The sequence below is a fragment of the Triticum aestivum genome, chromosome 7A (assembly GCF_018294505.1).
Source record: "Triticum aestivum cultivar Chinese Spring chromosome 7A, IWGSC CS RefSeq v2.1, whole genome shotgun sequence".
Taxonomy (NCBI): Eukaryota; Viridiplantae; Streptophyta; class Magnoliopsida; order Poales; family Poaceae; genus Triticum; species Triticum aestivum.
In genome coordinates, this window is record NC_057812.1 from 675,920,481 (window position 1) to 675,981,428 (window position 60,948).

Consider the following 60,948-nt stretch of genomic DNA (forward strand, 5'->3'; position numbering starts at 1 on the left):
GGAGAAGATCGAAGAAAAAAAAGAAGAAAAAAAAGAGGAGAAGAAGAAAGGAATAGTGGAGAGCCTCTCCACTATTCCTTTCTTCTTCTCCTCTTCTTTTTCTCCTTTTTTCTTCTTCTGATTTATTTCTCCTTTTCTTTTCCTCTCCTCTTCTTCTTTCTTTTCTCTTCTTATTTTCTTCTTTCCTATCCTTCTTTTTCTTATAAATTTTAGCATATTCTAAATTTTCTTCTAACTTTCTATATATGAACAAAAAACTTTCTATATATATATGAAAAAAAAAATCTATGAACAAGAAAATTAAACTAACATACACATATACATTAATTATACATTATATATGAACATTATACATACACATATACATTATATATACACATATACATTATACAAAATTTTCTATGAACATATACATACACATAGCCACATACGTACATACACATATACATTATATATATATATGAACAAAAAAATTAAACTTAAAAAATGAAGGGCAGGGGCGGCGGCACGGCAGGGCAGGGCCGGCGCGCGGCGGGGCGGCGTGCGGCGGCAGCGAAGGGCAGGGTCGGCGCGCGGCGGCAGCGAAGGGCAGGGGCGGCGGCGCGATGGCAGCGCGCGTCGGCGACGGCAGCCAGTACAGGGGGGGAGCAGGGGAACGGGGCGGCTCTCACCGCGAGGTGACGTCGACGAGGAAGAAGCTAGGCTCGGGGACGGCGGAGGCCCGCTCGGGGCGAGGGCAGGGGCGCACGGGCTTGGCGACGGTGACGGAGACGCGACGGCGAGGCACGGGCGACGGCAGGGGCGGCGGACGGCGTCGGGGCAGCCTGGCGACGACGATGAGCTCGGCGTCGTCGGGGCAACTGGCGAGGGAAATGGTGAAAATTTCCCAAGTGTTGCTTATATAGCTAAGGCATTGGTCATGGTTCGAGGCACCAACCGTGACCAATGCCCCCCTTTAGTCCTGGTTGGTGCCACCAACCGAGACCAAAGGCCGCTGCTTTTAATTTTAGAAAAATTATAAACTTTTTGTTAGTGTCATTAGTTTTCAAATTTGAAAACACTTTTTTTAGTTTCTTTGTTTTCTTTGTTGCTTTATTTATTTTATTTTGTGATTAACTTTACTATAAAAATAGTTTTTTTTCCTATTTTTTGATTTGTTTTTTTCATTATTTATTTTCTTTTGTTTTTTGCTTTAATTTTTAATTCTGTTTGCTTTTAGGTTAGCAAAATTATAAACTTTCTATTAGTGCCATTAGTTTTAGAAAAATTATAAATTTTATGTTAGTGCCATTAGTTTTCAAATTTGAATAGTTAAAATTTGAATTCTTTAAAAATTGTTTAAATCACAAGTTTGTGATTAACTTACTAAAAAATGAGAATAGATGCGCTTATAGAGAAAATTCAACCTAAATTCCTAGTAAATTTTTATGAATTTCAGAGAAATTCACTATGAATTTAGGTTAAACTTTTCTCTATTAGGGCATCTATTTTCACTTTGAGAGGAGCTCAACAAGGCAGAGAGGGAAGGGCTTATAAACCAGTGTGAGCCCCCTTCGGTTGGCGAGGTGGGACTAAACTCTGCCCGCAACGAGGACCAACCCTTTAGTCCCGGTTTGTGGCACAAACCGGGACTAATGGTCATGGGCCAGGGGCGAGGAGCAAAATTATAAACTTTCTATTAGTGCCATTAGTTTTAGAAAGTTGAAAGTTGGCATGGGCCACGGACTAATGGTCATGGTATTACGAGGGCTGAACCATAAGACATGAAAGCATTTCAAATAAACTCTGAAAAAGTTGAAAGTTGGCATGGTATCATAATTTCACCCACATAGCATGTGCATGTATAGAACGGATAATGGTAGCATGTTCGTGTGTTACAAAGTTGTCATGGTATCATCATAATAGTTGCGGGAGAACGTCTTCACTTTTTCTTCGCTTGTGTCATTTGCTTATTGGGCCGTAACCATGGATAATCTTCATTGTTTATCAGGATGCTTGGGTCAGCCTTGAAATTGAAGGGAGGAATTTCATGAAACTTTTCGTAATCTTCAGACATGTCTGTCTTGCCGTCCACTCCCAGGATGTCCCTTTTTCCTGAAAGAACTATGTGGCGCTTTGGCTCACCATATGATGTATTCGCTTCCTTATGTTTTCTTTTTCTCGGTTTGGTAGACATGTCCTTCACATAGATAACCTGTGCCACATCATTGGCTAGGACGAACGGTTCGTCAGTGTACCCAAGATTTTTCAGATCCACTGTTGTCATTCCGTACTGTGGGTCTACATGTACCCCGCCGCCTAACAGATTGACCCATTTGCACTTAAACAAAGGGACCTTAAAATCAGGTCCGTAGTCAAGTTCCCATATGTCCACTATGTAACCATAATATGTGTCCTTTCCGCTCTCGGTTGCTGCATCAAAGCGGACACCGCTGTTTTGGTTGGTGCTCTTTTGATCTTGGGCGATCGTGTAAAATGTATTCCCATTTATCTCGTATCCTTTGTAAGTCAATACAGTCAAAGATGGTCCCCTGGACAACAAGTACAACTCATCACAAACAGTGTTGTCACCTCTGAGACGTGTTTCCAACCAACTGCTGAAAGTCCTGATGTGTTCACATGTAATCCAGTCGTCGCACTGCTCCGGGTGTTTGGAGCGCAGACTGTTCTTGTGTTCATCGACATATGGGGTCACCAAGGTAGAGTTCTGTAGAACTGTGTAGTTTGCTTGAGATCAAGAATATCTGTCCCTGCATATTATTGAGTCTCTTCCAAGAGTGCCTTTTCCAGTCAGTCTCCCCTCATACCGTGATTTAGGGAGACCTATCTTCTTAAGGCCAGGAATGAAGTCAACACAAAACCCAATAACATCCTCTGTTTGATGGCCCATGGAGATGCTTCCTTCTGGCCTAGCGCGGTTACGGACATATTTCTTTAGGACTCCCATGAACCTCTCAAAGGGGAACATATTGTGTAGAAATACGGGCCCCAGGATGACAATCTCGTCGACTAGATGAACTAGGACGTGCGTCATGATATTGAAGAAGGATGGTGGGAACACCAGCTCGAAACTGACAAGGCATTGCGCCACATCACTCCTTAGCCTTGGTACGATTTCTGGATCGATCACCTTCTGAGAGATTGCATTGAGGAATGCACATAGCTTCACAATGGCTAGTCGGACGTTTTCCGGTAGAAGCCCCCTCAATGCAACCGGAAGCAGTTGCGTCATAATCACGTGGCAGTCATGAGACTTTAGGTTCTGAAACTTTTCTCTGGCATATTTATTATTCCCTTTATATTCGACGAGAAGCCAGTCGTGACCTTCATACTGAGCAGGCATTCAAAGAAGATTTCTTTCTCTTCTTTCGTAAGAGCGTAGCTGGCAAGACCTTTATACTGCTTCGGAGGCATGTCGTCTTTTTCGTGCAAACATTGCAGGTCCTCCCGTGCCTCAGGTGTATCTTTTGTCTTCCCATACACGCCCAAGAAGCCTAGCAGGTTCACGCAAAGGTTCTTCGTCATGTGCATCACGTTGATTGAGGAGCGGACCTCTAGGTCTTTCCAGTAGGGTAGGTCCCAAAATATAGATTTCTTCTTCCACATGGGTGCGTGTCCCTCAGCGTCATTCGGAACAGCTAGTCCACCAGGACCCATTTCAAAGATTACGTAGCGTAAATCATTGACCATAGCAAGCACGTGATCACCGGTGCGCATGGCGGGCTTCTTCCGATGAGCTGCCTCGCCTTTGAAATGCTTGCCTTTCTTTCGACATTGATGGTTGGTCGGAAGAAATCGACGATGGCCTAGGTACACATTCTTCCTGCATTTGTCCAGGTATATACTTTCAGTGTCATCTAAACAGTGCGTGCATGCGTGGTATCCTTTGTTTGTCTGTCCTGAAAGGTTACTGAGAGCGGGCCAATCGTTGATGGTCACGAACATCAACGCCTTAAGGTTAAATTCCTCCTGTCTGTGCTCATCCCATGTACATACACCGTTTCCATTCCACAGCTGTAAAAGTTCTTCAACTAATGGCCTTAGGTACACATCAATTTCATTGCCGGGTTGCTTAGGGCCTTGGATGAGAACTGGCATCATAATGAACTTCCGCTTCATGCACATCCAAGGAGGAAGGTTGTACATACATAGAGTCACGGGCCAGGTGCTGTGATTGCTGCTCTGCTCCCCGAAAGGATTAATGCCATCCGCGCTTAAAGCAAACCATACATTCCTTGGGTCCTTTGCAAACTCATCCCAGTACTTTCTCTCGATTTTTCTACACTACGACCCGTTAGTGGGTGCTCTCAACTTCCCATCTTTCTTTCGGTTCTCACTGTGCCATCGCATCAACTTGGCATGCTCTTCGTTTCTGAACAGACGTTTCAACCGTGGTATTATAGGAGCATACCACATCACCTTCGCATGAACCCTCTTCCTGGGGGGCTCGCCATCAACATCACCAGGGTCATCTCGTCTGATCTTATACCGCAATGCACCGCATACCGGGCATGCGTTCAGATCCTTGTATGCACCGCGGTAGAGGATGCAGTCATTAGGGCATGCATGTATCTTCTCCACCTCCAATCCTAGAGGGCATACGACCTTCTTTGTTGCGTATGTACTGTCGGGCAATTCATTATCCTTTGGAAGCTTCTTCTTCAATATTTTCAGTAGCTTCTCAAATCCTTTGTCAGCCACAGCATTCTCTGCCTTCCACTGCAGCAATTCCAGTACGGTACCGAGCTTTGTGTTGCCATCTTCGCAATTGGGGTATAACCCTTTTTTGTGATCCTCTAACATGCGATCGAACTTCAGCTTCTCCTTTTGACTTTCGCGTTGCGTCCTTGCATCGACAATGATCCGGCGGAGATCATCATCATCGGGCACATCGTCTGGTTCCTCTTGATCTTCAGCAGCTTCACCCATTGCAGCATCATTGGGCACATCGTCTGGTTCCTCTTGATCTTCACCAGCTCCCCCCGTTGCAGCATCACCGTATTCAGGGGGCACATAGTTTTCATCGTACTCTTCTTCTTCGCCGTCTTCCATCATAACCCCTATTTCTCCGTGCCTCGTCCAAACATTATAGTGTGGCATGAAACCCTTGTAAAGCAGGTGGGAGTGAAGGATTTTCCGGTTAGAGTAAGACCTCGTATTCCCACATTCAGTGATGGACAACACATAAAACCATTCTGCTTGTTTGCCTCAGCCGCATCGAGAAACTCATGCACGCCCTTAATGTACTCGCGGGTGTGTCTGTCACCGTACATCCATTGCCGGTTCATCTGCGTGCATTATGTATAATTAAGTGTCCAAATTAATAGAAGTTCATCATCACATTAAAACCAAAGTGCATACATAGTTCTCATCTAACAACATATAGCTCTCCAGAGCATCTAATTAACTAAACCATACATTGAAACTATGTAAAACATTTCAATGCGAAAACAAATGCGATCATAATCGCAACCAAGGTAACAATTGATCCAACGGCATAATGATACCAAGCCTCGGTATGAATGTCATATTTTCTAATCTTTCTAATCTTCAAGCGCATTGCATCCATCTTGATCTTGTGATCATCGACGACATCCGCAAAATGCAACTCCAATATCATCTTCTCCTCCTCAATTTTTTTTATTTTTTCCTTCAACAAATTGTTTTCTTCTTCAACTAAATTTAACCTCTCGACAATAGGGTCGGTTGGCATTTCCGATTCACATACATCCTACATAAATAAAATCTATGTCACGTTGGTCGGCATAATTTTCATAAACAATAAATGAACCAATAGTTATAAAGATAATGTATATACCACATCCGAATCATAGACAGGACGAGGGCCGACGGGGGCGGATACCAAAATCATCGCACTATATAGGATGCAATAATAAAAGTAAGAAAATAATACAAGTATCTATGTAAACATACAAGTAAGAATATTTTTCCTTTCAGAAAGAAGATAAGAACAAGAGGCTCACCACGGTGGTGCCGGCGATGAGCTCGGCGCGGGTGATCGACGGCGGTGAAGACGGGGACGGGGCGTGACGGACCGCTAAACCTAGACAAATATTATGGAAAATGAAGCTTGGAGGTCGAGCTTGGAGAGGAGAAAGCTTAAGTAGTGTGGCTCGGGCATTCCATCGAACACCTTGTGTGCATAGGAGGTGAGTTAGAGCACCACCAAGCCCTCTCCCCCTCGGCCAGAGAAAAACAGAGCACTGGGGTGCTCTGCTCGCGAGCGAGGGGTATATATAGGCACCTCATTGGTCCCGGTTGGTGACATGAGCCGGGACTAAAGGGGAGCCTTTGGTCCCGGTTCAAGCCACCAACCGGGACCAATGGTGGTGGGCCAGGAGCGAGGCCCATTGGTCCCGGTTCGTCCCACCAACCGGGACCAAAAGGTCCAGATGAACCGGGACCAATGGCCCACGTGGCCCTGCCGGCCCCCTGGGCTCACGAACCGGGACCAATGCCCATATTGGTCCCGGTTCTGGACTGAACCGGGACCAATGGGCTGACCCGGCCTGGACCAAAGCCCTATTTTCTACTAGTGGATCATCAAGAGCGTGTATAGCCCACCACACGCACGGAATGTATACATGCCAGTTCCTGCTGCAGTGCTTACTCGGTGATCAAGGGTGACTCCTAGACTTGTGAAGGAGAAGTGCGAGTTGAAATATCGTATATGCTCTCTGAAATATTTAGCATCCTCATCGTCTTGACTTGTAAACAACCATTTTAATTCTTCTGGAACCTCTGCAGTAAATATACCGACTTTTCCTTTTCTGCAGCAAAACGTTGGCCCCTCGAATGGAAAACGCAAAGCCTCGCAATGGCGGCAGTCCGCAACCTTTCTGAGGACATGGTGCTTTGTAGGTAGGTTACGGTATATGATGTCATCAGTATTTGAAATGGGTGGTGCTCGTGTAGTATTGCATTCAAGTTGGTACGATTCGAAAGCAACACCTAGCACAGAAGAGGACATGTATTAGATTACCAATCATATTAATAAGACGTGCACCTAAGTGTGCTAAATTGGTAATCACATAATGGGCATACCTTGTTCCATAAATATTCTAGCTTCTTCATCAGGCTCATGGTATGCAGGTTCTTCGTTAGGCAGTGGTTCCAAGCAGTCTAGTAGGCAATTCATTGACTGATCATAAGTGCCATAAATTTATTGATGAAGAATTTGATATGTGAACAACAATTATATATAACGCACTTGCTAAAATGGTTTGTTCAACAACGGGCTAAAAAATTCCATAAGGGTCATCCGCATGGTTGTTGCCTAATGTGGAAATCCATAAGATCAGTAGAGCATAAGAATATTGGTATTCATACTGGGTGTAGGATAGTCAGTACCATGCGGAGACGCTTCAGCAGGGCCTCTATTATCATTATCCGGTGTAATCTCATGTTGCCTGGAGCTGGTAAAAGGCTCTATAACTGCACAAAGGAAAGAGAACCCAGATTATTTTGGTTAAAATAAACACTGTCGACACATGTGCAACATAATTAAATCGACAAAGTAACCTGCATCTTCAATTGTGCAATCTGGGCCACGTATTGTGCTGAGTTGGTGCACCCTGACCCCTGAAAGTGGGGTGTGAGGCCCTGCATTCACAATTAATTTCATCCAAAAGCTTATTACAGTCAGAATGCGTGGAACACTATGTACCAAAGCCAGTTTAAAATACCTTGTGCATCTATGAGGATGGATCCAATTGGTTGAATTTTACTGGCAAGTGGAATAGCAACAGCTCTAAGTCGTCCTGATACTTGTTGCATCTGATACGCATCATTCCTGTGCAACCAATTGGATTCATCTTCGTGTGCTAAATTGTTCTCCTTGTAGTGGGGAACACGTTCATGTCATTGAGATGAGTTTGGTATATTTGATAAGCCTGCAAGAGATTTGCAGTATCGCATGAGTACCCTGCATTTATGGGCATATTTGATGAGGTAAGAACAGTAGCACTCGCACATCTAATTTTCTGGAGCTGGGTGACGCCGGATTATCCTGTAGCTGGTGTGGGTGCGTGATACAGTGGTATCGTCGTTCAGGATGGTAGCGCTAGCCTTTCTCTTCTCACGAGACAGGCGCTGTCGTTTTAATATTTCATCTCTGTTTTGTGCATACCGCTCCCTGTCCCTTTGCCTCCTTAACTCCTTTGGATGTGCGTACATAAAAAAAACTAGTTAGTATAAACACAAAGGGTTGGATATACTTTGTTGATCGTCATTACCAATGGACATGGACACTGGTGTAAGTGTTACATTTTCCTGGGCATTGATATCGTCAGAAACAACGGCAATCGTCGACTCACTATAGGCTTGATCTTGACTCTTCAGTTCATTAGGGTCTAAGATATGATACATTATAGTTATAGTCCAGCATATAATGTAGCATATGGATAATACATAAGCATGCAGTACAAGGTCATTTTAACCTTGGGTCATGGCCAGGGGTGTATGCTCTACATTTAGCTCATCACTAAGCAGTGCCGTAGAAGCCTGTTTCTTTTCACGGGCTTCACGACGTCTTTTAAGAATATCATCTCTATCGCGTGCATAATACTCTTTGTTCCTCTGCCTCTTCAATTCTCTAGGGTCTGTTTAAATAAAAGTAGCACAAGTTAGCATAGAAGCAACAGCAAAAACAGTAGCAGAAAGTAGGATCTGAATGATGATACTGTTGGGGAACGTAGTAATTTCAAAATTTTCCTACGCACACGCAAGATCATGGTGATGCATAGCAACGAGAGGGGAGAGTGTTGTCTACGTACCCTCGTAGACCGGAAGTGGAAGCGTTAGCACAACGCGGTTGATGTAGTCGTACGTCTTCATGGCCCGACCGGTCAAGCACCGAAACTACGGCACCTCCGAGTTCTAGCACACGTTCAGCTCGATGACGATCCCCGGACTCCGATCCAGCAAATTGTCGGGGAAGAGTTCCATCAGCTCGACGGCGTGGTGACGATCTTGATGTTCTACCGTCACAGGGCTTCGCCTAAGCACCGCTACAATATTATCGAGGATTATGGTGGAGGGGGGCACCGCACACGGCTAAGAGAACGATCACGAAGATCAACTTGTGTGTCTAGAGGTGCCCCCTGCCCCTGTATATAAATGAGCAAGGGGGAGGGCGGCCGGCCCTTGAGGCGCGCCAAGGAGGGGGAGTCCTCCTCCTAGTAGGAGTAGGACTCCCCTTTCCTAGTCCAACTAGGAAGAGGGAAGGGGGAAGGAAAGAGAGGGAGAGGGAGAGGGAAAGAGGGGCCGCGCCCCCCTCCCCTAGTCCAATTCGGACTCCCCATGGGAGGGGGCGCGCCACCTCTTGGGCTGCTGCCCTCTCTCTCCCCTCAGGCCCACTAAGGCCCAATACTTCCCCGGGGGGTTCCGGTAACCCTTCCGGCACTCCGGTTTTCTCTGAAATCACCCGAAACACTTCCGGTGTCTGAATATAGCCGTCCAATATATCGATCTTTATGTCTCAACCATTTCGAGACTCCTCGTCATGTCCGTGATCATATCCGGGACTCCAAACAACCTTCGGTACATCAAAATATATAAACTCATAATGAAACTGTCATCGTAACGTTAAGCGTGCGGACCCTACGGGTTCGAGAACAATGTAGACATGACCGAGACACGTTTCCAGTCAATAACCAATAGCGGAACCTGGATGCTCATATTGGCTCCCACATATTCTACGAAGATCTTTTATCGGTCAGACCGCATAACAACATACGTTGTTCCCTTTGTCATCGGTATGTTACTTGCCCGAGATTTGATCGTCGGTATCTAAATACCTAGTTCAATCTTGTTACCGGCAAGTCTTTTTACTCGTTCCGTAATACATCATCCCGCAACTAACTTATTAGTTGCACTGCTTGCAAGCCCTATGTGATGTGTATTACCAAGAGGGCCCAGAGATACCTCTCCGACAATCGGAGTGACAAATCCTAATCTCGAAATACGCCAACCCAACAAGTACCTTCGGAGACACCTGTAGAGCACCTTTATAATCACCCAGTTACGTTGTGATGTTTGGTAGCACACAAAGTGTTCCTCCGGTAAACAGGAGTTGCATAATCTCATAGTCATAGGAACATGTATAAGTCATGAAGAAAGCAATAGCAACAAACTAAACGATCAAGTGCTATGCTAACGGAATGGGTCAAGTCAATCACATCATTCTCCTAATGATGTGATCCCGTTAATCAAATGACAACTCATGTCTATGGTTAGGAAACATAACCATCTTTGATTAACGAGCTAGTCAAGTAGAGGCATACTAGTGAAACTATGTTTGTCTATGTATTCACACATGTATTATGTTTCCGGTTAATACAACTCTAGCATGAATAATAAACATTTATCATGATATAAGGAAATAAATAATAACTTTATTATTGCCTCTAGGGCATATTTCCTTCAGTCTCCCACTTGCACAAGAGTCAATAATCTAGATTACATAGTAACGATTCTAACACCCATGGAGCCTTGGTGCTGATCATGTTTTGCTCGTGGAAGAGGCTTAGTCAGCGGGTCTGCAACATTCAGATCTGTATGTATCTTGCAAATTTCTAGGTCTCCCACTTGGACTAAATCCCGAATGGAATTGCGGCGTCTCTTGATGTGCTTGGTTCTCTTGTGAAATCTGGATTCCTTTGCCAAGGCAATTGCACCAGTATTGTCACAAAAGATTTTCATTGGACCCGATGCACTAGGTATGACACCTAGATCGGATATGAACTCCTTCATCCAAACTCCTTCATTTGCTGCTTCTGAAGCAGCTATGTACTCTACTTCACATGTAGATCCCGCCACGACGCTTTGTTTGGAACTGCACCAACTGACAGCTCCACCGTTCAGTAAAAACATGTATCCGGTTTGCGATTTAGAATCGTCCGGATCAGTGTCAAAGCTTTCATCAACGTAACCATTTACGATGAGCTCTTTGTCACCTCCATATATGAGAAACATATCCTTAGTCCTTTTCAGGTATTTCAGGATGTTCTTGACCGCTGTCCAGTGATCCACTCCTGGATTACTTTGGTACCTCCCTGCTAGACTTATAGCAAGGCACACATCAGGTCTGGTACACAGCATTGCATACATGATAGAGCCTATGGCTGAAGCATAGAGAACATCTTTCATTTTCTCTCTATCTTCTGCGGTGGTCGGACATTGAGTCTTACTCAATTTCACACCTTGTAACACAGGCAAGAACCCTTTCTTTGCTTGATCCATTTTGAATTTCTTCAAAACCTTGTCAAGGTATGTGCTTTGTGAAAGTCTAATTAAGCGTCTTGATCTATCTCTATAGATCTTAATGCCCAATATGTAAGCAGCTTCACCGAGGTCTTTCATTGAAAAACTCTTATTCAAGTATCCCTTTATGCTATTCAGAAATTCTATATCATTTCCAATCAATAAAATGTCATCTACATATAATATCAGAAATGCTACAGAGCTCCCACTCACTTTCTTGTAAATACAGGCTTCTCCAAAAGTCTGTACAAAACCAAATGCTTTGATCACACTATCAAAGCATTTATTCCAACTCCGAGAGGCTTGCACCAGTCCATAAATGGATCGCTGGAGCTTGCACACTTTGTTAGCTCCCTTTGGATCAACAAAACCTTCTGGCTGTATCATATACAACTCTTCTTCCAGAAACCCATTCAGGAATGCAGTTTTGACATCCATCTGCCAAATTTCATAATCATAAAATGCGGCAATTGCTAACATGATTCGGACAGACTTAAGCATCGCTACGGGTGAGAAGGTCTCATCGTAGTCAATCCCTTGAACTTGTCGAAAACCTTTTGCGACAAGTCGAGCTTTGTATATAGTAACATTACCATCAGAATCATAGACAGGACGAGGGCCGACGGGGGCGGATACCAAAATCATCGCACTATATAAGATGCAATAATAAAAGTAAGAAAATAATACAAGTATCTATGTAAACATACAAGTAAGAATATTTTTCCTTTCAGAAAGAAGATAAGAACAAGAGGCTCACCACGGTAGTGCCGGCGATGAGCTCGGCGCGGGTGATCGACGGCGGTGAAGACGGGGACGGGGCGTGACGGACTGCTAAACCTAGACAAATATTATGGAAAATGAAGCTTGGAGGTCGAGCTTGGAGAGGAGAAAGCTTAAGTAGTGTGGCTCGGGCATTCCATCGAACACCTTGTGTGCATAGGAGGTGAGTTAGAGCACCACCAAGCCCTCTCCCCCTCGGCCAGAGAAAAACAGAGCACTGGGGTGCTCTGCTCGCGAGCGAGGGGTATATATAGGCACCTCATTGGTCCCGGTTGGTGACATGAGCCGGGACTAAAGGGGAGCCTTTGGTCCCGGTTCAAGCCACCAACCGGGACCAATGGTGGTGGGCCAGGAGCGAGGCCCATTGGTCCCGGTTCATCTGGACCTTTTGGTCCCGGTTGGTGGGACGAACCGGGACCAATGGCCCATGTGGCCCGGCCGGCCCCCTGGGCTCACGAACCGGGACCAATGCCCACATTGGTCCCGGTTCTGGACTGAACCGGGACTAATGGGCTGACCCGGCCTGGACCAAAGCCCTGTTTTCTACTAGTGGATCATCAAGAGCGTGGTATAGCCCACCACACGCACGGAATGTATACATGCCAGTTCCTACCGCAGTGCTTACTCGGTGATCAAGGGTGACTCCTAGACTTGTGAAGGAGAAGTGCGAGTTGAAATATCGTATATGCTCTCTGAAATATTTAGCATCCTCATCGTCTTGACTTGTAAACAACCGTTTTAATTCTTCTGGAACCTCTGGAGTAAATATACCGACTTTTCCTTTTCTGCAGCAAAACGTTGGCCCCTCGAATGGAAAACGCAAAGCCTCGCAATGGCGGCAGTCCGCAACCTTTCTGAGGACATGGTGCTTTGTAGGTAGGTTACGGTATATGATGTCATCAGTATTTGAAATGGGTGGTGCTCGTGTAGTATTGCGTTCAAGTTGGTACGATTCAAAAGCAACACCTAGCACAGAAGAGGACATGTATTAGATTACCAATCATATTAATAAGACATGCACCTAAGTGTGCTAAATTGGTAATCACATAATGGGCATACCTTGTTCCATAAATATTCTAGCTTCTTCATCAGGCTCATGGTATGCAGGTTCTTCATTAGGCAGTGGTTCCAAGCAGTCTAGTAGGCAATTCATTGACTGATCATAAGTGCCAGAAATTTATTGATGAAGAATTTGATATGTGAACAACAATTATATATAACGCACTTGCTAAAATGGTTTGTTCAACAACGGGCTAAAAAATTCCATAAGGGTCATCCGCATGGTCGTTGCCTAATGTGGAAATCAGTAAGATCAGTAGAGCATAAGAATATTGGTATTCGTAGTGGGTGTAGGATAGTCAATACCATGCGGAGACGCTTCAGCAGGGCCTCTATTATCATTATCCGATGTAATCTCATGTTGCCTGGAGCTGGTAAAAGGCTCTATAACTGCACAAAGGAAAGAGAACCCAGATTATTTTGGTTAAAATAAACACTGTCGACACATGTGCAACATAATTAAATCGACAAAGTAACCTGCATCTTCAATTGTGCAATCTGGGCCACGTATTGTGCTGAGTTGGTGCACCCTGACCCCTGAAAGTGGGGTGTGAGGCCCTGCATTCACAATTAATTTCATCCAAAAGCTTATTACAGTCAGAATGCGTGGAACACTATGTACCAAAGCCAGTTTAAAATACCTTGTGCATCTATGAGGATGGATCCAATTGGTTGAATTTTACTGGCAAGTGGAATAGCAACAGCTCTAAGTCGTCCTGATACTTGTTGCATCTGATACGCATCATTCCTGTGCAACCAATTGGATTCATCTTCGTGTGCTAAATTGTTCTCCTTGTAGTGGGGAACACGTTCATGTCATTGAGATGAGTTTGGTATATTTGATAAGCCTGCAAGAGATTTGCAGTATCGCATGAGTACCCTGCATTTATGGGCATATTTGATGAGGTAAGAACAGTAGCACTCGCACATCTAATTTTCTGGAGCTGGGTGACGCCGGATTATCCTGTAGCTGGTGTGGGTGCGTGATACAGTGGTATCGTCGTTCAGGATGGTAGCGCTAGCCTTTCTCTTCTCACGAGACAGGCGCTGTCGTTTTAATATTTCATCTCTGTTTTGTGCATACCGCTCCCTGTCCCTTTGCCTCATTAACTCCTTTGGATGTGCGTACATAAAAAAAACTAGTTAGTATAAACACAAAGGGTTGGATATACTTTGTTGATCGTCATTACCAATGGACATGGACACTGGTGTAAGTGTTACATTTTCCTGGGCATTGATATCGGCAGAAACAACGGCAATCGTCGACTCACTATAGGCTTGATCTTGACTCTTCAGTTCATTAGGGTCTAACATATGATACATTATAGTTATAGTCCAGCATATAATGTGGCATATGGATAATACATAAGCATGCAGTACAAGGTCATTTTAACCTTGGGTCATGGCCAGGGGTGTATGCTCTACATTTAGCTCATCACTAAGCAGTGCCGTAGAAGCCTGTTTCTTTTCACGGGCTTCACGACGTCTTTTAAGAATATCATCTCTATCGTGTGCATAATACTCTTTGTTCCTCTGCCTCTTCAATTCTCTAGGGTCTGTTTAAATAAAAGTAGCACAAGTTAGCATAGAAGCAACAACAAAAATGGTAGCAGAAAGTAGGATCTGCATGATGATACTGTTGGGGAACGTAGTAATTTCAAAATTTTCCTACGCACACGCAAGATCATGGTGATGCATAGCAACGAGAGGGGAGAGTGTTGTCTACGTACCCTCGCAGACCGGAAGCGGAAGCGTTAGCACAACGCGGTTGATGTAGTCGTACGTCTTCACGGCCCGACCGATCAAGCACCGAAACTACGGCACCTCCGAGTTCTAGCACACGTTCAGCTCGATGACGATCCCCGGACTCCGATCCAGCAAATTGTCGGGGAAGAGTTCCGTCAGCACGACGGCATGGTGACGATCTTGATGTTCTACCGTCACAGGGCTTCGCCCAAGCACCGCTACAATATTATCGAGGATTATGGTGGAGGGGGGCACCGCACACGGCTAAGAGAGCGATCACGAAGATCAACTTGTGTGTCTAGAGGTGCCCCCCTACCCCTGTATATAAATGACCAAGGGGGGGCAGCCGGCCCTTGAGGCACGCCAAGGAGGGGGAGTCCTCCTCCTAGTAGGAGTAGGACTCCCCTTTCCTAGTCCAACTAGGAAGAGGGAAGGGGGAAGGAAAGAGAGGGAGAGGGAGAGGGAAAGAGGGGCCGCCCCCCCCCCCCTCCCCTAGTCCAATTCGGACTCCCCATGGGAGGGGGCGCGCCACCTCCTGGGCTGCTGCCCTCTCTCTCCCCTCAGGCCCACTAAGGCCCAATACTTCCCCGGGGGGTTCCGGTAACCCTTCCGGCACTCCGGTTTTCTCCGAAATCACCCGAAACACTTCCGGTGTCTGAATATAGCCGTCCAATATATCGATCATTATGTCTCAACCATTTCGAGACTCCTCGTCATGTCCGTGATCATATCCGGGACTCCAAACAACCTTTGGTACATCAAAATATATAAACTCATAATGAAACTGTCATCGTAACGTTAAGCGCGCGGGCCCTACGGGTTCGAGAACAATGTAGACATGACCGAGACACGTCTCCAGTCAATAACCAATAGCGGAACCTGGATGCTCATATTGGCTCCCACATATTCTACGAAGATCTTTTATCGGTCAGACCGCATAACAACATACGTTGTTCCCTTTGTCATCGGTATGTTACTTGCCCGAGATTTGATCGTCGGTATCTCAATACCTAGTTCAATCTTGTTACCGGCAAGTCTCTTTACTCGTTCCGTAATACATCATCCCGCAACTAACTTATTAGTTGCAATGCTTGCAAGGCTTATGTGATGTGTATTACCGAGAGGGCCCAGAGATACCTCTCCGACAATCGGAGTGACAAATCCTAATCTTGAAATACGCCAACCCAACAAGTACCTTCGGAGACACCTGTAGAGCACCTTTATAATCACCCAGTTATGTTGTGACGTTTGGTAGCACACAAAGTGTTCCTCCGGTAAACGGGAGTTGCATAATCTCATAGTCATAGGAACATGTATAAGTCATGAAGAAAGCAATAGCAACAAACTAAACGATCAAGTGTTATGCTAACGGAATGGGTCAAGTCAATCACATCATTCTCCTAATGATGTGATCCCGTTAATCAAATGACAACTCATGTCTATGGTTAGGAAACATAACCATCTTTGATTAACGAGCTAGTCAAGTAGAGGCATACTAGTGACACTATGTTTGTCTATGTATTCACACATGCATTATGTTTCCTGTTAATACAATTCTAGCATGAATAATAAACATTTATCATGATATAAGGAAATAAATAATAACTTTATTATTGCCTCTAGGGAATATTTCCTTCAGTCTCCCACTTGCACTAGAGTCAATAATCTAGATTACACAGTAATGATTCTAACACCCATGGAGCCTTGGTGCTGATCATGTTTTGCTCGTGGAAGAGGCTTAGTCAGCGGGTCTGCAACATTCAGATCTGTATGTATCTTGCAAATTTCTAGGTCTCCCACTTGGACTAAATCCCGAATGGAATTGCGGCGTCTCTTGATGTGCTTGGTTCTCTTGTGAAATCTGGATTCCTTTGCCAAGGCAATTGCACCAGTATTGTCACAAAAGATTTTCATTTGACCCGATGCACTAGGTATGACACCTAGATCGGATATGAACTCCTTCATCCAGACTCCTTCATTTGCTGCTTCCGAAGCAGCTATGTACTCTACTTCACATGTAGATCCCGCCACGACGCTTTATTTAGAACTGCACCAACTGACAGCTCCACCGTTCAGTAAAAACACGTATCCGGTTTGCGATTTAGAATCGTCCGGATCAGTGTCAAAGCTTGCATCAACGTAACCATTTACGATGAACTCTTTGTCACCTCCATATATGAGAAACATATCCTTAGTCCTTTTCAGGTATTTCAGGATGTTCTTGACCGCTGTCCAGTGATCCACTCCTGGATTACTTTGGTACCTCCCTGCTAGACTTATAGCAAGGCACACATCAGGTCTGGTACACAGCATTGCATACATGATAGAGCCTATGGCTGAAGCATAGGGAACATCTTTCATTTTCTCTCTATCTTCTGCGGTGGTCGGACATTGAGTCTTACTCAATTTCACACCTTGTAACACAGGCAAGAACCCTTTCTTTACTTGATCCATTTTGAACTTCTTCAAAACCTTTTCAAGGTATGTGCTTTGTGAAAGTCTAATTAAGCGTCTTGATCTATCTCTATAGATCTTAATGCCCAATAGGTAAGTAGCTTCACCGAGATCTTTCATTGAAAAACTCTTATTCAAGTATCCCTTTATGCTATTCAGAAATTCTATATCATTTCCAATCAATAAAATGTCATCTACATATAATATCAGAAATGCTACAGAGCTCCCACTCACTTTCTTGTAAATACAGGCTTCTCCAAAAGTCTGTACAAAACCAAATGCTTTGATCACACTATCAAAGCGTTTATTCCAACTCCGAGAGGCTTGCACCAGTCCATAAATGGATCGCTGGAGCTTGCACACATTGTTAGCTCCCTTTGGATCGACAAAACCTTCCGGCTGCATCATATACAACTCTTCTTCTAGAAACCCATTCAGGAATGCAGTTTTGACATCCATCTGCCAAATTTCATAATCATAAAATGCGGCAATTGCTAACATGATTCGGACAAACTTAAGCATCGCTACGGGTGAGAAGGTCTCATCGTAGTCAATCCCTTGAACTTGTCGAAAACTTTTTGCGACAAGTCGAGCTTTGTATACAGTAACATTACCATCAGAATCATAGACAGGACGAGGGCCGACGGGGGCGGATACCAAAATCATCGCACTATATAAGATGCAATAATAAAAGTAAGAAAATAATACAAGTATCTATGTAAACATACAAGTAAGAATATTTTTCCTTTCAGAAAGAAGATAAGAACAAGAGGCTCACCACGGTGGTGCCGGCGATGAGCTCGGCGCGGGTGATCGACGGCGGTGAAGACGGGGACGGGGCGTGACGGACCGCTAAACCTAGACAAATATTATGGAAAATGGAGCTTGGAGGTCGAGCTTGGAGAGGAGAAAGCTTAAGTAGTGTGGCTCGGGCATTCCATCGAACACCTTGTGTGCATAGGAGGTGAGTTAGAGCACCACCAAGCCCTCTCCCCCTCGGCCAGAGAAAAACAGAGCACTGGGGTGCTCTGCTCGTGAGCGAGGGGTATATATAGGCACCTCATTGGTCCCGATTGGTGACATGAGCCGGGACTAAAGGGGAGCCTTTGGTCCCGGTTCAAGCCACCAACCGGGACCAATGGTGGTGGGCCAGGAGCGAGGCCCATTGGTCCCGGTTCGTCCCACCAACCGGGACCAAAAGGTCCAGATGAACCGGGACCAATGGCCCACGTGGCCCGGCCGGCCCCCTGGGCTCACGAACCGGGACCAATGCCCACATTGGTCCCGGTTCTGGACTGAACCGGGACTAATGGGCTGACCCGGCCTGGACCAAAGCCCTGTTTTCTACTAGTGGATCATCAAGAGCGTGGTATAGCCCACCACACACACGGAATGTATACATGCCAGTTCCTACCGCAGTGCTTACTCGGTGATCAAGGGTGACTCCTAGACTTGTGAAGGAGAAGTGCGAGTTGAAATATCGTATATGCTCTCTGAAATATTTAGCATCCTCATCGTCTTGACTTGTAAACAACCGTTTTAATTCTTCTGGAACCTCTGGAGTAAATATACCGACTTTTCCTTTTCTGCAGCAAAACGTTGGCCCCTCGAATGGAAAACGCAAAGCCTCGCAATGGCGGCAGTCCGCAACCTTTCTGAGGACATGGTGCTTTGTAGGTAGGTTACGGTATATGATGTCATCGGTATTTGAAATGGGTGGTGCTCGTGTAGTATTGCGTTCAAGTTGGTACGATTCGAAAGCAACACCTAGCACAGAAGAGGACATGTATTAGATTACCAATCATATTAATAAGACCTGCACCTAAGTGTGCTAAATTGGTAATCACATAATGGGCATACCTTGTTCCATAAATATTCTAGCTTCTTCATCAGGCTCATGGTATGCAGGCTCTTCGTTAGGCAGTGGTTCCAAGCAGTCTAGTAGGCAATTCATTGACTGATCATAAGTGCCAGAAATTTATTGATGAAGAATTTGATATGTGAACAACAATTATATATAACGCACTTGCTAAAATGGTTTGTTCAACAACGGGCTAAAAAATTCCATAAGGGTCATCCGCATGGTCGTTGCCTAATGTGGAAATCCATAAGATCAGTAGAGCATAAGAATATTGGTATTCGTAGTGGGTGTAGGATAGTCAGTACCATGCGGAGACGCTTCAGCAGGGCCTCTATTATCATTATCCGGTGTAATCTCATGTTGCCTGGAGCTGGTAAAAGGCTCTATAACCGCACAAAGGAAAGAGAACCCAGATTATTTTGGTTAAAATAAACACTGTCGACACATGTGCAACATAATTAAATCGACAAAGTAACCTGCATCTTCAATTGTGCAATTTGGGCCACGTATTGTGCTGAGTTGGTGCACCCTGACCCCTGAAAGTGGGGTGTGAGGCCCTGCATTCACAATTAATTTCATCCAAAAGCTTATTACAGTCAGAATGCGTGGAACACTATGTACCAAAGCCAGTTTAAAATACCTTGTGCATCTATGAGGATGGATCCAATTGGTTGAATTTTACTGGCAAGTGGAATAGCAACAGCTCTAAGTCGTCCTAATACTTGTTGCATCTGATACGCATCATTCCTGTGCAACCAATTGGATTCATCTTCGTGTGCTAAATTGTTCTCCTTGTAGTGGGGAACACGTTCATGTCATTGAGATGAGTTTGGTATATTTGATAAGCCTGCAAGAGATTTGCAGTATCGCATGAGTACCCTGCATTTATGGGCATATTTGATGAGGTAAGAACAGTAGCACTCGCACATCTAATTTTCTGGAGCTGGGTGACGCCGGATTATCCTGTAGCTGGTGTGGGTGCGTGATACAGTGGTATCATCGTTCAGGATGGTAGCGCTAGCCTTTCTCTTCTCACGAGACAGGCGCTGTCGTTTTAATAGTTCATCTCTGTTTTGTGCATACCGCTCCCTGTCCCTTTGCCTCCTTAACTCCTTTGGATGTGCGTACATAAAAAAAACTAGTTAGTATAAACACAAAGGGTTGGATATACTTTGTTGATCGTCATTACCAATGGACATGGACACTGGTGTAAGTGTTACATTTTCCTGGGCATTGATATCGGCAGAAACAACGGCAATCGTCGACTCACTATAGGCTTGATCTTGACTCTTCAGTTCATTAGGGTCTAACATATGATACATTATAGTTATAGTCCAGCATATAATGTAGCATATGGATAATACATAAGCATGCAGTACAAGGTCATTTTAACCTTGGGTCATGGCCAGGGGTGTATGCGCTACATTTAGCTCATCACTAAGCAGTGCCGTAGAAGCCTGTTTCTTTTCACGGGCTTCACGACGTCTTTTAAGAATATCATCTCTATCGCGTGCATAATACTCTTTGTTCCTCTGCCTCTTCAGTTCTCTAGGGTCTATTTAAATAAAAGTAGCACAAGGTAGCATAGAAGCAACAGCAAAAACGGTAGCAGAAAGTAGGATCTGAATGATGATACTGTTGGGGAACGTAGTAATTTCAAAATTTTCCTACGCACACGCAAGATCATGGTGATGCATAGCAACGAGAGGGGAGAGTGTTGTCTACGTACCCTCGTAGACCGGAAGCGGAAGCGTTAGCATAACGTGGTTGATATAGTCGTACATCTTCACGGCCCGACCGATCAAGCACCGAAACTACGGCACCTCCGAGTTCTAGCACACGTTCAGCTCGATGACGATCCCCGGACTCCGATCCAGCAAATTGTCGGGGAAGAGTTCCGTCAGCACGACGGTGTGGTGACGATCTTGATGTTCTACCGTCACAGGGCTTCGCCTAAGCACTGCTACAATATTATCGAGGATTATGGTGGAGGGGGGCACCGCACACGGCTAAGAGAACGATCACGAAGATCAACTTGTGTGTCTAGAGGTGCCCCCCTGCCCCTGTATATAAATGAGCAAGGGGGAGGGTGGCCGGCCCTTGAGGCGCGCCAAGGAGGGGGAGTCCTCCTCCTAGTAGGAGTAGGACTCCCCTTTCCTAGTCCAACTAGGAAGAGGGAAGGGGGAAGGAAAGAGAGGGAGAGGGAGAGGGAAAGAGGGGCCGCCCCCCCCCCTCCCCTAGTCCAATTCGGACTCCCCATGGGAGGGGGCGCGCCACCTCCTGGGCTGCTGCCCTCTCTCTCCCCTCAGGCCCACTAAGGCCCAATACTTCCCCGGGGGGTTCCGGTAACCCTTCCGGCACTCCGGTTTTCTCCGAAATCACCCGAAACACTTTCGGTGTCTGAATATAGCCGTCCAATATATCGATCTTTATGTCTCAACCATTTCGAGACTCCTCGTCATGTCCGTGATCATATCCGGGACTCCAAACAACCTTCGGTACATCAAAATATATAAACTCATAATGAAACTGTCATCGTAACGTTAAGCGTGCGGACCCTACGAGTTCGAGAACAATGTAGACGTGACGGAGACACATCTCCATTCAATAACCAATAGCGGAACCTGGATGCTCATATTGGCTCCCACATATTCTACGAAGATCTTTTATCGGTCAGACCGCATAACAACATACGTTGTTCCCTTTGTCATCGGTATGTTACTTGCCCGAGATTTGATCGTCGGTATCTCAATACCTAGTTCAATCTTGTTACCGGCAAGTCTCTTTACTCGTTCCGTAATACATCATCCCGCAACTAACTTATTAGTTGCAATGCTTGCAAGGCTTATGTGATGTGTATTACCGAGAGGGCCCAGAGATACCTCTCCGACAATCGGAGTGACAAATCCTAATCTCGAAATACGCCAACCCAACAAGTACCTTCGGAGACACCTGTAGAGCACCTTTATAATCACCCAGTTACGTTGTGACGTTTGGTAGCACACAAAGTGTTCCTCCGGTAAACGGGAGTTGCATAATCTCATAGTCACAGGAACATGTATAAGTCATGAAGAAAGCAATAGCAACAAACTAAACGATCAAGTGTTATGCTAACGGAATGGGTCAAGTCAATCACATCATTCTCCTAATGATGTGATCCCGTTAATCAAATGACAACTCATGTCTATGGTTAGGAAACATAACCATCTTTGATTAACGAGCTAGTCAAGTAGAGGCATACTAGTGACACTATGTTTGTCTATGTATTCACACATGTATTATGTTTCCAGTTAATACAATTCTAGCATGAATAATAAACATTTATCATGATATAAGGAAATAAATAATAACTTTATTATTGCCTCTAGGGCATATTTCCTTCAGTCTCCCACTTGCACTAGAGTCAATAATCTAAATTACACAGTAATGATTCTAACACCCATGGAGCCTTGGTGCTGATCATGTTTTGCTCGTGGAAGAGGCTTAGTCAGCGGGTCTGCAACATTTAGATCTGTATGTATCTTGCAAATTTCTAGGTCTCCCACTTGGACTAAATCCTGAATGGAATTGCGGCGTCTCTTGATGTGCTTGGTTCTCTTGTGAAATCTGGATTCCTTTGCCAAGGCAATTGCACCAGTATTGTCACAAAAGATTTTCATTGGACCCGATGCACTAGGTATGACACCTAGATCGGATATGAACTCCTTCATCCAGACTCCTTCATTTGCTGCTTCCGAAGCAGCTATGTACTCTACTTCACATGTAGATCCCGCCATGACGCTTTGTTTAGAACTGCACCAACTGACAGCTCCACCGTTCAGTAAAAACACGTATCCGGTTTGCGATTTAGAATCGTCCGGATCAGTGTCAAAGCTTGCATCAACGTAACCATTTACGATGAGCTCTTTGTCACCTCCATATATGAGAAACATATCCTTAGTCCTTTTCAGGTATTTCAGGATGTTCTTGACCGCTGTCCAGTGATCCACTCCTGGATTACTTTGGTACCTCCCTGGTAGACTTATAGCAAGGCACACATCAGGTCTGGTACACAGCATTGCATACATGATAGAGCCTATGGCTGAAGCATAGGGAACATCTTTCATTTTCTCTCTATCTTCTGCGGTGGTCGGACATTGAGTCTTACTCAATTTCACACCTTGTAACACAGGCAAGAACCCTTTCTTTGCTTGATCCATTTTGAACTTCTTCAAAACCTTGTCAAGGTATGTGCTTTGTGAAAGTCTAATTAAGCGTCTTGATCTACCTCTATAGATCTTAATGCCCAATAGGTAAGCAGCTTCACCGAGGTCTTTCATTGAAAAACTCTTATTCAAGTATCCCTTTATGCTATTCAGAAATTCTATATCATTTCCAATCAATAAAATGTCATCTACATATAATATCAGAAATGCTACAGAGCTCCCACTCACTTTCTGTAAATACAGTCTTCTCCAAAAGTCTGTACAAAACCAAATGCTTTGATCACACTATCAAAGCGTTTATTCCAACTCCGAGAGGCTTGCACCAGTCCATAAATGGATCGCTGGAGCTTGCACACTTTGTTAGCTCCCTTTGGATCGACAAAACCTTCCAGCTGCATCATATACAACTCTTCTTCCAGAAACCCATTCAGGAATGCAGTTTTGACATCCATCTGCCAAATTTCATAATCATAAAATGCGGCAATTGCTAACATGATTCGGACAGACTTAAGCATCGCTACGGGTGAGAAGGTCTCATCGTAGTCAATCCCTTGAACTTGTCGAAAACCTTTTGCGACAAGTCGAGCTTTGTATACAGTAACATTACCATCAGCGTCAGCCTTTTTCTTGAAGATCCATTTATTCTCAATTGCTTGCCGATCATTGGGCAAGTCAACCAAAGTCCACACTTTGTTCTCATACATGGATCCCATCTCAAATTTCATGGCTTCAAGCCATTTTGCGGAATCTGGGCTCACCATCGCTTCTTCATAGTTCGTAGGTTCATCATGATCTAGTAGCATGACTTCCAGAACAGGATTACCGTACCACTCTGGTGCTGATCTTACTTTGGTTGATCTACGAGGTTCAGTAGTAACTTGTTCTGAAGTTTCATGATCATCATCATTAGCTTCCTCACTAATTGGTGTAGTTGTCACAGAAACCGGTTTCTGTGATGTACTACTTTCCAATAAGGGAGCAGGTACAGTTACCTCATCAAGTTCTACTTACCTCCCACTCACTTCTTTTGAGAGAAACTCCTTCTCTAGAAAAACTCCAAATTTAGCAACAAAAGTCTTGCCTTCGGATCTGTGATAGAAGGTGTACCCAACAGTATCCTTTGGGTATCCTATGAAGACACGTTTCTCCGATTTGGGTTCGAGCTTATCAGGTTGAAGCTTTTTCACATAAGCATCGCAGCCCCCAAACCACAGTTCATAAGGCGTCATCTCAACGGATTTCGATGGTGTCCTATTTAACGTGAATGCAGCCGTCTCTAAAGCATAACCCCAAAATGACAACGGTAAATCAGTAAGAGACATCATAGATCGCACCATATCTAATAAAGTATGATTACGATGTTCGGACACACCATTACGCTGTGGTGTTCCGGGTGGCGTGAGTTGCGAAACTATTCCGCATTGTTTCAAATGTAGACCAAACTCGTAACTCAAATATTCTCCTCCACGATCAGATCGTAGAAACTTTATTTTCTTGTTACGATGATTTTCAACTTCACTCTGAAATTCTTTGAACTTTTCAAATGTTTTAGACTTATGTTTCATTAAGTAGATATACCCATATCTGCTTAAATCATCTATGAAGGTGAGAAATAACGATATCCGCCACGAGCCTCAACATTCATTGGACCACATACATCTGTATGTATGATTTCCAACAAATCCGTTGCTCTCTCCATAGTACCGGAGAACGGCGTTTTAGTCATCTTACCTATGAGGCACGGTTCGCAAGTACCAAGTGATTCATAGTCAAGTGGTTCCAAAAGTCCATCAGTATGGAGTTTCTTCATGCGCTTTATACCGATATGACCTAAACGGCAATGCCACAAATAAGTTGCACTATCATTATCAACTCTGTATCTTTTGATTTCAACATTATGAATATGTGTATCACTACTATCGAGATTCATAAAAAATAGACCACTCTTCAAGGGTGCATGACCACAAAAGATATTACTCATATAAATAGAACAACCATTATTCTCTGATTTAAATGAATAACCGTCTCGCATCAAACAAGATCCAGATATAATGTTCATGCTCAACACTGGCACCAAATAACAATTATTTAGGTCTAATACTAATCCTGAAGGTAGATGTAGAGGTAGCGTGCCGACCGCGATCACATCAACTTTGGAACCATTTCACACGCGCATCGTCACCTCGTCCTTAGCCAATCTTCGCTTGATCCGTAGCCCCTGTTTCGAGTTGCAAATGTTAGCAACAGAACCAGTATCAAATACCCAGGTGCTACTGCGAGCATTAGTAAGGTACACATCAATAACATGTATATCACATATACCTTTGTTCACTTTGCCATCCTTCTTATCCGCCAAATACTTGGGGCAGTTCAGCTTCCAGTGACCAGTCTGCTTGCAGTAGAAGCACTCAGTTTCAGGCTTAGGTCCAGACTTGGGTTTCTTCTCCTGAGCAGCAACTTGTTTGCTGTTCTTCTTGAAGTTCCCTTTCTTCTTCCCTTTGCCCTTTTTCTTGAAACTGGTGGTCTTATTGACCATCAATACTTGATGCTCCTTCTTGATTTCTACCTCCGCGGCTTTTAGCATTGCGAAGAGCTCAGGAATAGTCTTATTCATCCCTTGCATATTATAGTTCATCACGAAGCTTTTGTAGCTTGGTGGCAGTGATTGAAGAACTCTGTCAATGACACTATCAACAGGAAGATTAACCCCCAGTTGAGTCAAGTGATTATGATACCCAGACATTTTGAGTATATGTTCACTGACAGAACTATTCTCCTCCATCTTGCAGCTATAGAACTTATTGGAGACTTCATAGCTCTCAATCCGGGCATTTGCTTGAAATATTAACTTCAACTCCTGAAACATCTCATATGCTCCATGACGTTCAAAACGTCGTTGAAGACCCGGTTCTAAGTCGTAAAGCATGGCACACTGAACTATCGAGTAGTCATCAGCTTTGCTCTGCCAGACGTTCATAACATCTGGTGTTGCTCCTGCAGCAGGCTTGGCACTTAGCGGTGCTTCCAGGACGTAATTCTTCTGTGCAGCAATGAGGATAATCCTCAAGTTACGGACCCAGTCCATGTAATTGCTACCATCATCTTTCAACTTTGCTTCTCAAGGAACGCATTAAAATTCAATGGAACAACAGCACGAGCCATCTATCTACAATCAAACATAGATAAGCAAGATACTATCAGGTACTAAGTTCATGATAAATTTAAGTTCAATTAATCATATTACTTAAGAACTCCCACTTAGAAAGATATCCCTCTAATCCTTTAAGTGATCATGTGATCCAAATCAACTAAACCATGTCCGATCATCACGTGAGATGGAGTAGTATCAATGGTGAACATCAATATGTTGATCATATCTACTATATGATTCACGCTCGACCTTTCGGTCTCCGTATTCCGAGGCCATATCTGTTATATGCTAGGCTCGTCAAGTTAAACCTGAGTATTCCGTGTGCGCAACTGTTTTGCACCCGTTGTATTTGAACGTAGAGTCTATCACACCCGATCATCACGTGGTGTCTCAGCACGAAGAACTTTCGCAACGGTGCATACTCAGGGAGAACACTTATACCTTGATAATTTAGTGAGGGATCATCTTATAATGCTACCGTCAATCAAAGCAAGATAAGATGCATAAAAGATAAACATCACATGCAATCAATATAAGTGATATGATATGGCCATCATCATCTTGTGCTTGTGATCTCCATCTTTGAAACACCGTCATGATCACCATGGTCACCGGCGCGACACCTTGATCACCATCGTAGTATCGTTGTCGTCTCGCAAATCTTATGCTTCCACGACTATTGCTACCGCTTAGTGATAAAGTAAAGCATTACAGCGCAATTGCATTGCATACAATAAAGCGACAACCATATGGCTCCTGCGAGTTGCCGATAACTCGGTTACAAAACATGATCATCTCATACAATAAAATTTAGCATCATGTCTTGACCATATCACATCACAACATGCCCTGCAAAAACAAGTTAGACGTCATCTACTTTGTTGTTGCAAGTTTTACGTGGCTGCTACGGGCTTAGCAAGAACCGTTCTTACCTACGCATCAAAACCACAACGATAGTTTGTCAATTTGGTGTTGTTTTAACCTTCGCAAGGACCGGGCGTAGCCACACTTGGTTCAACTAAAGTTGGATAAACTGACACCCGCCAGCCACCTGTGTGCAAAGCACGTCTGTAGAACCAGTCTCGCGTAAGCGTACGCGTAATGTCGGTCCGGGCCGCTTCATCCAACAATACCGCCAAACCAAAGTATGACATGCTAGTAAGCAGTATGACTTATATCGCCCACAACTCACTTGTGTTCTACTCGTGCACAACATCAACGCATAAAACCTGGCTCTAATGCCGCTGTTGGGGAATGTAGTAATTTTAAAATTTTCCTACGCACACGCAAGATCATGGTGATGCATAGCAACAAGAGGGGAGAGTGTTGTCTATGTACCCTCATAGACTGGAAGCGGAAGCGTTAGCACAACGCAGTCGTACGTCTTCACGGCCCGACCGATCAAGCACCGAAACTACGGCACCTCCGAGTTCTAGCACATGTTCAGCTCGATGACGATCCCCAGACTCCGATCCAGCAAAGTGTCGGAGAAGAGTTCCATCAGCACGACAGCGTGGTGACGATCTTGATGTTCTACCGTCGCCGGGCTTTGCCTAAGCACCACTACAATATTATCTAGGATTATGGTGGAGGGGGGCACCGCACACGGCTAAGAGAACGATCATGAAGATCAACTTGTGTGTCTAGAGGTGCCCCCTGCCCCTGTATATAAAGGAGCAAGGGGGGAGGCCGGCCGGCCCTTGAGGCGCGCCAAGGAGGGGGAGTCCTCCTCCTAGTAGGAGTAGGACTCCCCTTTCCTAGTCCAACTAGGAAGAGGGAAGGGGGAAGGAAAGAGAGGGAGAGGGAGAGGGAAAGAGGGGCCGCGCCCCCCTCCCCTAGTCCAATTCGGACTCCCCATGGGAGGGGGCGCCACCTCCTGGGCTGCTGCCCTTTCTCTCCCCTCAGGCCCATTAAGGCCCAATACTTCCCCGGGGGTTCCGGTAACCCTTCCGGCACTCCGGTTTTCTCCGTAATCACCCGAAACACTACCCATGTCCGAATATAGCCGTCCAATATATCGATCTTTATGTCTCGACCATTTCGAGACTCCTCGTCATGTCTGTGATCATATCCGGGACTCCGAACAACCTTCAATACATCAAAATATATAAACTCATAATGAAACTGTCATCGTAACGTTAAGCGTGTGGACCCTACGGGTTCGAGAACAATGTAGACATGACCGAGACACGTCTCCGGTCAATAACCAATAGCGGAACCTGTATGCTCATATTGGCTCCCACATATTCTACGAAGATCTTTTATCGGTCAGACCGCATAACAACATACGTTATGCCCTTTGTCATCAGTATGTTACTTGCTCGAGATTTGATCGTCGGTATCTCAGTACCTAGTTCAATCTCATTACCGGCAAGTCTCTTTACTCGTTCCGTAATACATCATCCCACAACTAACTTATTAGTTGCAATGCTTGCAAGGCTTATGTGATGTGTATTACCGAGAGGGCCCAGAGATACCTCTCCGACAATAAGAGTGACAAATCCTAATCTCGAAATACGCCAACCCAACAAGTACCTTCGGAGACACCTATAGAGCACCTTTATAATCACCCAGTTACGTTGTGACGTTTGGTAGCACACAAAGTGTTCCTCCGGTAAACGGGAGTTGCATAATCTCATAGTCATAGGAACATGTATAAGTCATGAAGAAAGCAATAGCAACAAACTAAACGATCAAGTGCTATGCTAACGGAATGGGTCAAGTCAATCACATCATTCTCCTAATGATGTGATCCCGTTAATCAAATGACAACTCATGTCTATGGTTAGGAAACATAACCATCTTTGATTAACGAGCTAGTCAAGTCGAGGCATACTAGTGACACTATGTTTGTCTATGTATTCACACATGTATTATGTTTCCGGTTAATACAATTCTAGCATGAATAATAAACATTTATCATGATATAAGGAAATAAATAATAACTTTATTATTGCCTCTAGGGCATATTTCCTTCAGATACCCACCCAATGATCTGTTGTTGCTTATATCGTGAAATTGGGTGCTTGGGTTTGTATAAACACACAGAGCAATTCAGCACAGAGGCAACAACAGAAACAGTAGAACAAAGCAGGAAGTGGTTGCTGATAGGTACCCAATGATTGGTTGTTGCTTATATCTTGAAATGGGGTGCGTGGCCCCGCATGATTGGGAGATGACATACCATCGCCTGCATGTGAATATGAACGTCAGACTCTCGCTATATATTACTGATAGGTGAAAGATAAGCAATATTTGTTTCCTATGTGTAAAAACACTGCCCTGTCCTTTTTGTTTATCTTTCACCTAGAGTTGTAATGCAGGGTGCATGTTTCAGTGGGTTAGAAGATTGCAGTAGCCAAAACACTAACCATTTTCCACATAGAAAATAATTAATTAGAGATGTAAACTGCATCATTCTGCAGTGCAACATTATTTTCTTTCGAAATATGTTATGAGGCATACTAGAATGGTGTGCAGCTGCACGGCATCTGAATGTCTTACTTATTATGTATGCCTGATATGTTTCAAAGATAGATAGTGGAGTATAACTAATCTGAAAATTCTAATCTTGAGTGCAGGAAAGAATTACAGCTGTTCCAGGGGCCGTGAAGGGCGGGCACGGCTGCGCGGGTGCTGGGCGGGCAGACGGGTTCCTGGGCACTGGCGAGCTGGCGGACTTCCGGCACGCAGGCGGGCTCCAGGGCACTGGCGATATGGGGGACCTCCGGCACACTGCAAGGGGGCAGGGCAGCCTCTCAGGCGCTTGCTACGTCGATCGTGCAGGACTGCGCGGTGGAGTGGCGCGAGGTCGCCGTGCAGGAGAAGACGGTGTTGACATGATGGTGATGCAATTAGAATTGCGAGATTGCCGGGGAACACGGGGATGATAGTTGGACAGTTGTGGGGAAGGCTTCCGTAGTCTCCTGAGGGAAGGCTTCCATAGTCTCCTGGTGAAGCACCGTCAACCAATGAAAATTGCTACGTGCACACAGTAGAGACATTAGATGAATGATGACAGTCAGATTTAGAGATGTGTGGTGCTGATTGTTTTTTGCGGGGTTGTGGGACTATTCGCTGGGTGCATGTAGGGTAATTCTTGTTGGATTGTTTAATAATAGTGTAGATGGATATGTCTCGAGGAGCTCAAGCTACAGAAAACTTTTCTATGTTTCTTGGCTAGTTTGTAGCTCTTGTTCTTCTGCATATCTGTTCTATTGAAGAACAAAGTGAAAACAAGAAAAAAATTGAAAACGAAAGAAAACACGTGAACCCGGAAGTGCAGTTGTACTTCTCACTTTTTTAAAGCATTTGGTCTTCTGTCTTTGGGAAACTTGAAAACGGAAGGGAAAAAACATGAACTTGGAAGCACTGATTGTGCTTTTTCATTTTTGGAAAACACAAATTGTATTTTTTTTCCGGAGGTATTGTGCTTCTCGTGAAAGCACAGGCTATGTTTTTTATTTTATGGTGTCTGGATCATCTGTATCAACTTTTATCATCTAACGAGGAACCCATCGGTTGGCGAAGTGGACCGGATGTCCGTTTTTTGGCAAAACCGAGACAAATATGAAGGAGTTATACCGGTATCTTGACTTGACCATAAAAAATCCGCCATGTGGCCCTCCTCTCTTTTCTCTCTCCGCTGATGCATTGTCCCCTATTCTCTTTCTCCTCCCAACCGAAATAATAAGGATTAATTTGTGAAATGGTTGGATGGCACCCTACCGCATCATGTCCATGGACCATGTCCAGACACAAAAATAGACATATACCGAAACAATTTGCCGGTCTCTCTTGGAGATGCCCTAACATCAATTTTACAGTAATTAACTTTCACGCAAGCAATTAAACCCATTAAAAGGCGCTAGAATGATGGCCAACCAGCTATGCCATGTGGCGCATGTTGGTTGGTCACGGTGAGAAAGTATTTTTTAGAGTTTTTTTAAATGGTAGAGAATTTTTTTAAAGAAGTTTTTCTAGGTAGAATAGTGGCCAACCAGCTATGCCATGTGACGCATGCTGGTTGGTCATAGTGAGAAAGTATTTTTTAGAGTTTTTTTAAATGGTAGAGAGACATTTTTTAGAGAAGTTTTTCTAGGTTTTTTCTCTTTTAAAATGGTTGTGATGTCCACCGTTCACGTGATTTTTTTTTAAAAATTGACACAATGGTAAGATGCGTATAGCTTTCTCTCAAGCAGCCTGCAATGGCGGGCCCCAACCATTAATAGAACATATCAACGATGCTGCACTACCTGCCATCCTGAGGGCTTTGACGCTGCGCGCTCGTTTGGACCGATCGATCTTTTTACTGTGGCTGAGGATTGGCTGTTGGCGTTTGCTCAGCCGTCGGTTTTTTTCACGTGCACAACTGCTTCAAAAGTGGATGACCGGTGAGGTTCGTTGGCCTGGGGTCCAAAAAATAGCTTCTTTTCTCAAGTCCTCAGCGTAAAGATGGATTTAAAGGGAGATATAGAAAATATCCCCGTCCTTCCGCCTCCGCCGCCAGACCCTCCGTTTCCCTGCTCTCCTTGTCCGCGTCCTCCCTCCCCCGATCTCCTCCTTCCCTCCCTTGGCGCCGCCAGCTCCGCCATTTTCTTCATGTGCGGCGGCCGACGCAGCTCTCGTGCCTTCACAGTGCCGCCGGCTGGGAGCCGTTGGGACATCGCCAGTCCCAGCCCATCGCCACCGAGCGGAGACCAGCTCGCCGCGCATCTGGAGCAACGGGTCGACGTGCTGCTTTCGCCACTGCCCCGACTCCTCCCGGCGGACCATGGATCCGCCATCTATGGAGAGCGCCAACTGGGTGAAGATTTGCCGGACTAGCCGACTTGTGTGTCCTTGCCGTTGTCGTCGCCGCCGCCGCAGCCCCTCTCTTTTTTGGAGTCTTCCTTATCTGGTACGTCCTCTCACGACCCCCGTAGGTTCGTGGTTTCACTCCAGGAACGGTCGATTAATATGTTGATGCGGTCTGCTAAGTCTTCTTTTTTGGCAGGAGACAAAACAGTTTGGTGTCTTTGACACGCTTGGGATCGACGGATCATTCATGCCATGGTTGGATTTGAATGGGGGCAGCCGTTTGAAATCAAATCAAAAGATACACAACCTAAGATCGAAATATTCCTACCTGAACCAAAGGGTTGTACGCCTACCATTATTATCTTTTCCCATGCTATTTATGTTCTTCATATCCCCAATAATTTATTCAGTCTTACTTTTGACATAAAACACAATTTGACTTTGAACCCCTTCTCCACTGCAGGCAAGCTTGAACGCCAACATCGGGAAGGTATCTTGGCACCGAATCATCGCGAGGAGAAGGGGATGTGTTGCTGTACATGAGGTGTTAATGAGGAGAAGGGGATGTGTTGCTGTACATGAGGTGTTAATAAAGTTTCGCATTCTTTGTTTTTGTGGATTTGGTGCGTTGGGTTGCCATTTATGCTGAATTTATTTTCCTTAGATTGCTCTGGTGTTTTTGGTGCAAACTGATTAGGGACGGCCTATGAGTTTGTCAAGTTTTCCATGTATGCCTAATATAGTTTTCTTAGATTGCTGCTGCAATTGTATGATTGTGATCCCAGTAGGTTAAGACTGTGTTTTTGTTGTTGAACCAAGATTTGCTAAGCTTGGCAGAGAGGATAGCTGGGTTTTTTTTTGCAGAGAACTAGGCTCTAAAAGATTCAGTACTGAATAAGCTAACTCCATGTTCTTCTATCATTTTATTTTACTTTGCAGGTTCTACTGTTTGTGACGTGCTTCTTGTTGATCATCTGCTGCTTTGGCACCTCAAGGTTTGTGGTGACCCGCTTCTTCTTGATCATCTGCTGCTTTGGTTCGTCAAGGTTTGTTTTTTTCCTTTCGTTAGCAACGCATTGTTTCCTTACTGACGCAATGGACAGCCATTCAAATCCAATGGTTGGTTGATTGTTCTATTTGAAAATTGTAACATGCACAACAAAATGCTTATTCAGTCTTAATTTCTGAAACTCAGGACCAATGCTGGTGTCAGGACCACTACGATCACAAACAAAGCCAAGTAGCTGCTGCTCCGCTCTCTACTGAAGAAGCATTTGTAGGTAACGTAAGGCACTATTCTTCTATTGGTGTTTTAATTACTTTTTATCAGCGGCATAATAGATAACCATACCTGCATTTGTCTTTGTTTTCTATCAGGTTATTCTATGCATAAGACTGCACTTTCATGTGTCGTTTCCTTCAAGCCGACCATAGAATCCCGTATTTTGTTTCAAAGATGCAAGGTATCAACCATCTAGAGAGGTTAAATCAAATAGTATAATGTCTTGAGTCTTGACCAGTAGGCTAATGGAAGTATATAATCATGGCTGGTATGTATAGAAACATCAAAGGTGATTTAATCCGCCACCTATCATATAACCTAACGGAAGTTTACCCCTTTGCTTCATAATCATAAATACTTATAATGGGCTCCAATGTCAACGGAAGCATTAACAGTGTTGTACATTATAAGCAAGGTAGATTCATATTGCCCACACAAAATGATTCATGTTGCACATCCCTGTTTTTCTATAAAGATTCGTATTTCCACCAGGTATTTAATACCTCTCAATGGGTTTCAATATTGAGTGATTCCATTTACTAGGGATTGCTATATTGAGTGTTTAAGATGCTGATGGTAGTCGTCGTGACATTTTACCATTTCTAGAGCAATATGAACCATTTTAGAAACCCATTCAATACAACAATTCCTGCATTACATGTGCTTACTATGCTTCCTGTGCAGGAAAGAGAGTAATCATTTGGGTTACAGTATTACATGTGCTTCCTGTGATGGCAAATGTAAATTTGGCACCTATCCAGATCAAAGGTACATGTCCTAAATGATTTACTCTGTTTCCTGCACAAACCCTTATCGTATATTTATGAGCATGCTCATATTTACATCCGCATGGTCTCTTCAAAGCAAAAAAGGGCTTTCTTAGAATAAAATTTCCTTTGTAGATTCAATTCTGTTGTACGTTCAGTTCTGTTCATATGCGAGTGTTTCTTCCTTCATTTACATGAGTAGAAAATAAGGCATGGCAAGTTTCTTCCTTCCATTTAGATGAAAAATATTGTTGTATCTGCAGTTTAAATCCTTTGATTTTTCTATTTGCTTGATTCCTTGATACGACCGGTGCATGCAGTTTGTTCATAGCCTATACATGCCATGTGTTGTGTCTTTGTTGGTATCGTATCCTACTCTTGCTTTCTTCATGCTGAGGGCTGCAGAACTAACTTAAGTATGGGTCATTGTCTCTGCAAAGGGAGTTTTTACTAGCTACCTCACTTTCTATTCAGAGATGGAACGTCGTGTTTGCGTGGGTAGTTTTTTTACCTTTCTTTATGGTCATGTCGCTTCCTGCTTTGCTCAAAGAGGGTTTTATCTGTAGCCTGCAACCTTTGATTTTGATGGCAATAACCAAGTGACGATGTAACATTAGCAGTAGTAAATTAACTTTCTTTGTCGAGAAGCTGGAGATCTGATTTAAGTCCTTTCAGATCATCGTGTTCTGATTTTAAGTCCTTTCTTATGTTTTGCAGATAAATGAGGAGCAACCAACGCTCTTTGTTTTGCTGATGAGTATGTGTTGATCTGAAAATGTGTCTATGGTAGTTTATGTTCTAATATACACACAACCAGTAAAATGTGTCATTTGTTTTCAGACTCAGTTGTGTGTTTCCTATGCCTCTCTTGTGCTATGTATTGACTCTATCTAAGTATTTTGATGTGATCCTCACTCTACATAATACTAGCACCTCCATTTCCTGGTCTTTCCAGTTCGCGGCTATACAATGCATCTTTGCTACTATAGGTTGCTTTATAAAACCAGTATATGTTATTATCAACTGATCTCATTACTTTTTTTAGTCTATTATGGTACCATGCAATCTATTAAGTCGGTTCTAAATCAATCGCGTATGCATGGTTTGAATACTTGGCTCGCTCTCGCTTTTTTGGCCATGGGCGCAATGAGTCCTTCCTTTCACTTCATTGAAAAAAAGAATTATCTTTACTTATGCCTCATAACTAAACTACTTACCTGACTAATCAACAGAAGTACAACCTACAGTATGCTTTTGATTCACCAAATTGACTATTGCGAAATATTGAAAAAAAAACTGTATACACTGCTGTTAGCACAAGCACAACAATTCTCATCAACTTGCTACATGTAAACTAATAGTCATATAGTGTGATATACATGTTTTCTTCCTTCTTCTCCTTCATTAAAGTACCATGCATACAGAAAGAACCCATTTACATCTTATACTCCATGTTGAGTATATTGTGTACGTGTATATTTGTGTGTAGGGCCCATCTTCTGTTTCCTTTGTATAGTTAAGGTTGTGGCCCACCTCTGTACTTATATATGCGTGCCTGGTGCACCGATCAATACATCGAGATTGCACAGCCCATATCTTGTCCTTCTACATAGTATCTATCGCAGCACGATCCTAAACCCTAAGCCGCCACCGCCGCCACCTCCCCGGTCGCCGTCGTCGCCGCCTCTTCCCACCTCCTCACACGCCGCCGCCGCCTCTTCCCGAGGCCGCCGCCGCCGCGACTCCCGCTTCCGCCCGCGCCCCATCTCTCCCTCCTACCCGCGCCGCACCCTCATCTTCCACCCGCGCCGCACCCACACCTTCCCCTGCGCTGCCGCACCTCCTAGTTTGCGCCGCCGCACCTCCCAAACCCTAACCCTCGCCATGAGTTCCTCCTCGTCCACCGTCTCCAACCCGTTTGCCGGTCCCGATGTCACCCTCGTCCGCGACCTCAACATCCATGAGCGTGTCCCGGTCAAGCTTGATCACACCACCGCGTCCTACTCTGCTTGGAAGCGGTATTTTTCGCTTGTGTTCCGTGAGTACCTCCTGCACGGCCACGTGGACGGCACCGTCGACTCGGCGCTCATGATCAACGACGAGGAGTGGATGATCCTCGACGCCACCATCATCCGTTGGTTCTACCTCACCATCTCCAGCGACCTTTTCCATACCGTGGTGAACGACGAGGACGACGCCTATGCGGTCTGGACCAAGCTCAACGGCCTCTTCACCGACAATCGGCTGCAGCGCAAGGTCCTGCTCTATGGTGAGTTTTACGGGTGCCAGCAACTTGACTCATCCATCGATGATTTTTGCATGCGCCTCAAGAAGCTCGCCGATGAGCTCCGTGATCTCGGGGAAAAGATCGGCGACGAGCTCCTCATCAGCACCCTCTCCGGCGGCCTCAACGAGGATTTTGGGAACGCCGCCTCCAACCTCACCCTCATCCCGGAGCCCACCTTCGCCAAGGTGGTCACGTACCTCAAGTTGGAGGAGCGCCGGATGCGGGTGGCCCGGACTCGCGCGACCCACACCGCCCTCGTCGCAGGCACCCGCGGGGGTTCGGCCCCGCCACCGCCACGCCCGACGCCGCCCCAGCCAGCGGCGCCCGCCTTCCCGCCTGGGTTCCCGCCCGCATCGGCCGCCCCCTTCCCGCCGCCCCAGCTGGCGGCCAATGGGGGAGTCGTCGCGGCGGCCGTCGTGGAGGCCTCAAGCAGGGCGGTGGCGGTGCTCAGGGAGGAGCGCCCCGCCCGCCGCAGCAGGCTTCCCAGCCGGCCCCGTGGTACGCCGGCCAGAACCCATGCACCGGCGTTGTACACGCCTACTCCATGCTAGTTCCTCGGGCCCCTGCCCCGGGCATTCTCGGCACCTGGCCACAGCCGCACCAGGCGTACTACACCGCGCCGCAGCCTTACGCGGCGCCCTATGGTCAGCAGCCGCCGCTAGGTGGGCCGCCGCTGCTGCCCTTGACGGCCGCGCCACCTCTCCCGCCGGCACCGTGGGACCCGGCCCTGTTGGCGGCTCTCCACAATGCTCCCTCCCCGTCCAGCTACACTGGCGGCGGCGACTGGTACATGGATAGCGGCGCCACCGCTCACATGGCGGCGTACCCCGGTAACCTCCATACCGCCCATCCTGTCCACACCTCCAACCGCATCACCGTCGGTGACGGCTCTTCCCTTCCTATCACTCATATTGGTCATACATATTTTCCGTCTAACTCCACTCCTATATCCATGTTCAATATTCTTGTTTCTCCTGAACTTATTAAAAATCTTGTTTCCGTTTGTTCTCTTACACGTGATAATTCGGTTACCGTTGAATTTGACGAATGTGGTTTTTCTATTAAGGACGCTCGCCGCGGATGGTGCTCCACCGATGTGACAGCCCCGACGAGCTCTACCCGGTTCACTCCGCCACCTCCACCACTTCCGCCGCCCCCTTCGCCCTCGCCACCGAAGTGGATCTTTGGCATGCTCGCTTGGGTCACACTAATCCTGCCACCCTTCGCCGCATACTTTGGAGTTTTTCTTTCACGTGTAATAAGAACGAGGATCACTCGTGTCATGCATGTCGCCTCGGCAAACATGCTCGTCTTCCGTTTAGGGCTTCTTCTTTTGTTGCATCGTACCCGTTTGAGTTAATTCATAGTGATGTTTGGACCTCTCCTGTTGCCAGTAATATGGGCTTTCTTTATTATCTTGTCATACGTGATGATTTTTCGCATTATGTGTGGACCTTCCCATTGCGCCGCAAGTCGGATGTTATATCCACTCTCGTCGCGTTCTACTCCTATGTTCTCACGCAGTTTGGTCGTCCTATTCTCGCGTTGCAGACAGACAACGGGAAGGAGTTTGACAACCTCGCCGTTCGTAATCTTTTTACCACACATGGCACGATCTTTCGTCTCACTTGGCCGTACACCTCGCAACAGAACAGTCATGCTGAGCGCATCCTTCGCACTCTCAATGACTGCGTTAGGACTCTTATCTTTCATGCCAATGTGCCTCCGCGCTTTTGGCCTGACGCTCTCGCCACCGCTTCTCTCCTCATCAACATCCGCCCATGTCGTACTCGCGGGAACTTTACACCTCATCATCTTCTCTTCGGTGCACCCCCCTCTTATGATGGGCTTCGCATCTTCGGCTGCCTTTGCTACCCTAGCATCGCCGCTACTGCGCCTCATAAGCTTGCACCTCGCTCCGTCGCCTGCATCTTTCTCGGCTACCCACCCAACACTAAGGGCTATCGTTGTTATGATCTCGTCTCCCATCGTGTTCTCACCTCCCGACTATTTACTTTGATGAGATGGTGTTTCCGTTTCAGCAGCAGGTACCCCTGGTCGTCTCGTCACGCCGGCCACCGGCGGCCCCTCGACGACTCCGTCAGGCGGACGGTCCCGTTCGGCCCGCGGACCGCCTCCAGGCTTTGGCGGTCCTCGCGCCCTCACGCCGACGCTCGCCCCCTCGACCTCCCCGGCCGGCTCTGACGGCGCCCCTGGCGCCCCTCTCTCACCCGCCGCGGGATCGGGCACGGCCGGCTCGGCTGCTTCCTCATCCGCCTCGACCCCCGCCGCCTTGCCGGCCCTTACGTCGGCCGCCTCGCCGGCTCACTCGCCGGCCCCGACGCCGGTCGCCTCGCCAGCCGCCTCGCCGGCCCCGACGCAGGCCGCCTCGCCGGCTCACTCGCCGGCCCCGACGCCGGCCGCCTCACCGGCCCTGACGTCGGCCGCCTCGCCGGCTCACTCGCCGGCCGCCTCGCCGGTGGCTCCGCTGGTGCCCTCTGGCCCCGTCACCCGCGCTCGTACCGGCGTTCATCGTCCGAGCCTCTGGTACACGAGTGACGAGTACGTCCTCGCCGCCTCCACTGCGGAGCCGTCGTCTCTTCCCGTGTCCGCCCGCGCCGCCCTACGTGTTCCTCACTGGCTTGCGGCGATGCAGGAAGAGTTCGACGCGCTCCAACGGAACCGTACTTGGACACTGGTTCCCCGGCCTCCTTGTGCCAACATCATCACCGGCAAGTGGGTCTTTCGCCATAAGACCCGCTCGGATGGCACTCTCGAGTGCTACAAGGCTCGCTGGGTGGTCCGTGGTTTCCGCCAGCGCGCTGGAGTGGACTTCACCGAGACGTTCGCCCCGGTTGTAAAACCGGGCATGATCCGCACCGTCCTCCAGCTTGCCGTGTCCCGCGGCTGGCCCGTTCATCAGATGGATGTCTTCAACGCCTTTCTCCATGGCCATCTTGAGGAGCGGTGTATTGTGAGCAACCCATCGGTTTTGTCGACGCCTCACTTATCGGCCATGTGTGTCTGCTGTCCCGCTCTCTTTACGGGCTCAAGCAGGCACCCCGTGCCTGGTACCAGCGGATCGCCGGGTTTCTTCAGACACTGGGCTTCAGCGTTACTCGCTCGGACGCCTCACTGTTTGTCTATCGCCATGGTGACACGACTGCATATTTGCTGCTTTACGTCGACGACATCATCCTGACGGCCTCCTCGGCAGCTGTTCTTCAGCAGATTACTCTCCGGCTGCGTGACGAGTTTGCTATTAAGGACCTGGGTGCTCTAAATTATTTCCTTGGCATTGAGGTCGTTCGGCGCCCGGACGGTTTCTTTCTTCATCAGCAGAAGTATGCACATGAGCTTCTTGAGCGTGCCGGTATGCTCAACTGTCATCCTGTTGCTACTCATGTTGACACGAAGGCCAAGGTCTCTGCTCTTGAGGGCTCGCCTGCGTCGGATGCTCCTTTCTACCGGTCTATTGTCGGCGCTCTTCAGTACTTGACTCTCACTCGACCGGATCTTCAGTATGCTATTCAGCAGGTGTGTCTCCACATGCACGCCCCTCATGACTCTCATTGGACTCTCGTGAAGCGGATCCTTCGCTACATCCGCGGCACGATGACCCTCGGGCTGACACTCACGGCGTCTACTTCTCTGGAGATGGTGGCCTACTCCGATGCTGACTGGGCTGGCTGCCCTGACACTCGTCGGTCCACCTCTGGCTACTGCGTCTACCTCGGTCCTTCACTCGTCTCGTGGTCGTCTAAGCGACAACCCACAGTTTCGCGCTCCAGCGCGGAGGCTGAGTACCGAGCTGTGGCCAACGCCGTTGCCGAGTGCACCTGGCTATGACAGTTACTGCAGGAGCTGCATCACGACGTGTCCCAGGCTACGGTTGTCTACTGTGACAATGTCTCTGTGGTGTACCTCTCTGCCAACCCTGTTCATCATCGCCGGACTAAACACATCGAGCTGGACATTCACTTTGTGCGCGAGCAGGTGGCTCTTGGACGCATGCGGGTTCTCCATGTGCCGACCGCTCAGCAGTTCGCCGATGTGATGACGAAGAGACTGCCGACTTCTACTTTCGAGGAGTTTCGTTCCAGTCTTTGCGTCACTGGCGCCGCTTTGACTGCGGGGGGGTGTTGAGTATATTGTGTACGTGTATATTTGTGTGTAGGGCCCACCTCCTGTTTCCTTTGTATAGTTGACGTTGTGGCCCACCTCTGTACTTATATATATGTGCCTGGTGCACCGATCAATACATCGAGATTGCACAGCCCATATCTTGTCCTTCTACACTCCACATAGGAAGGAATGTAGCATGCTCTGCTTCCTGCCATTGTTTACTGATAACTGTTCTCACTATCTATATTTAGACCTTCTTAGTGTAAGACTAAGAGTGACAAGACACTCTCCAATCCATTCAATTAATTCCCTTTTTCTCATCAGTATTTTTGGGTCAACTACACCGAGAGCAAACTAAAAGATTACATTGACCCAGATTATGATATGCTCAAGGTCAGGCTTGCAAACAGTGATCTACACGCCAATTGTCGCATCATGCTAGGAACCGACAAGAGAGCCACCATAACAACCAACTGGTCTAAGTTCCGCCGCCTTGCAAAGATCCATGAAGAAGTCATCTGTGCCTTTCGTTTCAAGGTCACCACAAAGCCCTTTCAACACCCGCAGAAAAAAAAACAAAGCCCTTTCAAGGTCACCACAAAGCAGCGCCTGGTTCTCATCGTGCATTGCCTTTAGATGAACCATCGCCGGCAACGAAAGTCGTATCTAAATATCATCTACCATTCTAAGGACTACTAATCAAGCTCTGTAATAGGATGTAACCTTCCTCTATTTTTCGACAATGCTATCTGTTGCTTTTGAACAGCTACCAACTATGCTTTTACCTATATAACCTCTGATGTTATTCCTCGTCGATCTATTAATATGCATAATGCAACCGTTATCTATAATTATTTGTTTTACTAATTTCTCTGTTTTAAACATCGAGTACTCACCAGCAACAACAAAATATGCTAAGCAAGGAAGAGGCATGCCCTACCCGGCAGCGTCCACCTTCCACTCAAAGGATATAGCACTATCATTTAGCACAGAATGTTTCAGGAGAGACAATTAGCATGAACAGAAACAGTAACCAGCAGTAAGTACTCATTACAATTATCATGAACATAAACAGTAACCAGCAGTAAGTACTTACTATTTTCAATCTGTGACTGAATTTTCCTACCACCACTCTTATAATACTTGGCTTGTTGTCGGCCTTTGCGCCAATGCCATTGGCGCAACGGGTCATCTAGTTTGATCAAAACACGTGATGCTCCGGGAAGGAAGAAGATGATGCCATGAGCATTTCAGAATGTAGGCCATTTAAGAAAATTGAACGCGTATATGTTCGGTCCGGAATGGAATTGAGTATGGATTTTCTACTCTCGAGTGTACTACACCTGAGTTTATAAAAACCGAAAAAACACACGTCAAATTTGAGCCGAAAATCCACGAGCTGAGATTGACCAAGAGCAATGGACACAACTACCACTGCCCAAGAAGCATCCAACGGTGGCGGTGACGGCCGGCGGCCGCATGCGCGCGCACGCCGGATATTGATGTTCCCGCTGCTATTCCAGGGCCAAATCAACCTGATGCTGTAGCTCGCCGACGTGCTCCATGGCCGCGGCCTGGCCGTCACCATCCTCCACTACACCGGGTTCGACAACACGCTGGACCCCGCGCTCCGCCTGGAGTTTGGTTTCGTCGCCGTACCCGACGGCAGCCCCGCTGATGTCGTGGCCTCAGGGAACGTAGTGTCTATGATCATCGCCATTAACACAGCCATGGAGGCGTCTGTGGCCTTCCGCGACGTCCTTGCGGTGGAATCGGTGCTTGCTGGCGAGGGGAAGCCCCGCGCCGCGTGCCTGTTCATCAACTCCAACCTCTTCGGCGTGCAGAAGGCGGTCAAGGAGCTCGGGCTGCCGACGATAGCGCTTCGGACCGGCAGTGCAGCCTACTTCAACTGCTTCCTTGCCTATCCCATGCTCCACCTAAACGGCTATCTGCCCGCCGAAGGTCAGTTACCCCTTTTTTTTAGGAAAACAACTTATATTACTTAGAAGTAGTCAGGGATCTCATCCGCAAGCACACTTATAATACAATCAGGCGGAGCATGCCGCCATTCCACACACACTCCATCACCTACAGCTAACCTAGCTAAGGTATGAGCAGCTTTATTTGCAGTCCTTCTTCTCAAGGAGATCTTGCAACCATGCCAACCTTGCATAAGCCTCTTAATATCCTCGACTAACACTGGTAGAAAAAGGGCCAGTTGTCCTGGTTCGTAAGGGCCTTTAGTCCCGGTTCCTGAACCGGGACTAAAGTGTCGGTACTAATGCCCTGTCCCTTTAGTCCCGGTTCAATCCAGAACCGGGACTGATGGGCCTCCACGTGGCCTGTGCGCGGAGCCCAGGCAGGAGACCCTTTGGTCCCGGTTGGTGGCACCAACCGGGACCAATAGGCATCCACGCGTCAGCATTTCTGTGGCTGGGGTTTTTGTTTTTTTTAAGGGGGGGGGGGGTTGGGGGTTTTGGGGGGTTAATTTAGGTGTTTCATATATTGTGTTAGCTAGCTATAATTAATAGAGAGAAGTGTCCTCTCTTATGTCCGTGCTTGGTCGACGCTACGTACTATACATACGTATAGAGAGGACTAGACACGCTAGCTAGCTAGTAAGCAAACGAAGGAAACAGAAGATCGTCATGAACATATATGCATACAGAGAGAAGTGATATCGACCACCTCTCCTTCTCCGAGAGATTGGTCGAACAACAAGTTCTCGTATATCTATCCGACACTACCGGCTACATATATACAATAATTATCTCTTACAAATATAATCATACGGACTCATGGTCCACATAGTATTCTCCGTCTTCAGCGATCACGTGGTCAAGAAAGAATGCCGCCAATTCCTCTTGAATTGCTCGCATGCGAGCTGGTGCTAGGAGTTCATCCCGCTTCCGAAACATCTAATTTGAAGAAGGGGGTCAATACATATATATATATATATGAAATGAATGAAACTCAACACAAATGATGGTAATAAAATAAAATTGTGAATGTTGTTATTTACGTACTTCATATTGTTCGTCAGAGTACCCGCCCCGCTCACAGGTCGTGTGGCGGATGGACTCGCAGACGTAGTATCCACAGAAATCATTCCCTTGTTCCTGCCACAACCACTTTACAAGAAATAGAGGTCAATCAAACTGATAAGCAAGAATGCTAAATGGTATTGATGAAACTAGCGCTTGAATCACTAGGAGATGCGCGGAACATGCTACTATAGTACTTACTTTCGGGTGTCTAAATTCCAGCTCCTTCGGCAGTCCCGGAACTTTTCTGGTGAATTTTCTCCAAACCCTGCCGGACAAAGAAAACAATTACTTGATATCAGGAAATGAACAAAGTTGCTGATATGGTGGATAATGATCGATTTAACTTACTTCTTGAGGATTTCAGTCATGTCCGCATACTCCTGGGGATCTTTTCGTTTAGAGTCCAAGACGGTTACTACTCCCTGCTCAAGCCTAATCTCTAGGAGAATATAGTGGAAACTGCACACGCATGCATAACTCATCAATTACATTACTATAACCTGGACTAATATATAAGGGAAACCGAATATGCACAAGACAGTAACACTCACTTGAAGTTGTAAGGAAAGAGTATTATATCTTTGTTTTCATTTTTTTTGAATGATCGTAGCAAGTTGGCCTCGGTATCTTCGGGACGATGTTCAACCTCAGTTGCATCTATGAGATATGTGTTAACGAACCCAATATCACCGATTTGTCTTTTCTTCAATTCGGCGATCTTCAATCTGCATAATATAGTGAGGATAATTATAAATACATGCAATGAAAGAGATGAGCTATATAGAGAGACTTAATGACAGAAGTAGTAGTACTTACAGACAGTAGCAGGTGATCGTTGTTTTATCGAGGGCCAATTGATTGAAAAACTGATAGAACTCCTCAAATGGAATAGGCAACAGTTCAATTCCAACGAGGTCATGCTCCGGTTTAACTCTCGCATACAAAGTACTCCTCCCCCCAGACTCTCTGCAGATTTTCAAGTACCAATCATGTAATCTTCGCATCATCGTTGTTAAAGATTTTTCATCTTTGACGAGAGGCTTCCCGTACTCGTATCTGTGTATCTGCACCTCCATGGGATCATAATGTACATCGTCGGGCAGGTAATCGTCAACATTGCCATAACCGGGCACCATCCTCGGATCGACGATGTCGCTAGGCACCTTGAGCGGGGGGCACGATTGCTTCGCTTGTTCGCCGAGCTGGGCAATTTGTTTCCCAGCTGCTCGTCGTTCTTTCAGCCTTTGATCACTGACTGTACTTCCCGACCGCTCCGCTTCGGCCCATGTCTTTGCAATAATGCGCTCATAGTTGCCTTTCGGCGGAGACTTGGGTGGTTTTGCCAGGGCAGCCAGAGTGCGCTTCACTTTCACCGGATCTACCTTCTCCTCCGGAGGTGGATGTCTCTTTGCTTTCAACCCTTGAAACCAGTCATCCACTTCGGTTCGCGCGATCTTCGCGTTCTCCTCCGGGGTCCTCTCGTATGGTAACTTCTGTGGACTCTTCAGAGAAGGACCGAATCTGTATGTCCTCCCGCCTCTGGTTGTACTGCTAGACGCCGGCCGAGCAGACGAAGCGGTTGTCTTCTTTACTTGCTTACGAGGCGGAGGAGAAGGACTACGACGCGCCGGAGCAGCTGCTGGAGCGGCGGCGGGTCTCTTCCGCCCTTGCTGACGAGGCGGAGAAGGAGGAGGCTGGCTGCTCGGGCGCGCCGGCGCAGGCGGAGTGCCGCCACGCGCCGGAGAAGGAGCCGGCCGAGGGCCCTGATCGTCACTCGCCGGAGGAGGAGGCGGTGGAGGAGGCGGAGTGCCCTGACTCGCCGGAGGAGGAGGAGGAGGCGGAGGCGTCCAGTTCGGAAGGTTGATGAGCTCCTTCCGCCATAGGCATGGAGTCTTCAGAGCAGACCCCAGCCGAGTCTCCCCTTCACCGGTAGGGTGGTCAAGCTGGAGGTCCTCAAATCCCTCCGTTATTTCATCCACCATCACCCTAGCATATCCTTCTGGAATCGGCCGGCAGTGAAAAGTTGCGCCGGGTTCAGTAGGATAAACAGAGCCAACAGCCGCCTTGACCTTCAAATTCATCCATTGCGTCATAAGGTGGCAATTTTGAGACTCCGTGATAGCATCCACGGGATAGCTGGCAGGAGCCGTCAAGGCATGCTCCGGCTGAAGCAGCTCGGTGGAAGCCACGCTGCTTCTGCGCTGAGATGGCGGGGTAGCTTCGGGGGAAGCTTCGGCAGTACGTTTGCTGCGATTTGCTTCTCGTTCCTCTATCGCGTCTACCCTTGCTTGCAGCGCCTGCATTTGGGTCTGCTGCACTTTTTTCCTCCTCTCATGGGATTTGTAACCGCCTGCGTCCGGAAACCCAACCTTCCACGGAATGGAGCCTGGCGTGCCTCGTGTCCGTCCAGGGTGCTCAGGATTCCCGAGGGCCATTGTGAGCTCGTCGTTCTCTCTGTCTGGAAAGAACTTCCCTTGCTGCGCTGCTTCGATATACTGCTTAAGCTTCCTGACTGGTATGTCCATTTGATCGTTCGTCCAAATGCACTTCCCTGTTACAGGGTCCAAGGTTCCGCCAGCCCCGAAGAACCAAGTCCGGCAACGGTCTGGCCAGCTAATTGTCTCTGGTTCGATCCCTTTATCAACCAGATCATTCTCAGTCTTGGCCCACTTAGGCCGGGCTACGAGGTAGCCACCTGACCCCGTGCGATGGTGAAGCTTCTTCTTCGCAGCATTTTGCTTGTTTGTCGCCGACATCTTCTTACTCTTTTCCGATGTCTTGTGGGCCACAAATGCGGGCCAGTGATCTCTGATCTTCTCATATCTGCCCTTGAATTCTGGTGTCTCATTATTTTCGACAAACTTATTCAGCTCTTTCTTCCACCTCCTGAATAGTTCTGCCATCCTCTTAAGAGCAAAAGACTTGATTAATTGCTCTTTAACTGGGTTCTCTGGATTATCCTCTGGCGGTAGGGTGAAATTTGACTTCAGCTCAGTCCAAAGATCATTTTTCTGCATATCATTGACATAAGACACCTCAGGGTCTTCTGTAGCCGGCTTAAACCATTGCTGGATGCTTATCGGGATCTTGTCCCTAACCAGAACCCCGCACTGAGCAACAAATGCGTTCTTTGTTCGGATGGGTTCAATCGGTTGGCCGTCGGGCGCGATTGCTATGATCTCAAACTTTTCATCCGAGCTCAACTTTTTCTTCGGGCCTCGTCTCTTTACCGAAGTTGTGCTCGATCCGGAGGGCTAGAAAAAAGAACAAAGACTTAATTAATATGTGTACATACCAAAACAATGAATGCATCAATCAGCTAGTCAGCACAGGCTTAACTAATATATATACCTGGCCGGACTCGGTTCGGTCACCGGAGCCGTCATCACGGTCTCCTTCTTGCACCGGCATTGGGTCACCGGAGCCGTCCTCATGTTCTTCTTCTTGCACCGGCATTAGGTCACCGTAGCCAGCTTCTTCACCCTCTCCTTCCAGACCATCGGTGTCGTTGAGAAACAACGAGACGGCATCACTTCCTTCTGCGATTATGTCCCTCAACAACGCTTCTTTTGCTTCGTCTCGGGCGGTGTCCATAGTTTCTACAAATATTTACAACATGGCAATTATTATTCAAACATGACAGATGGATATATTAGTGCCAAACGTAGAACTAGCTACCTAATCATAGTAAGGAATCATATATATTAATTAGTGGCCTCGTCGCTGCTTCTCTAGGGTTTGGGTGGCCTCGACAACGCTTCAAGGGTTTGGGGTGGCCTCGAGAACGCTTCAAGGAGGGGGTAATATCGACCCCCCCCCCACGTGTTGAAGCTATCGGGAGGGGGTATATATCGACAACGACGACACTACATCTATATGTCCCTCGACGACCCTCGTTCCCGATAAAAAAAGAGGAAGAAGAAGAAAAAAAAGAGGAGAAGAAAGAATAGAGGAGAAGAACTCCTCTATTCTTTCTTCTCCTCTTTTTTTCTTCTTCCTCTTCTTTTTTTATCCTCTTCTTCCTCTCATGTTCGAGAGGATCGCCGAGGGGTCGGGAGGTTGCCTAGTGTCAAAGGATTCAACAAAACCATGTCTTCATCATTAGGCGAAAGTAACAGGTGCATGATGGTACGAAGCTCTCCAAAGTTATTTTGGAACGGAGTCCTAGATAGGATAATTCGCTTTTTGGTACAAAGTTCAGCAAGAACCTTCCAAATATCGTTATTTGGAAGGCCTTTGCTGAAATTCATACAAAAAGGCAAATTATCCTATCCGGGACACCATTCCAAAATAACTTTGGAGGACTTCGTCATGCCCTGGTTACTTCCGGCTAATGATGAAGCCATGGATTTCTTCAATACTTTGACACTAGGAAATCTCTCTCTCGACCCCTCGGCGATCCTCGACCCCTCGAACCCTCGACGACCCTGGAACCCTCGACCCCTCGGTGATCCTCTTCTTCCTCTCATGTTCGAGAGGATCGCCGAGGGGTCGGGAGGTTGCCTAGTGTCAAAGGATTCAACAAAACCATGTCTTCATCATTAGGCGAAAGTAACAGGTGCATGATGGTACGAAGCTCTCCAAAGTTATTTTGGAACGGAGTCCTAGATAGGATAATTCGCTTTTTGGTACAAAGTTCAGCAAGAACCTTCCAAATATCGTTATTTGGAAGGCCTTTGCTGAAATTCATACAAAAAGGCAAATTATCCTATCCGGGACACCATTCCAAAATAACTTTGGAGGACTTCGTCATGCCCTGGTTACTTCCGGCTAATGATGAAGCCATGGATTTCTTCAATACTTTGACACTAGGAAATCTCTCTCTCGACCCCTCGGCGATCCTCGACCCCTCGAACCCTCGACGACCCTGGAACCCTCGACCCCTCGGCGATCCTCTTCTTCCTCTCATGTTCGAGAGGATCGCCGAGGGGTCGGGAGGTTGCCTAGTGTCAAAGGATTCAACAAAACCATGTCTTCATCATTAGGCGAAAGTAACAGGTGCATGATGGTACGAAGCTCTCCAAAGTTATTTTGGAACGGAGTCCTAGATAGGATAATTCGCTTTTTGGTACAAAGTTCAGCAAGAACCTTCCAAATATCGTTATTTGGAAGGCCTTTGCTGAAATTCATACAAAAAGGCAAATTATCCTATCCGGAACACCATTCCAAAATAACTTTGGAGGACTTTGTCATGCCCTGGTTACTTCCGGCTAATGATGAAGCCATGGATTTCTTCAATACTTTGACACTAGGAAACCTCTCTCGACCCCTCGGCGATCCTCGACCCCTCGAACCCTCGACGACCCTGGAACCCTCGACCCCTAGTAGACCCTGGAACCCTCGACCCTCGATCCCTCGACCCTCTACCCTAGTTCCCGACTCTCGACCCCTCGGCGATCCTCGACACCCTCGTTCCCGGTAAAAATTAAGAAGAAGAAGAAGAAGAAGAAAAGAGGAGAAGAAGAAAGGAATAGCTAGAGGAGAAGATCGAAGAAAAAAAAGAAGAAAAAAAGAAGAGGAGAAGAAGAAAGGAATAGTGGAGAAGAAGAAAAATAGAATATATTCTATTTTCTCTTCTTCTCCACTATTCCTTTCTTCTTCTCCTCTTCTTTTTCTTCTTTTTTCTTCTTCTTATTTATTTCTCCTCTTCTTCCTCTCCTCTTCTTCTTTCTAAGTCATGCTTATATACACAGAGTATTGGTCCTGGTTCGTACCCCTCTCGACCCCTCGTCCCTCTCTCGACCCCTTGACGACCCTCGTCCCTGATAACATTTTTTTCTCCCCTCGACCCCTCTCGACCTCTCGTCCCCCTCTCGACCCCTCATCATCATCTATCACCCCCCCTCGTTTTCTTTAGCATATATCCATGAACCAAAAAATAATTCATATATAGAAAAAATGCTATATGAACATACATACATATGAGCATATACATAGCCAAATCCATATATAGAGAGCATATACATACATACGTACATACATATGAGCATATACATACATACATAGCCAAATCCAAGTACATATGAGCATATACATACACATATGAAAATTTTTATCACACACAGAGAGCAGCGGCAGCGGCGGCGATGGTCAGAGCGACAGGGATCGATGGGAAGGGGCGGGGAGCTCACTGGGGGCACGGCGGGGAGGAGGCCGGGGACGGGGAGGAGGCTGGCGACGGCGCGGGGGAGGCCAGCGACGCGGCGCGGGGCGACAGGGAGGGGGGCGGAGATGGCGCACGCAACGACGAGGAGGAGGCCGGCGATGGCGCACGCAGCGACGGGGAGAAGGCCTGCGGCGGCGCGGGGCGACAGTTACGGGGAGCGGGCGACGACGGGCTCGGGGCGGCGACAACGATGACGAACGGCCTGGCGGCGTCGGGGGCGAATGGGAGCGGTTGGCGAAATTTTCACAAGTGCTACCTTATATACCCAGAGCAATGGTCCCGGTTCGTGGCACGAACCGTGACCAATGCACACCTATGGTCCTGGTTCGTGCCACCAACCGGGACCATAAGTCTCTTTTCAGCAGCCAAAAGGGCGGGAAGCAGAAGCCTATGGTCCCGGTTGGTGGCACCAACCAGGACTAAAGGGGGGCATTGGTCCCGATTTGTGCCACGAACCGTGAATAATGCCCCCTTTAGTCCCGGTTGGTGCCACCAACCGGGACCAATGGCCTTGTGCTGCCCCGCGCCCAAAAGTTTAGTCCCACCTCGCTAGTTGAGAGGGCTCGGGAGTGGTTTATAAGCGCTGCTGCGCCCACCCTCCCGAGCTCCTCTCAACTGCAGGCTTTCGGGCTTAATCTGTCACTGCAATGCCTGTGGGCCTACTGGGCCTGCTGCGGGCCTGAATCCTGGCCCATGGTAGGGTTTCTAGTCGTATTCAGGCCGTGGTGGCCCAGTAGGTGGCATTTTTTTTGTTTTTTGTTGCTTTATTTATTTTTCTTTTGTTTTTTGCTTTATTTTTAATTCTTTATGCTTTTAGTTTTAGAAAAATTATAAACTTTTTGTTAATGCCATTAGTTTTCAAATTTGAAAACACTTTTTTGGTTTTTTTGTTTTCTTTGTTGCTTTATTTATTTTATTTTGTGATTAACTTTACTATAAAAATAGTTTTTTCCTGTTTTTTTGATTTTTTTTTGCATTATTTATTTTCTTTTGTTTTTTGCTTTAATTTTTAATTCTGTTTGCTTTTAGGTTAGCAAAATTACAAACTTTCTGTTAGTGCCATTAGTTTTAGAAAAATTATAAACTTTCTGTTAGTGCCATTAGTTTTCAAATTTGAAAACACTTTTTTAGTTTTCTTGTTTTCTTTGTTGCTTTATTTATTTTATTTTGTGATTAACTTTACTATAAAAATAGTTTTTTCCTGTTTTTTTGAATTTTTTTTTGCATTATTTATTTTCTTTTGTTTTTTGCTTTAATTTTTAATTCTGTTTGCTTTTAGGTTAGCAAAATTACAAACTTTCTGTTAGTGCCATTAGTTTTAGAAAAATTATAAACTTTCTGTTAGTGCCATTAGTTTTCAAATTTGAAAACACTTTTTTAGTTTTCTTGTTTTCTTTGTTGCTTTATTTATTTTATTTTGTGATTAACTTTACTATAAAATAGTTTTTTCCTGTTTTTTTTTTATTTGCATTATTTATTTTCTTTTGTTTTTTGCTTTAATTTTTAATTCTGTTTGCTTTTAGGTTAGCAAAATTATTGACTTTCTGTTAGTGCCATTAGTTTTAGAAAAATTATAAACTTTCTGTTAGTGCCACTAGTTTTCAAATTTGAAAACACTTTTTTAGTTTTTTTGTTTTCTTTGTTGCTTTATTTATTTTATTTTGTGATTAACTTTACTATAAAAATAGTTTTTTCCTATTTTTTTATTTGTTTTTTGCATTATTTATTTTCTTTTGTTTTTTGCTTTAATTTTTAATTCTATTTGCTTTTAGGTTAGCAAAATTATAAACTTTTTGTTAGTGCCATTAGTTTAAAAAAATTATAAACTTTCTGTTAGTGCCATTAGTTTTCAAATTTGAATAGTTAAAATTTGAATTCTTTGAAAATTGTTTGAATCACAAGTTTGTGATTAACTTACTAAAAAATGAGAATAGATGCGCTTATAGAGAAAACTTGATGCACTTCGTGTACAAAATGGACAATCACTTTCAAATGAACTCTGAAAAAGTTGAAAGTTGGGATGGTATCATAATTTCACCCACATAGTATGTGCATGTACAAAACGGACAATGATAGCATGTTCGTGTGTTACAAAGTTGGCATGGTATCATCATAATAGTTGCGGGAGAAAGTCTTCACTTTTTCTTCGCTCGTGTCATTTGCTTATTGCGCCGTAACCATGGATAATCTTCGTTGTTTATCAGGATGCTTGGGTCAGCCTTGACATTGAAGGGAGGAATTTCATGAAACTTTTCATAATCTTCAGACATGTCTGTCTTGCCGTCCACTCCCAGGATGTCCCTTTTTCCTGAAAGAATTATGTGGCGCTTTGGCTCATCGTATGATGTATTCGCTTCCTTATGTTTTCTTTTTCTCGGTTTGGTAGAAATGTCCTTCACATAGATAACCTGTGCCACATCATTGGCTAGGACGAACGGTTCGTCAGTGTACCCAAGATTTTTCAGATCCACTGTTGTCATTTCGTACTGTGGGTCTACCTGTACCCCGCCGCCTAACAGATTGACCCATTTGCACTTAAACAAAGGGACCTTAAAATCAGGTCCGTAGTCAAGTTCCCATATGTCCACTATGTAACCATAATATGTGTCCTTCCGCTCTCGGTTACTGCATCAAAGCGGACACCGCTGTTTTGGTTGGTGCTCTTTTGATCTTGGGCGATCATGTAAAATGTATTCCCATTTATCTCGTATCCTTTGTAAGTCAATACAGTCAAAGATGGTCCCCTGGACAACAAGTACAACTCATCACAAACAGTGTTGTCACCTCTGAGACGTGTTTCCAACCAACTGCTAAAAGTCCTGATGTGTTGACATGTAATCCAGTCGTCGCACTGCTCCGGGTGTTTGGAGCACAGACTGTTCTTGTGATCATCGACATACGGGGTCACCAAGGTAGAGTTCTGTAGAACTGTGTAGTGTGCTTGAGACCAAGAATATCCGTCCCTGCATATTATTGAGTCTCTTCCAAGAGTGCCTTTTCCAGTCAGTCTCCCCTCATACCGCGATTTAGGGAGACCTATCTTCTTAAGGCCAGGAATGAAGTCAACACAAAACCCGATAACATCCTCTGTTTGATGGCCCATGGAGATGCTTCCTTCTGGCCTAGCGCGGTTACGGACATATTTCTTTAGGACTCCCATGAACCTCTCAAAGGGGAACATATTGTGTAGAAATACGGGCCCCAGGATGACAATCTCGTCGACTAGATGAACTAGGACGTGCGTCATGATATTGAAGAAGGATGGTGGGAACACAAGCTCGAAACTGACAAGACATTGCGCCACATCACTCCTTAGCCTTGGTACGATTTCTGGATCGATCACCTTCTGAGAGATTGCATTGAGGAATGCACATAGCTTCACAATGGCTAATCGGACGTTTTCCGGTAGAAGCCCCCTCAATGCAACCGGAAGCAGTTGCGTCATAATCACGTGGCAGTCATGAGACTTTAGGTTCTGAAACTTTTTCTCTGGCATATTTATTATTCCCTTTATATTCGACGAGAAGCCAGTCGTGACCTTCATACTGAGCAGGCATTCAAAGAAGATTTCTTTCTCTTCTTTCGTAAGAGCGTAGCTGGCACGACCTTTATACTGCTTCGGAGGCATGCCGTCTTTTTCGTGCAAACGTTGCAGGTCCTCCCGTGCCTCAGGTGTATCTTTTGTCTTCCCATACACGCCCAAGAAGCCTAGCAGGTTCACGCAAAGGTTCTTCGTCACGTGCATCACGTCGATTGAGGAGCGAACCTCTAGGTCTTTCCAGTAGGGTAGGTCCCAAAATATAGATTTCTTCTTCCACATGGGTGCGTGTCCCTCAGCGTCATTCAGAACAGCTAGTCCACCGGGACCCTTTCCAAAGATTACGTAGTGTAAATCATTGACCATAGCAAGCACGTGATCACCGGTGCGCATGGCGGGCTTCTTCCGGTGATCTGCCTCGCCTTTGAAATGCTTGCCTTTCTTTCGACATTGATGGTTGGTCGGAAGAAATCGACGATGGCCCAGGTACACATTCTTCCTGCATTTGTCCAGGTATATACTTTCAGTGTCATCTAAACAGTGCGTGCATGCGTGGTATCCTTTGTTTGTCTGTCCTAAAAGGTTACTGAGAGCGGGCCAATCGTTGATGGTCACCAACAGGAATGCCTTAAGGTTAAATTCCTCCTGTCTGTGCTCATCCCATGTACGTACACCGTTTTCATTCCACAGCTGTAAAAGTTCTTCAACTAATGGCCTTAGGTACACATCAATTTCGTTGCCGGGTTGCTTAGGGCCTTGGATGAGAACTGGCATCATAATGAACTTCCGCTTCATGCACATCCAAGGAGGAAGGTTATACATATATAGAGTCACGGGCCAGGTGCTGTGATTGCTGCTCTGCTCCCTGAAAGGATTAATGCCATCCGCGCTTAAAGCAAACAATACATTCCTTGGGTCCTTTGCAAACTCATCCCAGTACTTTCTCTCGATTTTTCTCCATTGCGACTGTCAGCGGGTGCTATCAACTTCCCATCTTTCTTTCGGTTCTCACTGTGCCATCGCATCAACTTTGCATGCTCTTCGTTTTTGAACAGACGTTTCAACCGTGGTATTATAGGAGCATACCACATCACCTTCACAGGAACCCTCTTCCTGGGGGGCTCGCCGTCAACATCACCAGGGTCATCTCGTCTGATCTTATACCGCAATGCACCGCATATCGGGCATGTGTTCAGATCCTTGTATGCACCGCGGTAGAGGATGCAGTCATTAGGGAATGCATGTATCTTCTTCACCTCCAATCCTAGAGGGCATACGACCTTCTTTGTTGCGTATGTACTGTCGGGCAATTCGTTATCCTTTGGAAGCTTCTTCTTCAATATTTTCAGCAGCTTCTCAAATCCTCTGTCAGCCACAGCATTCTCTGCCTTCCACTGCAGCAATTCTAGTACGGTACCGAGCTTTGTGTTGCCATCTTCGCAATTGGGGTATAACCCTTTTTTGTGATCCTCTAACATGCGATCGAACTTCAGCTTCTCCTTTTGACTTTCGCATTGCGTCCTTGCATCGACAATGACCCGGCGGAGATCATCATCATTGGGCACATCGTCTGGTTCCTCTTGATCTTCACCAGCTTCACCCGTTGCAGCATCATTGGGCACATCGTCTGGTTCCTCTTGATCTTCACCAGCTCCCCCAGTTGCAGCATCACCGTATTCAGGGGGCACATAGTTGTCATCGTAGTCTTCTTCTTCGCCGTCTTCCATCATAACCCCTACTTCTCCGTGCCTTGTCCAAACATTATAGTGTGGCATGAAATCCTTGTAAAGCAGGTGGGAGTGAAGGATTTTCCGGTTAGAGTAAGACCTCGTATTCCCACATTCAGTGCATGGACAACACATAAAACCATTCTGCTTGTTTGCCTCAGCCGCATCGAGAAACTCATGCACGCCCTTAATGTACTCGCGGGTGTGTCTGTCACCGTACATCCATTGCCGGTTCATCTGCGTGCATTATATATAATTAAGTGTCCAAATTAATAGAAGTTCATCATCACATTAAAACCAAAGTGCATACATAGTTCTCATCTAACAACATATAGCTCTCCAGAGCATCTAATTAATTAAATCATACATTGAAACTATGTAAAACATTTCAATGCGAAAACAAATGCGATCATAATCGCAACCAAGGTAACAATTGATCCAACGGCATAATGATACCAAGCCTCGGTATGAATGGCATATTTTCTAATCTTTCTAATCTTCAAGCGCATTTCATCCATCTTGATCTTGTGATCATCGACGACATCCGCAACATGCAACTCCAATATCATCTTCTCCTCCTCAATTTTTTTTATTTTTTCCTTCAACAAATTGTTTTCTTCTTCAACTAAATTTAACCTCTCGACAATAGGGTCGGTTGGCATTTCCGATTCACATACATCCTAGATAAATAAAATCTATGTCACGTTGGTCGGCATAATTTTCATAAACAATAAATGAACCAATAGTTATAAAGATAATATACATACCACATCTGAATCATAGACAGGACGAGGGCCGACGGGGGCGGATACCAAAACCATCGCCTATATAAGATGCAATAATAAATGTAAGAAAATGATACAAGTATCTATCTAAACATACAAGTAAGAATATTTTTCCTTTCAGAAAGAAGATAAGAACAAGAGGCTCACCACGGTGGTGTCGGTGATGAGATCGACGCGGGTGATCGACGGCGGTGAAGACAGGGACGGGGCGTGACGGACCGCTAAATCTAGACAAATCTCGAGGAAAATGAAGCTTGGAGGTCGAGCTTCGAGAGGAGAAAGCTTAAGTAGTGTGGCTCGGGCATTCCATCGAACACCTCATGTGCATAGGAGGTGAGCTAGAGCACCACAAAGCCCTCTCCCCCTCGGCCAGAGAAAAACAGAGCACTGGGGTGCTCTGCTCGCGAGCGAGGGGTATATATAGGCACCTCATTGGTCCCGGTTGGTGACATGAGCCGGGACTAAAGGGGAGCCATTGGTCCCGGTTCAAGTCACGAAAGCCTTTGGTCCCGGTTCAAGCCACGAACCGGGACCAATGGTGGTGGGCCAGGAGCGAGGCCCATTGGTCCCGGTTCATCCCACCAACCAGGACCAAAAGGTCCAGATGAACCGGGACCAATGGCCCACATGGCCCGGCCGGCCCCCTAGGCTCACGAACCGGTACCAATGCCCACATTGGTCACGGTTCTGGACTGAACCGGGACTAATGGGCTGACCCGGCCTGGATCAAAGCCCTGTTTTCTACTAGTGTAATGGGCCCATCTGAGAAAGATTTCTATTTTCTCCGTTGGTTATGCAGACCGCTTCTTTGCTATCCATCTCAATATGCAACCTCTGGACACTAAGTTCTCGCCCAAACAGTAGAGCTTTGCGGCAAGCCAACAGTTCAACCATCTCTGGCTTAGAACAATTAGGGAAAAGATGGGCTAGGGCGCCCCAAAAAGCACCACGTTGGTCGCGGAGGACCACCCCTCCTCCATTACCCGTAGAACTTGACACCGCACCATCCACATTTGCCTTTATCCATTCATTCTCTGGCGGAATCCACTTCTCTGATGGTGGCTTATTAACAGTTCGAGCCTTTACTGCACCGCTTCGCTCCACTCGTCCATGAAACGTGACACTGAATCAGCAACAATTAAAAGGTCAGTTACTCCTACTCGGTACTAAACACAATTCTCCGGACATGGACTTTTTTTATCTCAGCTCACATGCACCTTAGTAAAAAGTAAACTCAAAATTATAGTACAAAAAATTCAAAAACTTCTGATTTTTTTTTTGATAAACATTGATGAATTCTTCACCCCCTATAAAATTTTGTGATGAAATAGCAGAGGTCTGAGCAAAAAAAAGAATCTTCAAAAAGGCTATTGTTGGAAGCAGAGCATCAATTTTGTTTTTTTATCCGGACCTCCACCAATGCCATTTCATTGCAAAATTTTGTATGCACTTGGAACATTCATCAATGTTTATAAAAAAAAATCCTGAACCTTTTGAATTATTTTACTATTTTTTAAATTTTACTGTTCACCAGGAAGGATATGAGCACAGGATCAAAAGAGTACTTACCCAATTCTCGTGGCTAATGTCCATTTATTTTAGGTTGATTCCCTCTGGGTCCTTAAAAACATACTAGAAAAAGTAATTAATTACTCAAGATGTGTTGTGAATGCTTAAATATATGTAAAATGTAGCCATAAAAAGTGTATCTCTTTTTCTTATGATCAACATGTGAATTTTAAGATTTTTTGAGTTTTGTCAATCATCAGACCCACAACGTCTTTAAAAGGTGTTTTAATGTAGGAATCCTACTTGTACGTGAAAGTTCTTTAAAAGGTGTTCTAAATATAAAACAGTTTCATAGTTTGAATTAAACTGCCACAACGTCTTATATTTAGGGACAGAGGGAGTATGTGCTACTCCCTCATCTCCAAAAGTAATGGTCATACGTGTTCTCTCAAGTCAAAAGGTGTAATGTTTGATCAAAGTTTGTAAAAAAAATATTAACAATTACAATATAATGACTTGAGATAAAATTTATAGACTTCCTTTTGCCCATAAGTCCCGAATGTTTGGGATTTGCCCATGGCAAATCAACCTTTTTGTGAGCATGGCAATTCCATCCTTAGTTTGTTCTCTCCCAGGAAATTATTGTTTTTGTCAACAAACATACCATCCTCGCGTCAACGAAAGTTGTCATTAAAGACATTCGATTAGTCATCATTTCCGTTCCTTTGAAAGATGGAGGGAGTATTTTATTACGATTGCAACCATTTCAATATTGTTTAGTTTTGATAAAAAAAATAGCATATCACTGCTAGTTTTAATTTACCCATGTTTCATAATGGCAACTCGACACGCTGGTGAAGGAGCTTCCTCCGCTGGGCATGAGGGGCCTCTTCCTCTCGAGTAGCGATGACCATGGGATGCTATCCAAATTTCTAGCTAGAGCAACCCATGCAGCAAGGTGCTACTCCGCCCTCGTACTCAACATATTCGAGGCACTAGAAACTTATGAGCTTCAGAAAATCCGCGACGAGATAGGCACCGCCATGGTACTCGTGACCGGCCCTCTCCGCGGGCTCTCCTCTAAGACCGAGGGCACTGCAGGGAGGAGCGGCAGTGTGCTTATGCACGAGGATCGCACCTGCATCAAGTGGCTGGACACGCAGGCCACAGGGTCCGTGTTGTACATGAGCGCTGGGAGCCTGGCGTGCATGGACTCTGGCGAGCTCTCGGAGGTGGTGTGGGGGTTGGCCAACAACGGCCAACCGTTCCTATGGGTCATTTGGCAGGACCTTGTCACAGGATCAGTCGGACCATGTCTACCCAAAGGGTTCAATGATGCAGTGGAGGGCAGGGGCAAGGTGACCAGTCGGCCCCGCAGCAGGATGTGTTGGCCCACCATGCGGTGGGTGGGTTTTGGACCCACAACGGGTGGAACTCAACGCTCGAGAGTGTATCCGAGGGTTGCCCGATGATCTACAGGCCTCAGTTCGCGGACCAGATGATGAACGCGGGTTACGTGGATGTGGTGTGGGGCATAGGATTTGAGCTCAAAGGTGAGCTGGAGAGGAACAAAATTGCGGAGACCATTCTGAAGCTTATGAAGGGGGTGAGGGGGAAGCGATGAGGGAGAGAGAGAGAGAGAGCTTAAGAAGAAAGTAGCATCATGCTTGGGGAGCGGTGGGTCTTCTCTGTTAGCCATTGATAAATTGATCGACCATATATCATCTTTGTAGTTTTTGTGGTATTTGGTTAGGCTGTGTATTTTTTGAAATCAATTGTGGAAGATCTCCTGTGCAAAAGTTGTTGTGAACTATGTGCTGTGAAAAATGATAGTCCATTGGCAAACTAGCTGAGGCACCTGTTTAATTTAATTGTTACAGCTGAATAAAAACATAAGTAATTTCATTCCACATTGTTGAGGCATATCTCTCTCGATGTGGTTTTGGTGATTGATGACAACGTGTTTGCGGACTAATCGTGTGCTTTGAGTATTTCAGAGATTCATCCTTGGCACGAGACGATTTCTTTCCCTCGGAGTGTCATACAAGACGGTGTAGCCCTTTCATTTCTCTTTCGATGGACTAGTTGCGTAGAGGGCACCATACTATCAAGAGGGGGTCCGCTGGGGTATTGCTTGGGTGGAATCAACACGTACACATCCGCTTCTCACCCTCAGAGCTCTTTTGCTTCGATGGAGAGATCTTTTCTCTCTTGTGTCTTGTCTGGGTCCCAGCGGTAGTACCGTGCAACCCAGCGGTAGTACCGCTGAGGGGTCACAAGCGGCAGTACCGCTCCGCAGCGGTAGTACCGCCGGTGACTCCGCAGCAGTACTACCGCTGGCCTGCCTGTCCCTATCGCCTCGTCTTCAGCTTCGACAAAGAGATCGTCTCTCTCTTGTCTGGGTCTCAGCGGTAGTACCGTGCTACCCAGTGGTAGTACCGCTGAGGGGTCACAAGCGGCAGTACCGCTCTGCAGCGGTAGTACCGCCGGTGACTCTGCAATTGTACTACCGCTGGCCTGTCTGGCTCCTATCGCCTCGACTCTAGGGCTCTTTTTCTCGTGTCGGGTTTTGCGGCACTAGTTGCGGCAGTAGAGGCGGTAGTACCGTTTCACAGCGGTAGTACCGCCCTTACCACCGCGGTAGTACCGCTCTGGGTCCAGGTCCCTGCTGCTCTCCTCTGCGTGGCAGTACCTCTAGCTGGAGCGGCAGTACCGCTGGCTCAGCGGTAGTACCGCCCCCCAAGTGGTACTACCGCCCTCTGCGGGGCTGGTTGGTGGGGCAACTGTTGGATTGTTGCCCCCACTATAAAAGGGGGTCCCCTTCTTCCCCGTTGACCCACCTCTTCCCACTCAAGCTCCATTAATGCTCCAAGCTCCATTTTCGCCCGATCTATCTCTCTAGCCAATCAAACTTGTTGATTTGCTCGGGAGTGGTTGAGAAGGCCCCGATCTACACTTCCACCAAGGGATTTTCGATTCCCCCACTCATCCCTAGCGGATCTTGTTACTCTTGTGTGTTTGGGCACCCTAGACGGTTGAGGTCACCACGGAGCCATAGTCCATTGTGATGAAGCTTCGTGGTATTGTTGGGTGCCTCCGATTAGGCTCTAGAGATTGCCCCAACCTTGTTTGTAAAGGTCCGGTCGCCGCCTTCAAGGGCACCAATAGTGGAATCACGGCATCTCGCATTGTGTGAGGGCGTGAGGAGAATACGGTGGCCCTTGTGGCTTCTTGGGGAGCATTGTGCCTCCACACCGCTCTAACGGAGACGTACTTCCCCTCAAAAGGAAGGAACTTCAGTAACACATCCTCGTCTTCACCGGATCCACTCTTGGTTATTTCCTACCTTTACTTGTGCAAGCTCTTTAGTGTTACTT

At 46.1% G+C, this 60,948-nt stretch overlaps 1 long non-coding RNA gene and 1 pseudogene across 1 annotated transcript; both read left to right on the forward strand.

The window, feature by feature from the left end:
- The first annotated feature begins 32,047 nt into the window (after positions 1 to 32,047).
- Positions 32,048 to 35,293, forward strand: LOC123154602 (uncharacterized). The gene is made up of 8 exons (XR_006476938.1): positions 32,048 to 32,438; positions 32,535 to 32,678; positions 32,802 to 32,921; positions 33,278 to 33,384; positions 33,534 to 33,618; positions 33,716 to 33,801; positions 34,305 to 34,388; positions 35,105 to 35,293. It is a non-coding gene; the product is annotated as an uncharacterized lncRNA (long non-coding RNA).
- Positions 35,294 to 42,529: 7,236 nt separating this feature from the next.
- LOC123148267 (DIMBOA UDP-glucosyltransferase BX9-like) lies at positions 42,530 to 59,304 on the forward strand (annotated as a pseudogene).
- The last annotated feature ends 1,644 nt before the right edge of the window (positions 59,305 to 60,948 follow it).